Genomic DNA, 59515 nt, shown 5'->3' on the forward strand with positions numbered 1-59515 from the left:
TACATTTTAAAAGCAACACTAAAAGAGCAATAGATTTATGACAATGTGACTCTAGAAGGGTAAAACTGAGACAGAGAGAGAGACATTCATCTATAATACCATCAGTCTCTTATTCTGTCAATCCTTCTCTCCCTCTGACCAATCATTGTCAACAGCAACATGATTACAATCAAAATTGCAGGATGACATGAACAGAAACCTATTCATGCAGAAAATTTACAGACGTGTACTCACTCTGTCGTCTTTTTATTTTGTCATTTTTCTGTTTCTCTTAGAAATTATGGAATATGTGACAACAACAAATTCAATGTTGCATGTTTTTTTTTATTTAATCTCATGTTAGGGATCAGTAACCTGCCCTCCAGTCTGTGCCCTCTGCTGACTGGCCCTCTCCAGTCATCTGTCCTCCCTCCTCTCCTCCATCACCCCTTCCTTCCTCACTCTCTCTCTCTCTCTCTAACCTGATACACTCACAATCTCTCCATCTCTCTCTGCTATCCCTTTGACATTGATATTCCTTCCTTCCTTCCTTCATTTCCACCTCTTCCTCCATCCTCTTCTTCTCATTCTCTCCTCTCTCAGATGTTAGGAGGGCAGGATTGGCCGTTTGCTGGTCCCAGCCTCCGGCATCACGGAGGAGGGGCATCAGCCAGATGTTTGGTTTCATATTCATATTCATACAGGCTTTATGAATCTGAATCAAGCAGGCAGCCACTGACAAGGAAGAAGTAAGAGAAAGATTCAGGTGGACGACTGAAGGAACTTTTCTGCATGTTCTATTTCTGCCTCTGACAGGCACTTTTGGAGTTATCTTTTCTTTGTCTGTTTCTCACTCCCACTCCTCCTCCTCCTCCTCCTCCTCCTCCTCCTTCTTGAGTCAGTTTTGGAGCATGTTGTAGTCGGGTGTGATTGGAGGGCGATGCTCCAGGCAGATGTACAATAAATCTGGTAAGGGTTGCTGGCACAGGGGAAACAGTAGAGGACGTCAAATGAAAAGCCCATCTCTGTCTCCGAGCGGGCTGCTGCTAAAGGTGGACTGGGCTCTGTGTGTGTGTGAGGAGTGTATCGGGAGTCGGGCCTGCAAGCCATGTCAAAAGTACCCAAGAACAAAAATGTCTCCTGGGTGAGTATTGCCTCTCTGGCGGGTTGGTGGGGGGGAGAGGGCTGTCAAAAGAAGGGGAGGGCTTTTGGTGGATTATAAGAGTTCAGTTTGAGTGCTTTTTTTCATTTCTGTCAGCCTTATCTGCTTTGGAATATGTTATTTTTGGCTGTAATTCCTTAAAATGAATGCGATATTTTCAACATACTGTACATTGGTTTGGCATCGTGCTTATTAAAAACACAGTTGGTCTGTTTTGTACAGAGAAGGAGCATGTTTTACAGGCTTAATTCAGGTCTCCAGATAGAAAACTGATAACAGGTCATTGTCTGTGATGGCTCTTTTGCATGTATGTCTTTAAGTATCCAACAGCTGTCATAAAGCCCACTGTGCTCTTCTTCAGCTTGCATTACAACACTCTTGCCCAGCCAGTTGATAAATAAAAGAGCATTAATAAAAAAAAGACTCAGACCGAGAGGTGAGGCTCAAATGAGGATCTGACGTGCACATGACCAAAGTTTACAGTTGAATGAAAATAACTGAACAGTTTGGTTCTGTCCACTTGATAATTAATAACAGAGTCTTTTTATAGGTCGGGGCAGATGTGTGGACACAGTGGAGGGCAGAGTGGGCGGCCGAGGTCTGGAGCTTTGCCTGAAGTTGTGCGTGCCATCCATCTCTGCCCCGGCAGTCCTGCCCTGCACTACTGGCTCAAGCTTGACAGCAGACACACACACACACACACACATTCTGGTTGTAAGAGGCTTAGGGACAGATGTTTGTTTACGTATGTATGTGTGAGAGCACATGTGTGCATGAACACGTGTGGTGCGTATGCGAAGAGTGGAGTGGGTGAGGAGTGAGATGAGTGTGCTTTATGAGGTTACAGCCTATAGTAGCAACTCTGTGAGCGATCCAGGAGTAATGCAACTGATTGTTTCTGTATCAGAGGAATAAGATCTTTCTTCATGTCTTTGCTACCAGAAATATGGCAGCCGCTGACACAATAATGAAAAAAATATAATTATTTACCAAAACCTGTGATGACTCACTGTGTGTGTCAACATTTACAGCTGTGCAAGTGTTTTACAAGCAATGAAAGCTATACAAATGGCATCACCTATTTTTTTAATCTGTGATTTAAAGTGTATTTTTTGCTTTATTTGTATTCAAAAACAAGCAAGCAATCATCCTTTATGAACAAAGTGTATAATATCAGAGGCCATATTCATAGTATGGTGGAAAAACAAGATACTTGAGCTGAGCTTTGTTCATTGTCAGGATATATTCTACCATTTGCAAGTTTTCTAATATCTTATGAGCTGTCACCTGATTACCAGATGAAATGACTTTTGCAAAGACAATATAAACATTGTTAACATCAGTTTTGTGACAAACCTGTTGGTTGAATCTGACGGCTGATATTTTACCCAGCAAACATTTTCAGTTTGGTCTTAATATGATCATAAATTGCTATTGCCAAGTTATATACATATATTTTTAAAAACTCTTAATTTAATTGTCCTGCATCTTTAACTGCAGCACAAGCATCATCTGTTTTTGGCAGTGATGTGTATACAGCATTCACTGATGATTGATACTTTTTGCTATATCTTCACGTATTCTAACCATATTTTATATAATTATAAATATGTGTGTTTGAAGCACAAAAACAAAATTAAGAATACCTCTTCAGCACATGAAGTGTTTAAGATTTAGGAGTCAGTAGTTATATATATATATATATATATATATATAATGAACAAGGTGGCAGCTTCAATTCAGGCAATATTTGTTTAAAACTCTCATTGAAAGCAAAAAAGAGACTCCATTATACACTTGTTGTAGGTTAGTAAATACAGTGCTCACATATTTTACCTAGGCAGCATGACAATTGAATGAAAACAAGCTAAAATACAGAAATGGTTAAATGTTTTTTTTAGAATATTTTAGCTCCTTCATGAGGGAGTGTCTCCTTAAGGGGCAGCGCAGTAGTGATCAGACGGCCTTATGTAACAACTTCACATTTGTGCTTAGAGGGAGTCAAAGGAAGCAGAGACTCTACGCGGGTTTTTTCTTTGGCAGTCGAGGTCTCAGAGCTGGAGGAGATTTGTGGTGTCATGGAGAAGATTTAGTAAAGCCCCAAGTCTGGTTCAATCCCAGGTCATGGGCTAAATGTTGGGGCCTAAGAACAGTGCTTTCTTACTTTCTTTCTTTTTGTTTGACCCCTGATAATGATTGTCACTCTAGCAGCATACATATTCATAAGGACATGAACGTGTGGGGCCTGTATGTGTGTGTGTGCAGCTGTGTGTGTTTTAGGTCCAGATGTGTTTGTGACCCAGAGATCAGTGTCACAGATCCTTGCTCCACGCTGTCACACCCTGGCCCGGCTAAATCCAGCACTGCATTTTCTTTTCCATTCTCAGTTATATAACACACTGATCTGTGTCCCTCAGCTCCAAAAGCTCTCCCCAGAGATTTTGGTACCTCACTGAATGCCCATCTGCTGATTTCCCCCTGCCTGGCTGTCTGAGTTACAGGCCACAGTGACAAATGGACCATACAACTTTACTTACCTTCAAAAAAGTGGTGGAGGACGTGATTCAGATCTTTTAGATTTAGGAAAACCACAATGTAGAGATGTAATGTCTAATAAACCTGGGCAAATGTAACCAAGATTTTAGAAATACTGAGGTCATGAGTCCAAATTCCCCCAGCAGAACCCCATCCACTTAAGAATGTTTGTCTAGCCACCAACCAAACTTACATTTTCTGAGAATTAAAATAAAATAATGAATACAATCACGTTTTTTAACTGTTCAACTATATTTTCTATAGATGTAATCTCTTCTAAATTATGGTCAAAATGTTGTCTCTCTCCCCTGCCTAGATAAATCTGGTAGAAACTATTAAATCCAGGTCAAATTTCCCAACCAAATCCTGAGATAATTTGTCAAGAAAAATATCAGAATCAGCCTTAAAAATCCCAACATGTGTAATATGTGTGTATGCTGACTAATCCTCTCTCTGAAATGGCAGTTGCAGCTGAACCGCCCTGAAATCTGTCTGCATAGCTCTAAGAGAGGAAATATGTTTGTTTGTCTTTTTATAGTTTGGATGAACCAACCCTTTATTTTTGTGTCTGGTGCAAGTTGCTCTAAGTCAAACAGCCCTCTACTAACCCTGCATACTTTTAGGTAATAGATGTATAGAAATACACAAAAAAGGTTCGAGATTATCACAGGTTTAGCATGTCAAATCTTCAAAGCAACAAGTAGAGAGACTATGAATACACTAAGATGAGTAAAAAGTACAATATTTCATTCTAAAATACATAGAGAGCCCTCAAAATTAAATTACTCCAGTAGACTACAAGTACCTCAAAATTGAACTACAGTTCTTGAGTAAATATACTGTACTTACTTACATTTCAGAACTGCCCAGGTTTATGACCCCTATTACAGATTATGACCTTATATGTTCATGAGCTGTGAGCAGTTTAAGAGTAATTGTTTCATTCTAAGGCCCGAAGAGGAGAAAGAATTCAGTACTCTATTTTTTTAATGTTAGGAAGCATGATTTACATGATGCTTTGCGTTATTTATAACATATTGCGTGGATACATGAATCAACTGCACGGACACACTATAAGCAGAGGATAACTTGAGGATAGAAGTAGAAAATCAGTGATGTGAGGAGGGCAGCCTCTGTCTGTGCTGATACTTGGCAAGTACAGAGTTTTAAGTAGTGACATAATGACACTGAGCTAATGTGGTGAGAGAATATCTTGATTGCGCTCCCGGGATGATGAATACTTGGTATTTTTGCAGTTCTGTGATGTAAATCGGGTACACAAAGGAATTATGTACGGCTTGCTTTTTAATTTCATCTTTCTACTTTGGAGCCAGGCCATTATAATACTCCCATTTGAGCAGCCAAACCCCAGTTGTTGGATGCAAGCACACACGCGCACTAATCAGGCGTCACGCGCAGCGGACAGAGCCAACTCTGGTGAACAACATAAATGAGACATTCCTCACTTTGCGCACTCACAGTGTTATATAACAGACATGGACAGGGCGGACGGTTCGGACACCTTCTTGGTTTGTTCGGTGTTTGAGGTCAGAGGGAGCGGTGTGCGGCGCAACAGATGCCGCACCGAGAAATAAGCCTTTAATACCCCTAGGACTCGGGAGAGGGTAACTACACTCTAACTCATAACACAGACTTAAGTGAAACCCCTCACGCAACTCATCCTTGTCTCGGCGGCACCGTTCCTTGGAAATATCTCACCTTTACGCACGAAGCGGCGCTTCAAGAACTGCGTTTTTGGTGCATTTCACAGCATCCTCGGATATATCCACCTGAGTGTTATAGAGGTGAACCCGGTCTCATGGCATGGTTGTCCATGTCTCAGTTACTGGAGCCAGGTGAACGATAATTTGAACTGTCTTTACAACCGTGGAATAATAGTAGAGGACTGCTGTAACCACCATGCCGCCCAAGAAAAAGGTAAAATATATAATATTCTTGCGTTGTATTTATGTAGTGTGTGTGGTGTGTGCGTGTGTGCGTGCGTGCGTGTGTGTGTGTGTGTGTGTGTCTGTGTGTGTCTGTGTATGTGTGTGTGCGCGCGTGCTGAACAGGAAGGGTAGGAGAATGCACCATCTGTTGCACTGGGCGTTAATCCTTGTGTGAGGCCTTTCCACATCATTGCACTCAATAAAGCAGTCACAATGCGCAGGGCTGATAGAGATGCATATCCACATATATGTATCTTGTCATGTGTCCAGCTGAAAACCACAGGCTCCACAGGCCTTACAGGCCTATCACTGGCACAGAGTTATATAACCTATAGCCTGTAAAGATCAGATGAAGGAAAGCTCTTTTCCTAAGATTTCCGTTCACTTAATTATTGAGATTTGCTGTGAACTCAGTTTGATATTTTATCAAGGCTACAGGGACAGAAATTGAACATATGTGGCTCTATTTTTTGCTTTGCTTATAATAGTTTTACATTGTACAACAGCAGCAGATATAGTCAAGTTCTCTTTGCACATGTACTACGCAAGCCATTCAAATGCATACTGTATTATTTCCTGAAATACACCTTTGTCACCTGAGTAGAACATTTCAGTTATGACTTTATTTTAGTGGTTTAGTAACATTTGTTTCCAAGTTGTGACAATTTTCAATTTTCTTGTGTTGTACAAAACAAGCAACGACTTCTGACATTTCCAATTACCTGTTTAGAAAATAGAGTCTCAACTTGGCAAATGTGTGAAATCTTTTTATTGTGCAGCGGATGGAACATTTTCTTTAAAGTAGCTATAATAAATATTTTATATTGCAATGGATCACATTACTACTTGCATGTGAAAGGTATCATCTACAGTAACAAACCCACAGAGAATTATCACTTGACTCTGCAGTTCCTCTCTGAGTTTTATTGTGTACACAGTACAGACTCGCCGCTCTCATCAGCATCATTTTTGGCTACAGCAAGCAGCTGTTTTTAATGAGGCTCTAAAAACCCATGGTACACTATGTCCAGCACCAAACAGTGGACAGACAAAGGTAGCAACCAGCTGGTGAACATAGTGGAGCATTTAACAGCTAAAGAGCCAGATACTTTTCTCAGGAGTTGGTGGAGAACAAAATTGAGCTAAAAGGACAGTGAATATTAGACTTACATTCACCAGGTGGCCATAAACATGACTCAAAATGAATACTAATAATTCTCTCTATCAGTTTGCCAACACACTCTCCATATGACCTTAAAAGGTGATAATATGTAAGTGTTGTGTTTACAGCTTGTTTACACTGCACTCAAGTGGCCAAAAACCGTTTAATGCAGTTTTAATGATTCTAGAAATACCTTCAGAACAGTGTTATAAAACAACTCTCTGACTCTTTTGAAGACCAGCAGGTATTTTTCAAACAAACGTATAAATGAATTGAATGTAATATATGAGAGGCACAAACTGAAGCTAGAGGAAGTCTTGCAGTCTCTGGACGGCCTACTGTCTTGCGTTGCAGTGTGTTAGTTAGTGCCGACCCACTGTTTGTTACCTAGAATAGGAAAAGCCTCTTAGTAGCTGTTACTGGGGCATTACATCCAGATACCTGCTCTCCTTCCAGGCAGGAAGTGGAGCAATAAGGCATCAGAGCTGTCTGGAAAGTTCCAGAAGAATATGTGGGCTCCTTTGGGATTAGGACGGTTTCCAAGTGTATGATTGGATTGTTTTCTTGTGTGTCTATCTATCTTGTTTGTCTACCTTTTAGTGTTTAACTTGACAGTTTTTTTATGTGCTCGTACTGCAGAAGAGTGACAGCAATGGTGGTGATATTAGTGGCTCAATAATTGTCTCAGTGCAATAAATGAGAAATGATCATAACAGGAATGGTTGGCAAAATGCTTTTTTTATAATCCCCCTTTACACACACATGCGCACGCACTCCTCCTGTATATGTTGCATCATAACTCTGTGCAGTGCAGAAGGGCACAGAGACTCGCCATCTATGAACTATAGATAAAATGTATCTATTACAGGTGCCGGGCAAGACAGGCATTAAGTATTATAGATAATGTTAATGCAGTTATTGTATCTCTATCGATGACAGGCAGCTTTAGCACATGCAGTCCAAGCAGCAGCGTTCGCTGTCTGTGAGGAGTTTGCATTTGTCTCTCTCTCTCTAAATCCTGGATTGACGCATGCTATCTTAATCTCCTTACTCAGAGACAATCATGACCCAGAGAGAGAGAGAAGGGCCCAAATACACATTGGTTTTTCCCCTGTAATGATTTTTTCCAATTTACTCTTTGGTACTATGATTTTCTTTGAAGCACATCATTTTTTTTTCCTTTTGATGTCCCTTTAAATGTGCAGACTCTCTCTATAGTAGTAGCTAAACGCTGTGAATAAGTTGTCATTAACTGCAAAATGATATGGAAATGGTAATATCATGTTAAAAAATGGATGTTGCGCTTGTCTTTTACATTCAGGGTTAGACGTGATCCCAATGCATAAAAAATTAATTAGATCAAGTAGTTTCCACTTTTGAAGTCTTTCTTTACTTTGTTGCCACAAACTGGCAACATGAGTAATAATGATCAAACTCATATTAACATACTGTATAGACATAAATTAAATTTAGTGCAGTACAGATTCGCTGCCACTTTTGATCTATAATTAGGGATCTAAAGGGTTGTGATGCAGCCTTTAACTCCACAGATGGTGGCTCATGCCAAAGTAAAGGTGGCGGTGCCAGCCGGGCCATATCTGCTCTATGGTAGCATCAGGCAGAGGGCATAGAGCCAGTCTCCTTCAGACAGATGATGCAAAGCAGCTGATTAGACAGAGCTTGGAGAAAACTGGATTGGAACACATACTGCATGCAAATGGACAGGCTGATGATGACCAAGAGATAAAGCAGCAAAGAAATCATCACAGTATACAGAATAACACATCAAAGTAAATGAGCAACAGTTAAATGAAAGAGGACTGCAGTTATAAAGATAAAATTCCACTATTCCTTAGCTGCAGAAAATATTTATGGGCGAAAATTGAGAATTTGCAAACACCCGGGCTCAGTGCCAGCTGCTCAATGGAGGGCCGACAAGAAATTAGTCACAATTATATTAGTGACCTGCTCCATAGACAACAATGAACTGTAGTAGGGTGTTTGGGAAACAGGCTGCGTTTTTGTCCTTTTTTGATGCACGACTCTATCCACTAAAGCTTACCAACAAAGTTTTAATGAAGCTTATTAGTCTTCTACTTACAGATGTAGCTGCAGGTCACCTAATATATCTGGAGATACATGTCAACATTTTACAGTTTTAATATTTTATCATGAAAAATCTGTTACTTGGTCACAGAAAATACAAATGAGCACATCCATTGAAAAGGATACACTCACCAACGGGGTCTGTTATTATACTCTATTTTGTTGATTATAGATCTATTTTGAAGAGCTCGACGAGTGCATGTCGGTATCTCATCTGCCAATGTGAAGCTCTGGAAATCTGAAACGTTAAGTGTCGACCTCCAAACCAGCATCCTATTCACAAGCTGAAAAAAACAAACAACAAGCAAACATGGATACGGTCAAAAGGATCATGTGAATGTGGCAGCTTTTCTCAATCAGAGAGCCGACTGTTGAACAACCAGCTCTGTAGTTTTAGAAGTTGAAGATTACCACTTCACATGAACACACCACAGTAACTAAACAAGTGTCACATCCAAAATATCACAAAGTAGCAACACATTTCATCCTCTGTATGGCAATAGACAACATCACAATAGAAACACCTGACAGATAGAGATGCTTTGAGTGTACAGACTTTGGTTGCAGATATCTGTGTATATTCTGGATATGGAAGGATTTCAATATCAATTACATCTGTGCCTGCTATTGAAGATAAAAGCATATACAGTTAAGGGTTAAGAGAGTAAGTCAAGGTAACATGTTTCAAATACACTTTCATCTTATTTGTTTTTTCAAATTTCAGAGAAGAGTGGCATGGACAAGCCGCTGGAGTTGGGAAGTGGAAAGAATGATCTTGGTGTTGCGGAGATAAAAGTCCTGTTAATTTGCTGCATAGATCATTCAGGTGACTGACAGTTGGAGCAGCTCCAGGGATTTGACAGGCATGAAATTCTCCTGATTGGATCATCAATACAAAAAAATGAGCAACTGAGTATGAAATTATCTGGTTCTTTCATGATAAAAAGTCAAAGTGTAGAAGTGTGTATAAAAAATGTACAGAGAGAAGTCAACTACAACTTCTAAAGAGCATTTTGGTAGGAAATATCAAGTCACCAAGTTTAACACCAAGCACCAATTCCACTTTGTTTAACCATTACGAAGTTCAGATCAGTTCTCTTTTGGATTTTGGATGAATTTGGCAACTATGGTGCAGAGCTTTGTACCAAATGCAATGAAGAGTTCTGTGAATAGCAGTTAAGACTCACGGGTATCACAGTGTTTAGAGCCACACAAACTGATGAAAAAAACAATTTCTCAATGGCGATAGGAGAAACCTATACTGACACAAAACTATACAAGAGACTCCCATCTTTCTATGTTCAGGAACATTGAGGACATCACTAAAAGACAAGTTTGAAATTGGAGTTTACAGTTCAGAAAAATACTCCCATAGCCAGCTGTTCCTCTTAAGCTGTTCTTCACAAGTCTATTGAGACTTAATGTTCAGTCATTAGTCACAGTTTGAGCTGATTGAGTTTAAAATTAAGCATTAAGCAGTGAAGTTTATTCTTGAGCTTGGAAACAATCCCAACTCAAGGTCCAATTACTATCTCTTTCCTCTTTCAACTGTATCACATGGTCTTTATCAGCAACATCATCAGTTTGCTCGATTGCCATAGATATTACTCTAATGTACTATCACCATGACAACTGAGCGTATTCCATCAGCTGATGAAGACTGCATGATACAGTCGAAAGCTCTGGATAAAAGGGTCAGCTTGGATATGATAAATCATAGTTACTTGGAGCCTTTTCCAGTTGAGATTCACCAAAGTAAATGATAAAATCCTGCATGATGATGAACTCATTTGGCAGTGAAAGTAAAAGTGTCAAGCTGTTTCCAAACAATGCTGCAGATCAAAAGCCAAGCTCCGGAGTTCAGTGTTATTCGTATGGTTGTCAGTTTGCCTCAGCTTACAAGATACTACACTGTCATGGGGCTGAAGGCCTGTAGTAGATGTAATGGTGTGGAAACTCTTGACCCCTAGTTGGCTTTTTCGTAGCTACAAATGAGATATAGATAACAGCAGCACCTGGGGGGGCAGCCTGCAAGGTGCAGGAGGCTGCAGGGATGTGGCAGAGTGAGTAGCAATAGTACATACACACACAAACACTGCATCTCCAAGTGCAAACAATCAGAACACTGCCCACCCAAGTAAGCAGACACACAGAGTCACACACACACCTCCACCCTCTTTAGTCTGCCACCCACCTTTCATCTAGATAAGAAGGTGCTGAACTCTGCTCTCTCTGTCTCTGTGGACATTTTCACATACACTGCTACTTCCATGTGAACTCTTTGATACTTAAAGATCCCCTCCAGACACGTTGTAAGATATATAAAAATAGTCTGCTTGAAATGATAATATGGGTCTGATATGATTTTTCCACAATAAAAGTCCAATTACCTAATTTAAATCCTTAAAATGACATCTCTTCCTTTTCCCTCATTGAAAAATCCATAAGCCATGAATATGCAAATATTTTTCATTTCAAAAGTTTAACTGCTGGACACTAGATGTCTCCTACTTCACTGAACTCCATTCTTGATGTATATGCACTGGAGGCTTGTGTAAACTGCACACTGGACCATGATTGGCTGCAAACTAGTTGTGATGTCACAAATCCTGCCTGTAAATACAATCTTAAACTCAGATTTTTGATGAGCAGAGATAGACTTTCCCCATTCATCAGATATATGTGAAAACAACCTTCTAGTGTCAAACCCTGCACATAAATCATTCTGCACAGTGAAGATCAAACATCCAGCTGAAGTAACAAAAAAATAAAACATATTTTTGAGTGGAAGGGGACTTTAAATTTCATGCTGATGCTGAATCAGAGTCTGAGCTGTGTGAGAAGCATGTACATACCATGCAGGGTAAGCAGGAACATTGGATCATCTGTTCCTCTCTGTTTATTTAAAACATTTATTTATGCCATTTATGAATGTGCATGCTTTGTGTCAATTTGAAATGTGTAAACACTTTATTTATTCATGTGAATGACATGTAAGTGTGTCAACTGGCTTGAATGACAGTTTAGATGTTTGACTTCTTTTGGCTTTGAAAAAGGTACAGCAGCAGTGATGGCGAACACTTCTCAAGCTGACCTAATTATACTGACATTCTCTTTGGAGATCTAACTGTCAATTCCATATCTCCTCAATGGCTCCTTCATTGATTTATATGTACTACTCAATTACTGCTAGCATCTTTAATTAGTCTATAAGGATATAGTGGATTTTGCTAAACAACGTGGAGCACTATTTATTAACCTAGAGTTGAGGACGTAAGAGTTGGAGGTGTGGAGGATTTTTTTTTTTTTTCCTTTTGTGTATCCTTGTGTGTATTTCTCTGAGGATCACAGCATACAAGTGACAATGGGAGAAGAATTTCATTAGTGGGAGTCATTTATGCTTTGGTGGCATATTTCTTTCAATGGTTGCCATGGAAACTGCCATGGATCTGCCCATTTTTTTGAGGGAGTGTGCAGTTGGAATGGTATCTTTAGGGATACAAATGTATACTATCTGGTGCAATGGATAATTGCTACTCGTGCTTAAGCTTGCCAGCTGGAGGAGATGGAAGATGGATGAGGTCTTGAATTAGGAAAACAGAAAAACAAGCCGGGCGTACAGCTGAATCAAAGTGTCTTGCCCGTTGGTTGGATGGAGAGATGGCTGATTTTTGTTTGAGATTCCATCACATATTTTCTTTTTCACCACTTTGACAGCTTTCCAGTGTCTACTACATTTCCTTTAAAGCTCCAAATAATTCCATAAAAGTGCCATATTAAATGTTTTTGGAATTGTGCTTCAACATGGGTCTTATGTTTGTGGTTGTAGCCATTGAGGCATACAGTCCAGTCTTACAGATGTTCAGTTTGCCCTTTTTAGTTGAACAACTTTCTTGTCAAGACAATGTTGAGAATGTGTTTTAATGTTAAACTTGCAGCAAGTAGACATTTAAAGTGCATTTTCTTTCATTTTCGTTAACTGAACTTGGTTTTGATAAAAAAAAAAGTGCTTTCCTTCTTTCTGTCTGACTCTCTTAAAACTTGTGTTGCTTGCTATCAGAGTCTAACTAAGCCTCGTTTGGAAGCTCCTAATTGAAACCAGACCCACCTTTGCCAAACCAACCACTCTATCCTCATCCTTTAGGCCTTGAAACAAAATACTTGAAGACACTTTCTATTATTGGGCTTGTCCGCATAGGCCAACAGTATGCTCTCAAGAGCGTTATCACTCTGGTGCTCAGTGCTCATCACTGCCCCCTGAGGCAGATGGGGGGAATCCAGTTGTAATGGGTGTTTTTTCCTCAATGTTTGAAAAAAACAGTAATAAGACTATTCTGGCAGTACTCAAAACCTAACTTAGACAAGCCATACAAAGGTGAGACTTATGCTTTACTTACAAACAGTATGTTGTGGTTTTACAAGAGAAAAGCATGATGACTAACAGGTTGGTTTGGCAAATATACATTGGATTGACTTCCCCACCACTAAAGAGCACCGCACAGCCACTTCCCTAAGCTTTCAAAGCATTCAGGACTGTCTTTCATACAGTGGATAAAACAGTTCGAAACATCTAATAAACTGAATTGAATGAACGTTAAAGAAGTGTCTGTGTAACATGAAGGTGCCTCAAGTGTTTTACATGAAGGACTCCAAAAACATTTGAACATACAGGCTACAGGTTCTCAGGTCATGTGTTTTTTCTTTTTCTTGTCTGAAGCATATGTGGAGATGTTTACTTGTTGCATTTTTGCACACAACAATACTCTCTTTTGTTTGTTCCAGACATTTTGCACAGCACAAGTGATGCAGAACAATTAAACATCTGGCATTTGGACACATGCTGTATGTAACTTATTTGAATAGACCAAATAACCTCTCATCTTGTTAGTTTAAAGGCTTTGTTAAGGGGTCATCGTAAATTCAATTCTCTACCTGTGCATTTAGCTTAGCATGAAAGATCTGCTCATTTTGTCATCACTGATCTTGTCCGTTGTTTGGTTACAGCTGAAGAAACATCTGAATAGGAGCATCAGTAAACATAGCAGTTCGCCCTTTATTTCATGTCTTTCCAGGCATTAGTAGTTGCTTTTTATTCCCATGATACCCATAAAATCCACAAAACTGTGCCTCTCAGGACTTTTTCCCCGTAGTTGCTTATGAATGAACTGAATGAACTGAATAAAAGGTTCATGCAAAGTTTTCTTAAACAAATCCAACAATGAAGAAGTAAATAAGAAAGAGCTGGAATAAACTGGTTCAAACATCTTTAATGTGAACATAAGCTGTATCAGCTTTTCTTTAAAACCCAGTCCAGAGTTTGTTTGTCCTCTGGGGAATTGCAGTGCTCCAGGCCAGCCAGCTGGCTCCTGGCGACTCGATGGCTCTGATTATTTCAGTTAAGGGATGGAGTCCATCTCCCCAATCAGATGCTCCTTTCCTAATGTACTCCCTTGGCGTGTGCCGAAAGAGCTGTGTAAACGCTTTTGAGCAGGAAAGGAGTCACCTTCAGGTAGCGCACGATAAAATGTGGCTTTACTTGTTCACCCACCCTCCTCCCATCATCTTCGTCCTCCACCTTCCTTTTCCCACCCTCTGAGTCACGTAATCACGTTAATGGGTTGGGATGGGAGGGAAAGGAAGGGGTTGTTGGTGAAGAGATGGAGATGGAGGGATGAATGAAGAAGTGCAGTAGAAAAAAAGAGTGAATTAGAAAATTAGACGAGACTTACTGGACACTTTTACAGGGCAGAGATGATATGGATATAAGAAACGGGAAATACTGTGTAGAACAGGAATTCAGGGTATTATTGATCAATAGTTTCATCTAACTGAAATGTTCTGTGATGATTAGCAAAGCCCATTTTTAATGTTGCAAAAGCTGCTCTGAATTTGAACCGTAGAGTTGCAACTAACTAACTAACTTTTCATTTTCGTTCATTAATCATTAATCTTCTGATTATTTTCTTGATTTATGGTGAAAAATGCCCTTTAAAACTATGAGGTGATGTATTTAAATTGCTTGTTCTATCCAACCATCAAAATGCTTTCAAATATCACAAAGAAAAGTGTCAAATCCTTAAATTTGAGAAGCTGAAACCAGAGATTTTTTTGACATTTTTGCTTAAAAATGATTGAAACAATTCATTGATTATCTAAGCAGTTGACAATTCATGTAAATCCCTAATTTTTGCAGTTCTTTCCTTTTCCCAGACATCTCTAGTCACCTGCAGTAGCGTGCTCAATATTGTTTAGTAATTCAGCGGGGGCGTTTTGTACTGTTGGCTGGTTGACATTGGCCTGCATGAGAGGCGGGTGCTGTGCGAACAGATGTCTACACCAGCCATGGGTAAACAAAAACCCATGCCTGGGCATAATTCTGCCCCAGGGAGATTTACATCCTCCTCCTCTCCAATTCCCTCCTCATCACGTTGAATTCTCTATCTTGACACTGTCTCGACTGCATCCTTCTGCTTTTCTGTAACTTATTCTCTCCACCCCTCATATAATATATAATTGTACTCCATTTTTTCAAGTTAGTTAAACTTGACATCACTATTTCAAAATGCATTTTGGTGTCAGTTAATTTCAGTTTTGCTTTCTAAGCATTTGACCATTTTTATTTTACTATTTATTATTTATTACTTATTACATTTAATTTTTAGTGATAGTTACATTTGTAGTTAAATTCATAGTTTTTAAATTCATAGTCTTTTTTATGCTTGTGTTTCCTCTCACCACGCCGCCTTTCTTGTGTTATTTTGACCTATTTTTACCTAGCTTTCTCTTTGATGTTGATCACTTCTTTATCTAGTAAATGGAGATGCGTTCTGACTCCGGATGGGTTTCTTCCTTTCAATTCAAGTCCATGAACATGTCTGTTAGATACTGTAGGTGAGACAAATTTATTTGTATGTCACCTTTTATCAACAAGGTCAATTCAAAGTGCCATACATTCAGTAAGAAAAGGGCATTAAGATAAGATACAGAAGAAATACAAATACAAATACAATATAAAATTATATATAAATAGGATTTTAAATGACATATTAAAATAAAAGATAAAAAATAAACTAGGAATAAAACAGATTGTAGAGTTGGAGAAGACCTCCAAATATGTAATGTATAGAAATTAACTAGGAACTTTAAAAAAAAAAAAAATTCTAGTATATATTCGGAGGGATCCCAAATATTAATTTAATATCATTAATTTGGTGGCAGGAGGACTCTATGATTTAAAGTTGTATTCCAGCCTGTAATATAATATGCAAGAGTGCAGCAAACTGTCTTATACATTCATGCAGGTGTATGCTGATCAGCTATCAACACTCTTCTTTTCTGTCTAGTCACTAAACTTCACCACACACTGTATGTATCTACACTTTCGAAATCTCACCTCCTTGATTTATAATTTTACGATTCATGAATTTCCTCTTCACATTTCACTCATCATACCCTGTCTTCTCTGAACCTCCATCATCAATTTTGGGTTTTTTTTTTTCTTTCTTTGTCCAACATGTATCCTCACTTCACTCTTTACTCTTGTTCCCTCTCTTTCTTTCAGCTCCCATCCTCCCATCCTCCCGTCCTTCAGCTCACTCCCTCTGTCTTCCCACTTAATTTCACAATACAAGCTATTAAAACAGAGTTGTTTGCAGTTGAAAATAGGTCCATCATAACTACTGGCCTATAGACATGTTGCATAATCCATCATCCGTCAAAGTCACACTGCCTCACTGGTGTCAGGCAGCGCAGTGTTCACTCATTTGGAATAACTTATAGAGTAGGAGTGTGTAAGTGGTAAAGGAGAGTCAACGGGATATTGTTTCTAGCTGTTTGAACATGAAGTCTGAGCAGTGAACACAGGTGTGGCTTTGATTTACCCAGTGTATTCTTACAGTATGATCCTTTTTTAATGAGCGTTAAAGAGGGAAACCCTGTGTCCTACAAAATATATTTATATACTAATACTTATAATATACTACTTATATTTGATGGCAACATTTGCGTGACATTCTAATGCTGCACAGAAGTAATAGGAAGAAGATTGAAGATTGAAGATTTCAAATTGACTCTTTTAATATTTAATCAAGACCACAATTTTTCCAAAATCTTAAAGGAATAGTTCAATATTTTTTGGAAATGCATTTATTCGCTTTCTTCCCAAGAGTTAGATGAGAAGATCGATGCCACTCTCATGTCTGTGCTTTAAGTGTGAAGTTAGAGCAGAGAGGCGATTAGCTTATCATGAAGACTGGAAGCAGGAAACAGCTAGCCTCACTCTCTCCAGACTTCAAAAATCCTCCAGCACCTTCAAACCTTCCTAATTAACACATTATATCTAATTTGTTTAATCTGTCCAGACAGTTAACAGTAGCAGATACGTTCAAGGTGGCAGCAAGCTTCCTATAAAAGATATTTGCCCGTGCACATTCGTTTTATATGAATGTCATTGTAGGAAACAGGGTTTAATAGGTTCAGTTGCAGCAGAGTGAAGTGAACTCCACCAAGCTTCAGTTTAAGTTATATTGAATAAAATTTGATGTATTCTCATGTCTCCCTCCTGCCAAATCATACAGGATGTTACCAAAGATCTGTTCAATTAAAAAATCTACATTTCAGTCACTTCTCTCTCACCGTTGTTCTGCGCCGTAAACCTTAATGATCCAAACTCATTAAAGAGAAATAACCTGAAGTGAAATCCTGAAAATGGAGCTGAGGTGAAAAAATATCTCTCTGATACAACAATCAACAATCTGTCAACAAAAATGTTTCATTACAAGATTCACGAATTTTCAATTTCTCTTTTTCCAGCTGCTCCTTGTACATGTTGGAAGTGTCCTTGAGCAAGACATTGAACCCTAAATTGTTATTAATTTGTGTAATGAAGACGAAAAAGTTTGCCAAACGAATATTATATAACAAGGTTGAAGCTGGTTATCATGAAAGCAGCTTACAAAGAAAAGTGTAGGAAAAAAGAAAAATGTCAGCAAATAAAAAATATAAAATACAGTATGAAATTATAAAGTTATTATTAAAGTTTCATGAATGTAATAGAGTACAAGTGTATGTGAAAATAATTTGAGATTAGATTTTAGTATACTGATTTTATGGGGCTCACCAAGGACTGCGTTGTTAAAATGCATCATACTGAGCAGACTGGTGACAGCGAGAGAGCTGATTTGTGACTTTGGGATGCAAGTGTGTATCTTGAGTGCCAGATTGACGCAGGGGGGCTGTGCCATCTCCTGGCTATGACACAGAGGGCATTAATTACCATGTCTTTGAGGGGACAATCTAATCTCTGGGACACATGGCACATAAACCTGACTGTCCCAGGAGGGATTTGCTGCATCGCTTTCTGACAATTAAAGGCAGAAGGGTTCTGGGAAAAGGGATAGTCAGTGAGAAGGCATGTCGAGGAGATGTTATTCATAATAGGTCGTAAGCTTAACAGTGAAGTGTTGATTCTGTTTGCATTGGCATTATTATTAGGATTATAAGACATTTGGGGAAATTGATTAATTGAGACAATGCAATTTTATTCATTTACCCTTCCCAGTTTTAAAAAAAGCTCTCATAACTCACCTTTTTAAAGCTGCTTTTAACTGATGCTCAGATCCTCATCTGATTCTTTAAAATGAGAGTATGTCTTTTTGTCTTTTATTCTCTTTTACTGCATTTGTTTTCTACTTTTAACACTGTGTCTTTCCTGATGATCTTGTGTGTAACTTCTTTTTGCCAATTTATTTATCTGAATGCCTTTCTTATATATTTTCTCCTTCCACAGCTGGAAAGGCGCTTTTACATTTAAAGACACAGCCTGTGAAAACAGTTGTATAAAGTTCTCTGTTGCTCTATAAGAACTTAAGCAAGTCTGAGGAAATTACTCAAATTAGAAACTGAGCACATGGAGTTTTAAAAAATGGACATTGTGGGAAGTGTAGAATTCAGTGTTTTTGGAGCGTGACTCATAGGGACTGAAAATCAGGACATCTCAGTCTCTGCCGCATCAATTTTGACCACTGTTTTCCTCACAATATCTGTCTCTCACAACTTCATAGAAGTGCAATAATGAATTGCTCCAGTACTCTTTTAAAACATTTCTGGTTTCTCATCTGGCTGCTGCTGTTTTGGGGTACATTAGAATCATGATGTGTTTATTGTTCTTAGGTTGTCCTTAAAATGCCAGCTCACAATAATTACAATATGGCATCTTTTATATCATTCTTATTGGCTGTTGTGATTTTTTTTTCTTTAATTTTGATGTCATTATATATTTTGTGTTTTCTCTTTTGTGTCTTAGTCAGTGACTAATTGACTAAAACACTCTTGATAAGGAGATTTTAATGTCAGTGATGCTGCCCTCGTTAAATAAATAAAAACAAATAATGAATGCACTGACTAGTGGTCCCAACATTAGTTTGAATTAGTCTGATTTTCACATGTGCTCTCACATATTTCTCTTTCTCTGAGTCCTTTCTTACACTTTTATTTAAAAAAATCTTTATCCACAACTATAAAGAAACAGACAACTCTGCTAATCAGTCTATAATACCAATGCAGTTGTAATTCCAATTCATAGTGATTAATGCAGTGAACTGATTAAACTAATTGTCGTTACTCTCCGTCTCTCCTCCAGGGAGAGCGTCAGGACTCGGATGTCGTTGAGGAAAGAAACGCCCAGGTGCAGCTGGAGAAGGCCAAGGTACTGTCTCACTGTTGCATCATGGTATCACCTGACCCAACCCACTGCAACCTTCGCAGACTCGTTTTTCACAGAGGCTGCTCTCAAGGACGTGATTACATCACAGACAGGAAACACAGATATCAGGGCATCGGATTAGCAGAGCAATATTCTGCTATTAAAATGAGTAATTGCAATCTTCAGTCCTGTCATCTCTTTACGTGCTCAATGTCTGCAGAGGAATAATAATGAGGAATTCTGACACCTTCTTCCATCTGTCTGCAACCACAGTTCACCACAAAATGTGCTGAATATGTCGGCTTTAGAATCTAAAATAAAATATGAGGACAATAACCTGTAATCTGATGTGCAAATGAGATGAGATAAATCACTTAATCTCATTTCTGTACTGCTTGTTCCAGCATGTTTTTATTTAAAATTCTTTAAAGTTCATTCGCAAGTCAAGACTATAAATCTAGACTCACCCTTTAAAGTATTATTTGCATTTTTCCTTTATTTATTAGCATACTATGGTGGTGGAGCAAGCTTAATGCACTGCAATTTGATAAAACATAAGAAGAAAACATCTTCACCACCTTAACAACACATACAAAACATAAAAATACTGCAAATGAGTAAAATAACAAAAAAAATCCCCAATATGACAACATGTTTGTGCCATAAAGAAACATGCTACAAATATACTTCAGAAATGCTACACCCAACAATTGAAGTCTTACAACACAAAGGATGTTTCTAGGGGACACTAAAAACTGATGGACGGGCTAGTAATTGGTAAAAGGCTAACACTGGTAGGTGTATAAACAATATGTCCAATAACATGAAATCAGAATTCATTGTTGAGTGGTTTTAGTTTTAAAATTACATTCGCAATGTATTGGACTTGCAGCATTTCTGTATTTGCAGCACATTTCTTTCTAAATTCTGCATGCGTGTTGTCAAAGTGGTGAAGATGTTTTCTGCATTTGCTCACTATGCACGTGTTCTCTCAAGCTGTAGTGAGTAAGAACTACACTTAGTATTTCAGTTTCTGACATATATACCAATACACCTACATGCTTTGTTATCGCCTTTCAGTTACAAAGGAATCTCCATGAGCATAATGCCAAATATCAAACATGAATGGCTTGTATTGTAACCATAATTTGCCTAAACTGCTTGCCAAAGGTGTACATATCTAGGTTTTCCAGTGGTGGCCGTCATATGCCTCTTATGACAAATACTCAAGTAGAAATGGTTTGATAATGATGACGATAATTAAGATTAGAGCCTTACCAATAAATGTATGACTGCCAATAAGTAACATAAGACACTGCTGTGCAGAAACTGACAAGTTGATTTTTCAAGTGTAAAATGCCTGTTCGGAATGGGCTGATTTCTCAATACCTAGAGAGAACAGTGCCTGTCCCCTAAATGCCTCTCATTCAAACTTTTGGTAGACGCTACAATTTACCAATGCTCCCTAAACGCTTCAAATGCAGGCTATCGGTAGACTCTACAAATACGATTTTCCCAAAACGCCTCGCACGCAGGCTATCAGTAGACTCTATAATTTACCGATGCTCCCTAAATGCCTCACAAACAGAATATCTGGAGACAACAATTTTGAGTTGAACTGAAGTTGATTGGATGAATGTACCTGAGACATCCTGCACTATGTCTTGAACGTACATGCCAAGTTTCGTTCATACTACACAGTTTAATAGTAGAGTTTAAGTCTCTTAAATGTTTTCAAGTCATTAACACAATGGATGTAATCCCACCTCTGACCACAATGTGGATTGCAGTGGCAGAGTGGCACTGTCCATATTTCTGCTCATTGACTCCACGGGCAGAAGAAGAAGCAAATCAACGTTATTTATGAGGTATTTTTATATATTTCTTGAGAACTGCTCATCCAAATAACTTCAGACATCTTCATTGCACTTCCTTGTATCCCTAGCAATCCACCTGCCAGGTATGAAGTGGATCGGATGAACAGTTCTTGAGATATGCGAAGGACAAACTTACATTCATACATACAGACAGAGATTCCTTGCTTTATATAGAAAGAAGAGAGATAACTTGATCACAAGTTCTTTAAAAAAAAAAAATCTAAGGGATTCTTAGCAAAAGCATTTATTTATGTTATGTGTTTATATTAAAAAAAAAAATCAAAATATATATATCGTTATCAGATATCAGTCCTGGCCTCAAAAATCCATTAGTGATCAGGCTTTAATTAAGTTGTGTAATTCTGGCACATCGTGTGAAATATCTGAGGAACAATTTGGGAAGTGCTTTTTAGTGGCAAACAGTGGCAACAGTTCCAAACCTCTTAAACTTAAAAAGTTGAAGAAATATGATATGAGGTCAAGTCAAAGCTGAGCCATTGCAATCTCCTAAATTGTCTCCTAAAATCACATTTTAGTGTGACTCACACACACACACACCAAAGGAGGTGTATGCATGTACTGAAGGAGGTGTATGCATACATTGCTCTTTTTCTGTTGGCATATTGTAATCACCATGAAGGTCATTAAACAAAAAGACATTGAAATATCACAGCTGATATTAAAGTCCCCTCTCTTTGCCTTTTAAGCGACGCCTGCTGATACACGTCCCATTGAATATTCAATTAAATCCTCCCCTACAGATTTAATGTGCTCCCAATGGAGCTTTGTAATTAAGGCAGCAAACACAACACGGCCAGTCCCCTGCTGACCCCACACTCTCATCTTTCTAAAGTGGAGTAATTAGCAGCTTGATCGGCATGCCACTGACATTTGACTCTGATAGGATTACAATGCCAACAGGCTTTCTATCAGAGGAAAGCATACAGTAGGTACTTTGCAACAAAGAGGAAGGAATCAGTCTTTTTCACATTTTGACTTGTCATAGTAGGACAAGCACAAATGTTTCTAATCACATTAATGATGAGTCTGTTCTGTTCAAGTAACCCAGTAAGTCAGTGTGACAGAAACTAACCATGTCCAATTTAGTTTCACAACTCAGTGTTGAGGGGACAAGGACAAATGTAACAGATGTGATAACCTAATGAGATCGGTACAATTGAATAAATGCAGCATCTGTTGGCACCCCAATACCACAGCTTGCTGCTAAAACTCTATGTGCACCTCCCTGACAGACCGGAGTAACCACAAGAACCTGTAACTATAGTTCTTACTGCTGTCGGTCCATGTACAATCTAATCTACATGAGACGCTTGGATTTAATTCAATTTTGGTTTGATACTGGATGAGGATATGTGGATCTAACTGACATTTTGCCTGTTAAACCACACTGCATTATCTGTTATATCCCCTAAGTTATGTAAAAATGTTTAATACTGCATTCATTCATTAATTCATTACTTTGTGACCAGAAAAAATCAAGAGCACAAATTAAGTAATTTGTGCACATGAATAGGAGACCACAAATTAGTAATTTGTGTGCACCAATTAATTCCACAGTGTGATTTATTCATTTCTGTGCACACACTTTTTTTCTCCATGACTCCTGCTGAGCTCCGTATGCCTGCAATGTAAGTGCAGAGCTCAGAATGATATTTCTCCTTTAAATGATTAAGATCATAAGCTACAGTTTACAAATTGTTAATATTGACCTGCAGAGCTGTTTTTGCACATTGTGGCAGTTAATAAAAGCACAATGCCCACATACAAAACATGACGCACACACTCAGTGTGTATGCACAGCATGCATACAGGTACATGGCCATACTCCCAGGCATGCACTGCACAATATTATCCTAAATATGTAACTATGTTGGTTTGAAAAGAATATGAACAGCTTTGTACATATTTACACGTGCACAGAAATGATTTATTGTATCATCTAGTTAACAATATTATGCTTTAAAAGCACATTTGGGCAGATTACAGAATGTAGTACTGAAAATGTTTCTGCATGAAAATGGCAGCAAGTTTCTTTATCAGTCTCATTTCACATTAGCTCTGGTTCTCTGTTACAATACTAGTTGTTACTGGATGTTAGAAAGATTGTTTTCAATGTACAGATTCAAAATAATGCACTGCATGTAATCAATTGTAATTGAGCAAAATGATTCAATTGTGTGAACATGTGAATGGGTGAAAAGTAGGAATTAAGATATTTGAGAAATTCGTTAGTAGTTTTGTTATGAATATCTGTCCTGTGTCCCCAGTACAAGCCAGTGGCATTTGCTGTACGTTGCAACTTCTCTTACACGCCAGCAGACGACGACAGCGTCCCCGTGCCAGGCCAGGCTGTCACCTTTGAGGCCAGAGACTTCCTGCATGTCAAAGAGGTTTGAAAGAAACACACATACATAAATGAGTTACATACAGGTGGAGTTATTACCAGGACTTGTCTTATAAGGCATGACACTCTGCATTAAGATTTTGATACACATTGCAGTAGATAAAAATGACATAAATGCAGTTGCTGAATTGAGTTTTTTCTTTAGCCAAAACAAGCCTTAAGTACACACTCTCTTTTCTCTTGAAATGACCAGAAGTTTAACAATGACTGGTGGATCGGACGGCCGGTGAAGGAGGATGGTGTGGTGGGCTTTGTCCCCAGTCCAGTCAATCTGGAAACCATTCTCATCAGAAGAGAGGTCCAGGCAAGAAAAGCTGCCAAGGCCTTAGCCAAGTACGTACAACATGCTGCTCTTTCCACTGGCTTCAATAGAGAACTGTTGTATACTACTGTTGCAGACAAGTCTACTGTATTAGTGTACTGTAATCCAAATAATAATCTTTATTGGTCCTGCACACATACAAACAAAACAAAAGTCAATAGATTGACCAAAAGGAAAACATTGGATAGTAAATTTAACCTACAGCATTGGTTGTGTTTACTCTGATCAGCCTGGCAGGCAAGAGGATCCACTGCCCACTGCAAGATTTTGACTTGACCTAGTTAGTGTGACAGAAACACATCTAGAGGATCTTGGATATTTGGCTTTGGTGGCAACTGTTCTGAATCACTGAAGGGGATTTACTCTGAAAGCTCTATACATGCTATATCACAGTATCTTAGAGCATCAGACATACAGTATAGCGTTCTATTTTCAACATGAATGAATGACTGACTGCTAATTTAGGTCATTTTGTCACATTTCAGCAAAGCAGCATCTCAAGCCGCTCAAGATATGAACTCAAAGAAATATACCCCTCCTTCACAAGGTCAGTGTGTGTGTGTGTGTGTGTGTGTGTGTTTGAAATTGTGTAAAAGGATTGTTTGTTCTCCTATTTTTTGCTGATTGGTGATTGGTTAACATCAGGTATCTCTCCTGTCTCCAACAGCCAATCAGCAGGTGAAAAAGAAACCGGTAAGTGACTGAACGTTTGTTGCTCACTTCTCTTTCATCCCATTGCTTTTCGTTATCTAAAATTAAATGTAATCCACTCTCAACCTACTGTATGTTTGCACTGCAAGCAACATGTTGACATGAGGCTCTGTTTGGTATTTTGTACACTGTATATATTTTCATGGATTAACAAAGCCTCCGAGATCTAATTAGTCAGCATTAATTGAATACAATTGAGAAAAACTCAATAGCTCACATGTACATTAGTTTCAGGCAGATGTAGCGATGATGGATAAAGCTGCATTTCCCATCACCCTCAATGGGTCAAACACAGGCCACTGAACCTTGCATTAACAAAGGTGTTATACTGCGGTATAAAAGGGTGAACCTGAGTTTCTATAATTACAATGTTGTTGATTGGTTTTCAGGGAAGGTAGGCTCTGCACTGTGGTGACCAGCAGCACAGTTTGTCTGAGTCATGTTTGTTATTGTTTCTTGTCTTTACAAATCTGTTGTTCATTGTCGATGTGCTTGTTCATGCATCGGACTACAAGGCATCATGATGAGTATACGGGGATTAGTTTTATCACTAGGAGTTATTTTGTTTGCAGACAACGTTGCAGGTGAACCAGCTGGCAAATTGGATTCACACATACGCTACAGCAGAGACTTCCTCCTGCAACATAGCTCCTACTCAAGTGATTAGAATCAGCCTGATGCAAACATCCCTGCGGAGATTACAAGGAATTTTCTTTTTATAATGGACACAAAAGGAAAAGAGGAAAGAAGGGAGGGGTGCAGCAAAAACTTAAGGGAGGAAAACAGAAGTTCAGCTCCCAACCATTATTTTCTTAAACAAACAGCAAGACTGTGCTGGACTCTAACGTTTACCCAGACGGATTTACTATCACATGCATGGACCGATGCAGAGAGACTATAGGCAAGGAGCAAATAGGGGGCGTGTACGTCATGATAAATGACGGGTGGTGCAAAACAACGGCGGTGAGGAAGATCTGTACCCCTGATATTGAACTCTTATCAGTGTCCATGCAACCCTCCTATCTTCAATGACTTCCCACAAATATTTCTCACAATTGTTTATATCCATCGAAAAGCAAATACTGATAAGGCAGCAGATATTATTTTTAGTATTACCCAAGAATTTGATGAAATTTCCCCTGATGCACACTGTCTCCCTATTCTCAGTATGTCACCTACCCTACAAGAAAAAACAAAACCATTGACTTAGGTTATGGCTCCATCCCTAAGGCATATTCATCCATTTCTAAGGCCCCCCTTGGTGGCTCAGAGCACAATACTGTCCTTCTTAGCTGGTTGTCCACCTATCGGAAGATTGGCTGTTTGATTCCTGGCTCCTCCAGTTGTGGGGTCCAGTATCTTGTCCAAGGACAAGATACTGAACCCCAAATTGCTCCTGAAGACTGTGCCATCGGTGTATGAGTGTGTATGTGTGTGAATGATTAGAAACTCCTTCTGATGAGCAGGTTGGCACCTTGCATGGCAGCCTGTGCCATCAGTGTATGAATGTGTGTGTGTGAATGGGTGAATGTTGGCATGTAGTGTAAAGTGCTTTGAGTGGTCGGAGGCCCAGAAAGGCATTATATAAATGCAGCCCATTTACCATTTACTTAGACCCACCTATAAACAGATTCTGAGGATGAAGCCTGTGGACAAGCAGATCCAGGTGTGGGATGAGGACTTCTGCCAATTTAAATGAGATGACAGAAGTTATCTTGGGCTATATAGTCTTCTGTGTGGGTGCGATTATTCCAACAAAGACCAACAGAGTGTACCCAAAGAACAAGCCGTGGGTGGCTAAAGGATTAAAGGAGGTGCTAAATGAGAAAATGAGGGTTTTTTGCTTCCAGAGCCTGCAGGACAAAAGGGAGATACAGAGGAAGGTAAACAAGGAGATCTATAAGGCCAAATGCCAGTGTAGGGACAAGGTACAGAGGTACAGAGTAACCTGGGCAACACTAGTGCTGCATAGGCTGGCATAAAGACCATGACAAATGTCCCCTCCCTTTATGGCAGGGAAAAAAATGGACACCTGTCCAGATGAGAGGGTGTACCTCTCTTTAGCCAACAAACTGAATGAATTTTTCACCCACTCCAAGACGGGGGGCGGCCACAACATTCCTGCTTGGCAAGAGATGGACAATGCTGGGATGGAGAACACACACAACACAATCATCAAGGAGGAGGTGGTGCAGCAAGTGTTTGAGAGCACTCACACATGAAAGAGCCCAGGGCACGATAACATTGGTGGCAGGGTGTTGAAACACTGAGTGGGATGAGCACTCCCTCTTTCAACACACACTGGATACCCAGGTGGTCCTGTCACTGTTGAAAACATCAATCGTGGTCCGCCTTCCCAAAGTCCATCATCCATCCTGTCCTAATGACTACACGCCCATTTCCCTCACTGGTAGTTGAATCACTTGAGAGGATTATCAAAACTCACATTATCAACTCATGTAAGCAGGTCCTGGACCCACTATAATTTGCTTATCACTCTGCAAGAGTGACAGATGATACCATTTTAAATATGCAGAAGGCACGAGTCCTCTTTGCAGATTTCTCTTCTGCATTTAATACAATCCACCTATTAATCCTGGCTGACAGACTGAAAGAGCAGTTTGGACAGGATTCAAAACTAATCAGATGGACTTTGGATTTCCTTATGGGCAGATCTCAAAGGGTAAGGGTAGGCAACACCATGTTCAAGAGGTGCATTTTACCTCTATTGGCACATCACAGGGCAGTGTGCTGCACCTTTGCTATATTTTATACACACTGTACTTTTCTCGAAGCAGATACCCTGGACGCCATGTAATTAAGTTTGCAGATGACACCGCCTTGGTCATTCTAATCAAGCAGGATGAAGTCGAACATGGTCTAGTTTTAAATGACTTCGTCAACTGATGTGTTGCCTCACATTTAAATCTGAACACATGCAAGACCAAAAAGCTGAATTTAGATTTTAGATGTGATGTTCCACCACCTGCTGTATCTAGGATCAGAGGAGGTGATGGAATACAAGTATCTTGGTCTTATTATAGATCAAAAACTCTCCCGGGACCAATGTGCTGATGATGTATTTCTAAGAAGGGCCAACAGCGCATTTACTTTCTTAGAAAACTCAACTTTTTTAACATTGATAACAACATTCTCACTCTATTTTACAAATCTTTTATTGAGAGCGTTCTTTGTTATTGTATTGTATGCTTGTATGGACATTCCAAAATCACTCACAAGACCGAATTAGGAAAAACTGTGAAGACCTGCGGGAAAATCATGGGGGAACAGCAGGCTGACCTGCACCACCTGTACCTGACCAGGCTGGCTGAGTAGGTAGACAAGGTCCCATCCACTTTCAGTAGAGTTCCAGCCACTCCCCTCTGGTCGGAGGATCAGAACAACCAACCAAGCAAAAAACTCATTTTTTCCCATGGCAATAACTCAATTAAACAAGATGCAGTGGTTGTGGGGAGTCTGGGTAAATACATAGACTAGGGGATGGTGAATACATGGTTACTATAGGGGATGTGCAGTATACTCACTACTTATTTTTATTACAGTTGTTGGTATACGAATATCTGCCTGGACTGTGGTGATATGTATGATGGCTGCTATAGATGATCTTGGACTATTGTATAATGTCCCTTTCCCTCCCTTTCCTGCATGTCTCTACACTGTCAACCGTCAGATAAAGGCATGAATGGCAAAATAATAAACTTGAAAAAAAAAAAAATAATACATTTCCAGGGATTGTGTCTTGACAAGAGTCCAGTATGTATGTGTTAACCACAGAATGATCTAGAGTTCATCATCCTGCAGCACAGTGTTTGATTACAGAAGATAAAATCCATTAATCTAGTGATGGATGCAACTATTTAATATGCTCTGTGTTTTAGACATAAATCACCTTCATTTAAAAGCTGGAGTCAATTGGGAACCTTTTATTGTCTTTTTGACCATTTTCTTTGCTGCTGTATGCTTCACACAATATCTGTTTATTAAACACAATCACATTGTTAGAGACACAAAGAAACTACAGAAATATGACTGAGAAAAACTAAAAAAAAAAGTTTTTTTGATAGTCAGTGTACATCATGAACTGTGGCTTTTCAACTTTTAAAAAATGAACGTACTTTCAGTCATGTGTTGCTTGCAGTGTAAACATGCATTTATAGCCAGACAAGATATACTGTATTACATATACTGAATTAAACCTGTGTTTCTGTGTGGGTGTAGGGGGAGCAGGTGGCTATATACTGAATTAAACCTGTGTTTCTGTGTGGGTGTAGGGGGAGCAGGTGGCTATGTATGATGTAGTGCCTACAATGCGTCCTGTGGTTCTAATGGGGCCATCACTGAAGGGCTTAGAGGTGAGTCTGCCTGTCACACATGTTAATAGTGCTTAATTAATGATTTATAACATTGTTGTAAATATGGGAAACTTAATCTAGAATTAAAAATGTATTGATATTATGTGTTGAATTTGAATAAAGGGGAATTTCTATTTGAAATCCATGATTTTTGTTTAATTTCAGGTTACAGATATGATGCAAAAAGCACTATTTGACTATTTAAAACACCGATTTGAAGGCAGGTAAGTTCTGATTAAATTCTTCAGTGTGACACCGTTTATGTGGAAATAAAACATAATGGAAATCATGACTGTGTAATAATGCCTGTTACTTTGTCTCCTCTCCAGAATTACTATTACACGGGTCACAGCAGACATCTCTCTGGCTAAACGATCCATACTCAACAACCCTGGAAAAAAAGCCTTAATGGACCGGTCGAACACCCGCTCCAATTTAGGTACATTTCTTTACTATATCATCCCAACCTGGGACCAATAGTTATGATGAATTCTCCTTAACACCTCTTTTATCAGTTTGAAGAGCAAGATTGTTGCGGTTTACAACACCCCAACCACCAGGACAATTAAAATAGTATTAGTAACAGAAAAGTACCCTAAATTGATTTCTGAAATAACTTCTGAAATAACTTACTTTAATTGTCTTGGCTTTCTTGCACTTGTTGTGTTGTCCCTTGTGGCAAACTTCACCCACTTGTAACCATAATTAGGTTCAAATAAAACAAGCAACTGTTATTTTCTGATCTAGGTCTATCAGACTTGCTCTATTTCTTTATCTCATTAAAACTGTGCAGTTTGTGTTCACAATATTTTTGTATATGCGCTGCATAAATCAACCCTCATTCCAAGACAATAATCTTGGAGATCACTTTATGCACCACGGGTAAAGATAATAAAAGGAAAACTTTGACACTTTGTAAAATATACTTATTTGCTTCCTTGCCGAGAGTTAGATGAGAAAATCAATATCACTCTCATGTCTGTGTACTGAAGACAGCCAGCAGCTGGTTAGTGTATTTAGCATGAGACTGGAAACAGGGGGAAATGATTATCTTGGCTCTGTCCAAAGGTAAAAAAAAATCTGTCTACCAGCACCTCACTAATTACCATGTTATATCTTCGGCAAGCTGTTTCCCACTGGCTCTTGTCTTTATGCTAAGCTAAGCTAATTTGCTGCTGGCTGTACAACAGCTTCATGTTTAGTGAACTAACAAGACAGTGGTATGGATCTTCTCATATAACTCTCAGCAAGAAAGAGAATAAATTGAAATATTCCCTCAAGAACAAGATAGAAAGCAGATTAACATTTGAGACATATGAAGGTCGTTGAATAGTGTCAGTGAGGATTGTACGGTAAGAAGTTTGTTGGATTTTTCTTGGGAATTTGCTATCTTTGCCCCAGAGATATTGCACAGTAAGCCATTTCCAAATTTCACCCCTTGGTTAGGAGAAGAATGAATGGGGGATAAGATTTACTTGGTTTTCTCTACTCTTGTCTTTCTCATTGCTCTCTCATCCCAGATGCTGCCGGTATGTATGACTGAAAGCACTGGTAGTTCATCTGTGTTTGAATACTCCACTTTCCTTAATTCCTTCCTTCCTACTGTCCATTACCCCATATCTGTATCAACAGCCACTGCTCTGACACTGTTAAATGTATAAACATATAAAGGCACTGACTTGCTCTCTTTACAACTGTTTAAAGTTGGACTCAACATTGATCAAGATTATTTGTTTTAGTGGGCTAACGGATGTGTAAGATGTAATTCACTGTTATCAAAGTAGAATATTTGTGAGCATCACATCTACTGAAAGGATAGATATTCACAGCCATGCTTCCTCCATACCCTCGCTCTAGTGGTTAGTCTTATGGAGTGCAACATATCCTGGTTCCCCTCATGGACTACAGTAGTTACCCAGGAAAATAAAAATACATGACTTATTTGGCAGTCTCATTGAGTAGGCAGTGTTTCTTCATAACTCATGCCAGATTTACAATTTTTAATCTTTTGAGGTGTTTTGTGAGCCATTCTCCATTTGTCATGTGAGTTGTTCACAGGTCTGTGTACTTTTGTTTGTTCTCTGCATTAGAAATTAAGAGGCAAGAATATGGCTTTCCAAAAAAGAATCGTAACTCAAAGGTCCCCTGCCAGCTTTTTATAGGGATTTTCAATCTGGTGTAGTGGTTGAAAGCTTGAAAGCTTTAGAAAAAGCATGTTAGTGGTCCCAAATTAAGATTTTTACAGGTTCCAAGGTCATAAATGCACATTCACACTTAAGAATATTGTTAAATTGAGATGCAGAAACAAGAAATCTGCAAGGTCATTTATTATTACAAAACCAACATGACAACTTGATCATTTAATTTCTGGTTTAGTCCAACAGTCTAAAATAAAATATTTCAGATTGTATTCTCATTTCTACATCTTAATTTAAAAAATAGAGAAAAACGAGAAATCTGTACATTTAAATTGTTTCTACTCATGCTAATGCAAAAAAGGTGAAAAGTTTTAAGATCTTCACATTCCACATCTGGCAATGCAAGTTGCAAGGTTAAAGGTGAATGATCTATAGAGAACAAAGTTTTTTATGGTACCTGTGAGATATGGCATCTTGTTTTAAATGTGGACATAGAATTGAAAGATGCACAGTTGAGGGATTCTCTTGATTTTAGGTGTCAACGTCATGTCTTTACTCTCTGCTTTTGCAGCCCAGATCCAGGGGGAGGTGGAGCGCATCTTTGAGCTTGCCCGCAGCCTGCAACTGGTGGTGCTAGATGCAGACACAGTCAACCACCCTCTCCAGGTGTCCAAGACTTCTCTGGCACCAATCCTTGTTTATGTGAAGATCTCCTCACCAAAAGTAAGCTTGATCATACAGTACTGTAACAACATGAAGCACATTTTCCTAAAACTGACCTGCACCTTCTTTTGGACTGACTCTTCCTCAGTTCTCTCAATATTTTGTACTAAAGGAACATGATTCTGTGAAATGCCAACAGCTACTGTAACTTTCTGTTTTTCTCCTCCCTCTCTTCATATCACTGCTGTGTAGGTGTTGACCAGATTGATCAAGACAAGAGGGAAATCTCAGACCAAGCATCTTAATGTTCAGCTGGTGGCAGCAGACAAGCTCGCCCAATGCCCGCCAGTGAGTACCATCTAGTGGCCACTGTGTGAAATTGGTGCAGTAAAAGTAACTGTACAGTAATTCTACATTTGATCTTGAATTGATGAATGAATAGATGGATTCAGGCTGTGATAACTGTCATTTTAATGCCATTAAACTGATAACTTACCAGAAATAGTAGAAATAATGAGTTTGCTGTAAAGTGGAAATACATTGGTGGCCACTCGAAGTGTATGCAGGGTTGCAGATGTCATTGAGGACAGTGGGGTCATGTCCTCAGTATTATATATTTTCTTTGAATTTAGGGATTTTACCATCATATTAGGACTTTCTACATTTAAAAACTCACACAGTGTGGGAGGGCTTTGAAACTGCATTTAGACATTCTCTTTGGGGTGTCAAACTTGTAGAAATTATAATTAAATAGCTAATTGAATAAATCAAATATCCAAACAAAATATTTTAGAGACTGTTTTTGGTGTCAACTCATGACCTCAGTATTTCAAAATTCTGGCTAAGGCCATGCTTGTATGCTTACTAGATTGTTAGAATCCCTTACAGTTAATTTACTACATAGTCAAGATCAGCATTCTTTTTCCTGTTATAAAATTAAAAGTCCTCAAAGAATGTGCATGTTTCTGTATGCATGAATGTCCTTTTTCTGAAATGACTTTATTTCCTTACATCTCCTAATGTGAACCTTTATGTGGGACCCAATCACGGACTTTCTTGATTACTAAAATAGTTATTTTTAGCATTTAAAATCCTGTCTCAGTTACAGATTTGTCCTGTGTCCGTTGTCCTTATTTTCTTGTAGGAAATGTTTGATGTCATCTTAGATGAGAACCAGCTAACTGACGCCTGTGAGCACATTGCTGATTATCTGGAGTCCTACTGGAGAGCCACTCATCCACCGGAGATGGAGCCTGCCAACGCGCTGGTGGCCCAGCTGGCTGAGAATACACTGCCCACCACTCCTTCAGAAATACCGGTACATGAAAAACAGTCACATATGGGAAAAACAAACCACCTAACCATTAAAATAATAGGCTGTAATATCATATCATCATCTCATCTCATCCCACTCATCTCATCTGTATAGACAGTCTGCTGAATGTGAAAAAACTGTTTGCATTGTTAATTATGAGTTCATTTGTTTCCATTTATTCATCTAACATTTTCATTTCATTTCTCCTCATCCTTCTCCACTGGAAAGAGGAAGAAATGAGATAGGTCTTCCTCTGGTGAGTGAGATAACTTTAAATTCTACTGTAGTTTTTTGTGGGTTTTTATTATTCCACTGCGGTAATAGATATGAGTTACAGTTGTGCCTTCTTTGGAAGTTATCAAGAAAGGATGTGTGTGTAATTCATCCATAAAACACATGAATATACGATTTCCTGTAAACGAACTGGAGGCAGAAAACACATATACAATACAGCAACTTGCTGAAAGCCAGTAAATTACTTTTTAGAGGTGAAAACTAAGTTTTTTTTTACTACACAGCACATGTCCATTAGTCAGCCCTAGCTAGCTAATGTTACACATGGAACTCCAGTAAGAAATGACAGATACATGCAGTAACACTAATCTAGACTACACCCAAATGCACAAGTCATCATGTAGTGAGAAATTAACTTTGTGACCCAAATCTTAAACAAGTAGCACAGGTTAAGACCAAGGAAGCCCTCCTCCCAATTGTAATGGAAGCATGCATGTAATTCATCCTGTTTGCCATCAATACATGACATTAGATATATGCCAAAGAAAAAAAACGAGGCCTTGTCTTGTAATTATGACTTCCATATCTCATAATTATGACTTACTATATCATAATTACAAGAAAATATCTCATAATTACAAGATCCAGATCTCATTATGAGAAAGGTATCTTGTAAAACGTACTTATTATTAATAAGTACTACTTATCAGCCTGATGAAGCAGTCAAAAACATAGAGTAACAGTGTGAGCTGAGGTGTTCCCTTCTCACCCATATCTGTGGAAACTACCCACCACCTTATTAAAATCCAGGACTCTGGCCAGATCGCTATTCGCAAATAGCTTTTTCTGCACTCCAAGCTGAAAGGGAGGTTTCATCCATGGGGTATTGAACATTTTCCACTTTCACGCACAACACTAACTGCTAATGCTGGGCATCCCATAAGCTCTTAGTCATCCTAGTTTGTTTTCTGCATCCAGCTTGTATGCACATCTCACAATGACGTTGCTCAAAAACCTGTCTATTGAAAAAATAGTAAATTAGTCAATTAGTTGATCGACTAAACATTGATTAGAGTTTTAATCATTAATCACTAGTTTTAGTCACAGTTTTACACCTTTATTTGATATGATTATGCAATGAAAAGTTTCCTTTTTTTTGTCTGTTGATCATCATAAGTAATGGCATAAGTAAATGATCTTACAATATAACTTTGGGTAACCTTTGGGTAACTACGTTATTGACATGTATCATTATTTTTGACATTTAGTGAAAATAAACAGTGGTTGCAGCAGCTGTAAAACAGATGCAGAGAAGCCTGACGCCAATAGTGCATCTATCTATATGTAATTGCACAAAGCTGCACTGAACGGTCCAAGATCCCATGATAAAACTGAACATTACCATCCAAAAATATTCAAATTGCCTCTGGTGTGATTGCCAGCACAGGCACATGGTGACCAGCTGCCTCCCTAACAGCAGCTGTGTATGTATGTGAACTTGCAAATACAAGTGTGTTGGTGCCTCATTTTGAAGACATTGTATATGTATTGGCAGTATGTATCAGTATGCATTGTGTGAATAGTCAGATGACACTGTGTTGCATTTCTTTTTCCTAGGATGAGCAGAAGAATAAAAAGTCAGCAGCCCCCAAGAGGAAGGGTTCCCGTGAGAACCACTTGGACCAGGAGCCCCCTTCAGCCCCAGCTCAGGAGCAGAGGGCTGAGGAGGGCCAAACAGAGGAGGAAGAGCGGCTCCTGAGGACTGAACCAAAGAGACCCCAGCACACCCATCACCATCACCATCACCACCACCGCAGAACGGAGCACCGTAGCCACCCCCAGCACAGCCAAACATCTGGTGCTATGGATGTACAGTCAAGCAGGGATTATACCCAGAGGCTTCCCCGCAGGCACCTGCCTGAGGAGAGGGAGGAGGAGGTAGAGGATGTGGTGGAGGAGGATGAAGAGGAGGTTGGCTATAACCATCGGGGCCATAACCATCATCATCATAACAGCAACCACCACCATCACCACCACCACCAACATCACCGTGGGAACAGCCAGCCACATGTCAGAGAAGACTATGAGCAGGAGCACAATGAACGCAACCGGCAGCACAGGCATCACCAGCATATTCCATCACGGACACACCACACGGATCACAATCCTGTACACAATCATCACAACTATCACCACTACCACGGCAGAGAGAGAGATAGAGACAGAGACAGAGATAGAGACAGAGACAGAGACAGAGACAGAGACAGAGACAGAGACAGAGACAGAGACAGACATAAGGACAGGGAAAGAGACAGAGATAGGGATCGAGGCAGAGATAGAGACAGAGATAGAGATGCACGACAATGGCACAGGGATTCCTATATACATCAGTGACTGTCTCCACTGTGGGTTGGTGCATGGTTCTATGCTGCTCAAGTTATAATGCACTAATGGACGGCAGACTGTGTCAGATTTGTAAACAGTGTTTCTCCTCATATTTTTTTTTGCCATTTTTTATTTCCACCTCCTGCCACACACACTCAATTTGTCCTTTTGTTTTCTTATTCTTTACTAAAAGGAATTTTATCACTTGTATGATCCATTTTGTCTGTCTTATTTTCACCTGATTCATATATGGCTCTATCTGTGTGTATTTTTGCACAAACATAGGTCAAGATGAAACTGCCGCAGTTTGCTCATACACCGTTCTGTTCTAAAGTTGTTTTAATTTTGATTTGGTCATGCAAATGTACGGAAGCTGAGAGCAATCGTTAAAATAATTTGCAATACTACAAGAGTCGCAATAATTTCATTTTATCCGTTATCTCAAGATCAAGTTAATTTTCTTGATATCTCAAGAAAAAAAGTTTTCTTGGTCATTTTCTTAAGATATCTTCAAGATAACTAAATAATTATCTTGTTTAGAGTTGAAATATTTAATCAATTAGCCAATTGATAGAAAACTATTCAGCAAACATTTTGATAATTAATTGTTAAATTAATTATGCAAGGATTTTCTTTGTTTTATATCATGTAAATTGAGCATTCTTGGGTTTTGAACTTTTGGTTACACAAAATAAGCAATTTGAGGATGCCAGCTTTGGCTCTGAGAAATTGTAATGGGATTTTTTAACTATCTTTGACACTTCATACAGTAAACAATTAATCAATACATCAAGAAAATAGTCTGCAAAATGATAATAAAAATAATTGTTAGTTGTTGCCCAAAAAGGGTTATCATGAGAAAACAACTCTGCTATCCCGAGATCACAAGATAATTACCAAGATCACACGGGATATCAGTATCAAGTAAAATAATTGCAATACTGGCCTCTCTCAGCTTCCGTACAATAAATGTATTTTACAGTATAACTTTTGTTTCTACAAAGTTACACAAAGGGATGTTTTGTTGAATTAAAATGGTCAAATAACTGTGGGGAACAACTGACTTGTCTGTTTGAGTGTCACATCTTACTCTGCCCCCATGTATTTAAATCAGATGTGTATCTTCAGAGGCCAACAATTTATTTTAAACATTGGTAAGGAAAGTCAAACTATTTTTCTACATGATTCTAAAGGGAAGCCATACTTTGCTTCCTACTTTTCTAAATGGTGTTCAAACATATTTACTGAATTACATTTGCTCTGTCTGGAAGCATGAATAATCTTTTGGTGACACTGACCTGTGCTATATGCTGGATACTCTATGCATCTTCTTGTGATAAAATATATTGCTTGAATACAATCTCTATGCATTTGTACATACTTCATAAATGCCTTGTTAGTTAAATGTTAAAGAGAACCAGAGAGCCTGTTGCACTGTTTGGTAGAACTTGACCTACAGTATTGTGTATGATTGCTTTGATTTGATGAGGCTGAATTGACTCTGTTCCTTTCAAGATTATTTGTTTTGGTTATTTTTGTTTTGTACAGCATTCAGAAGTTAAATTTGACAAATATGCATTATATTGTTGAAAATCATTAAAATGTAAAACTAAGAATGTTGTGTTAAGTGGCATTTTATTGGAAGAACCTGATAACTGCAGTGATGCACTGGATAAAGTAAACTTCAAATACAGTGCTGTGCAAAAATTTTAGGCACTAAAAGTAAAATGAGAATGCTTTCAATAGTAATGCCATGTATAGGTTTCAGTTATCATGTAATTCCATGCAAAGTGCAGCAAACAGAAGAAACCTAAATCAAATCTTTGCCAATTCTATTAGGTAAACTTGCAAACAGTTTTTCAAGGTACTCTGCAGGTAGGTTGTCTAAAGTTTTTCTGTAGATTTAGGCTGTCTCATTTGCTTCTGTCTCTTCGTGTAATCCCAGACTGACTCGATGATGTTGAGATCAGGGCTCTGGGGGGGCCATACCATCTGTTACAGGACTCCCTCTTGTCGATGAAGATAGTTCTTTATTACTCTGGCTGTATGTTTTGGGTCATTGTTATGCTGCAGAATTCATTTGGGACCGATCAGACACCTCCCTTATGGTACTGCATAATGGATAAGAATCTAAACATCTGAAGTGCCTAAAACTTTTGCACAATAGGCTACCATACATTTTTGAAGCCTTACATACTGCTCCATTTCATCTCCAGAGGGTGAAGGCATGTTTCTCCTCACACAAAGTCTTTTAGAGACATGTTTATCCATGTAGAGACTAGATGCACAAGACTAGTCTATAGTCACAATTAAATATACATAATTTAATATCATAGATACATCCATATACTGTACTGTAAGCAATGTATATATCCTTTTTAACATGTACAATGAATGTACGTCTTTTGCGCAGCTGCTCCTGTAGAAAAGGGGTCAGTGCCATTTTGACAATAAGTCAGGACCCTCCTGTGGCCCTACTAAAATGCAGTGGTGTTTTTTCTCAAGATTTTTCTCAAATCAAGACTCTCTCTTTTTCTAAAATAGCTCTCAATATCATTTGAATTACAAAATGTTATATATATTTTTTTATATTATAATGTCTTCCCCATTTTCAGTGGATTTCCTCTAATGTGTAAAACAGCGCCCCCTGTGTCGTAACAGCTAGTCTCTGTGGTCAAAGATGGTATTGCAGCCTTCCCGAAGTGTAGCACAGGGAAGCAGGTGAAATTCGCATTAGGTGAGAAACTCAGAAACTACCGTGCGACTTGGTAAAAGTGAATGGACAGGTGTCTAGAAGATAAACACAGTTAGGGGAGTTGTGAAGCTAGTCATACTCCGTCGACAAAAACTACCTTAAACACCATTTAAACGAAACAAGAGAGTTATCCGTTTGCTGGCTTCTTGTTTTCAAGTATTAATTATATCAGCTAACTATTTTTGTAAGGCTAGTTGGCTAGCTAGCAGCGATGGAGAGAGGAGATGGGGATTTTTGACAACAAACAAAACGACCCAGCAACAAGCATTGTATGACATGGATACTTCATCTCCTTGAAAGAAAGGAGAATGGACTTTGACGTCAAATAACGTGAGTCAGTTACACCCTCTTGTCTGTCACTAGTCTATATCTGTGCTTCTTTGCTCGCTGGTTTCTTCCTGATTTCCTGATAAATGTCTCTCCTAGGCTGTGTGTGTGTGTGTATCTAACTATCAGCTGTGTTCTTGTTAATTTTATGGAGGTTATGTTTTGTTGCCTGGACACTGAAGCAGCTCTGTCATAGCAAGCTTCCCAAAGTAATCTAGACCCTATTGGTTCAGTCTTGTTCATGGTGTGTTGTCTGTAAATGAACCTGTGCAGAAAGTCTGTTAACTTAGTTGCTTGTGAGAGTTTCTTCATTCTTCTTTTGTTTTAAGTTGTACTGTATGAGTAATGACCAGGAGTGTAACTTAAATACTGCGTGCCAGTGATGGGAAGTAACTAAGTAGCCTACATTTACTCAAGTACTGGACTTAAGTACAATTTTGAGGTACTTGAACTTGAGTACTTCCATTTGATGCTACTTTATACTTTCTCTCCACTACCTTTATTTAACAGCTTTAGTTACTTTCCAGATTAAGATTTGACACAATGGATAATATAACAAGCTTTTAAAATACAACACATTGTTAAACCAGTGGTTTCCAACCTTTTTGGCTTCTTGGCGTGTGTAGTAGGGGTCACATTTCAGATGTCTATGAGTTGTTAACAGCTCCACCAAATAGTGATTTTTCCCTCTAAAATTCAATAAATGTTCAAATGATCCAATATTTCACCAAAAATCAAAGATTAGAGAAAAGTCCAAAAACAGATTTGTGTATCAGAACTTTGTCTTTTCTTCTCTCCTCTCCCATTAATCATCTCACGACCCCTCAGATTTATCTGGTGACCCTTTGGAGGGGCCTGACCCCTAGATTGGCAACCACTGGACTAAACTAGCTAACTGTATATAAAGAAGTTCAAGCTAGCTCCACCTCCAGCAGCTACAACAGTAACATGCTGCTCTAACACTGATTCTTCATTATTAATAATCTAATGATGTCATATAATAATATATCAGTCAGAGGGACGAAACAAGTACTTTAACTTTAATAGTGTAAGTACATTTTGCTGCTTTTACTTCATACAGGACTTTTACTTGTAATGGGGTATTTTACATCGCTGTATTGATACTTTTACTTAGGCTAAGTAAAGGATCTGAGTACTTCCACCACTGCTATATTTGTAGGCTATCTATGGTGTGCCATCCATTTAGATTGGGTGTAAGTCATATATTTGATACATGCATTGATGCTTTTTGGTACATTTTTAGATGTATGTGTTTGTGTGCGTTTTAGTGTTCGGTTTTATCAGTGTTCAATACTGATTTTTACCTCCATATAGCCTATTATATCTTATATGCTAAGGAAATACATAAAAAATCTGTGTAATTTATGTATCTATGATATGGGCATTATGTATTTTTTATTCATAAATTGGTTGTATAAAGGTTTACTAATTGAATTACACCACAATGGAACAGTCCGAATGTGCTGTTAACTTTGCTGGTAAAATGATTGTCATACATTATATCTTAGTTCTCTATAAATAAACTGTCTGACTTGATTTTTGAACCACACTACAGCTTAGTTAACTTAGTTAATTCAACTGACTGAAAGAACAGCTGCCCCAGTCTGGCACCTGAGGCCACCACTGAATCTGTTATAAACATAAAAAGGAAAACGGTTAACTGCTAATGCAAAATGTCAATTATATGTCATATGTGAATAAATCTGCAGTTCATGCTAGTCTGTAAAATATGTTTAACAGCATTTACAGCTCTTAAAGGTAAAGTCAGTCATTCTGGAGAAAGATTGTTGATATTTGAACTAAACTCCTTCAGAAGCTCCACCCCACAAATTTATGGCCAAGTCAACAACCAAAAGAGAAATATTGCGGAATCCAGAGCGAAGTGTCAGCTGTAGCACTTCTATTTCTCTCACACATTATCATGAGTGGAAAAAAATAATTTGTCTCGTGAGCACAACAGTCCATCCACACTCTCCGCCTCTCTGCGGCAGCCATCTGTCAGCTGCAGCTCCTGGGGAGCTGAGAGGACAGCGGCTGGACAAACTGTCTTCACCAGGCTGACTGACAGCAGAAATGAACCAAAATAGTTTGCATGTCGACTCCATGGGAAGAAATCGACGGTGTTTGTATTTATTGATTAATTGATATGGTTAATAAGTTGAAAACACATATGCAGTAGGACATTTGAGGGTTTAACCCAGCTGCTTGCTAAGATTACGCTTCACTAAATGCGACAGAAACAGACTCAGAGCGTAAAAAAACGTGGGGGGTCTCTGTGAGACTGTCTCGGATTCAGTGTGGTTGATTAACCGTGACTACACATAAACGCTGCCTCCAGGTAGATCTCTCTCTAATAGTGATGGCCTCATCCTGTCTTTCCAGGTAATATCTTTGGTTCTTGGTACACATTGCTTGCCCCTTTTCAAAATCAGTCCTTCACTTCTCAGTGATCATTTGAACAAGTTAAACTGTATTTTGACTGCAATGGTTGATCAATATCCACTGTTTATTTTGTATGTAAAAATGTTGCAGAATAAGCTGTAGTCATAGCCATCAGATAAATGTAAAAGATACAAAAGAGTGTAAAGACTCTACAGAATGCTGATAAAAACAGACATTCATCGATTAGCATCTATTTATCCGCATCCCCTTATAAAGCTAAGCAAAGTTAATTAGATATTTCAACTTTCAGTTTTACAAAGTGAACGATCTGTTGCAAATTCAAGAATACACAGCACAATCCCTGCAGGCATAGTAGTTTAAAGTAAAAAAAGGTATGAATTAAAATCCTCCCCGGTACATTCAATCAATCAATCAGTTAAGTCATATAAAAAATATACAGTTAAACATATTTTCAAACAATTACAAAAGGATAGATATTTGTTGAATGTAAAATAAGATATCTTACAGCTTGAATTGTTTTGTTCAACAAAATTATTGGTCATGCAATTGAGAATGTGAGCAACACACTGCCAAAAATATATTGTATGGCCTAGCAGATTCTGCTGATAATTACGTCACACAGTTTTGACAGACCCAGGGTTCTCCTCCTCTGCATTCACTACCAGTTTCTTTTCAGCCACCAGATTAGGCTCGGCCCGCTCATTGTTGAAGAAGAGTGGGTTGTCAAAGGTAGTCAAGCGTTCAGGGATAGGTAAGCGGTGGCCAGACTTCTTGAAGAGGAAGATGGCAACGACTGCCACTGTGGCAATCCCAATCATGACCAGCACAACCACCAAAGCTTTGTGGCCATGGGCAAGAGATTCTCCAACATTTGCTGCACAGATTCAATACATAGATGAAGGTCAGCCAAAAGAAATTAATTATAATTATGAGTCAGATAGAAAAGATGAAGAGATGCTACTTACGAGGTGTTGGTGATGGCTTTTGTCGTAATACTAGTGAGGAAACATACATGATCAAATTAACTTTTCATTTCAGTATACATACATTTCAGTATTTTGTATCATTTAATTCTCTAAATATCTCAAAATCAATTTGTAAATATATTTTGATTAATTTGTGAGTTTCTGTATGGGCCACACATTCCTGTTATTGTAAAACCATTAGGCTACTGCAATTCAGTATGTTTAAATATGATGGTCTCACCTTTGGCTGTTTTGCAGATATACGCTCTGTCATACCACCGGTTACCTGTACGCCATGTCCCATCTGCAGTTTTAATCGCTGCATAATTGTTATCATTAGGTTCGCCTTCTTCCCAGTTGGTGTAGTCCATTACCGTTTTATCCAACCATAACCACCTGCCTGGGGACAAATAAAATTCAGTATTGTATTTCTTCCTCTGCAGTTTCTTTTTGTACTAGATAAAAGAGTTTTGATGATTTGAACCTTCTTTTACTGTTGAAGGAAACAAAAAGTTGCCACATTGTCCTTGTATAATCTACAACCAAACATCTTACATTATTTGTATTGTGAAAAATAAAAATAATGTATAGAAAGGAATAATTGAAAAGATGTAATTGAAAAACTGTTTGCATTTTGTAAAATATAACCCTTAAACTCTTTTATCTCTCGATTTTTGGCCACTTAGGGCAAAAGAACAAGCTGCAAACACAACTCTGAAATCTGTACAGTGGCCCTGAGTTCAATGCAATGCAGTTTAAGAAGATACATGCAAATAGATAAAACAAAAGTAGATAAAATTCCTCACAAAAATGCTGCCAATACAGAAAACACAACCAAATACAGAAACACTGCAAAAACAATGTACAAAAAAAACCAAACAAACACAACCAAGAAACGCTGCAAATTGCACAGAACACAACATAAATGAAATACAGGACAACAGAGGTTTCCAGGTAACACTTAAGAAGTGATGAACATGGCCACCATATTTAGTGGAAACTAGGAAACTTCAACTTTCTGTTGTGTTCTGTGTGACTTGCAGTGTTTCTGTATTTGGGTGTGTTTTTTTTTTTTTTTTTTTTTTAAATATTTGCAGCATGGTCTGTATTTGTTTGACCTTTTTGTATGTGGTGTTTTCTGGTTTTGCAGTGCACTATTTAGTATTTAGTTGTGTTTTATCACTTTGCAGCATTTTTTTTCGTAAATGCTGTGTATGTGTAATCACGTTGGTGACGATTGTCATTTAACCCATTAGCATTTGTAGTTGTCAGTTTGGCCACCTGATTAGTGTAAGTCCAATATTCACTTTTTGTGGCTGTGTTTGGGTCTCCAACTGAGAAAAATATCTTACTGTAGCTGCTGAATTCTCAACTATGTTCATTGTCATTTTTGTTCAAATGATAATTTCCTTTAGCTTAATGTTGTCATGGATGAGCTTTGAATGTAACTATACCTCTGTGAGTTTTATACAAGCCAATCCAGAAAGAAGTGTGGCTATCTTCAAATGTTTTCAGATAGCTTTTAATGAATTCTTGTTCCTTGGGCTCTTCGATGCTGGCAAGAGTTCCACCTTCACAAAACAAACAACAAAAAACAGTAGGTACTTAAATAAAGCTACACACAGCTGAATGGTTCAGAATATGTGTTAGACCATCCACAGAAAATCCTTACCATGTCTTACACAGTTAGCAGATGCATCTGGCCACTCAATTCTTTCTGTCATAAAGAGATAACAGTAGTGATTAAATGGCACCCAGTTATTTCTCTGCATTGCGTATCTGGATATCTCTGGGTCTTCAGGGCAAAATCCTGGAAATTCGCTTGACTCTGTCGGTGGCACATCTGTGAATGAGAGAGACAGTGATGACACTGGGATCAGCTAATTATATGCTCTCAAATACAATGCACTGAGTACCTACATTTGTATTTGACAATACTGTAGAAAAAGAAAACTATGTCGCATCTAAACAAAATACAATGGTAACATCCTACAATCAACACTCACAGTAACGAACAGTAATTAACATTCAGTCATTAATATTAAAACAGTGTTCCAAACAGATAAAGGCCGGATGCATTGTGACATGCTGGCATTTAAGGTAAATCGCATATTCATTTATTAAAGTTTACATTAGCCCTACCTGTAGATTTCATACAAACACTGGTCATGTTCTGATTGCACTCAGCGGTCTTCCATTTTCCATCCACATCCAGGTACACACAAGGTCGGTCTCTGCTTGGTTCCCTTCTACCCCAATTGAATAAGCTCATGGGCCAGCCATCAATATATCTGAAATACCCGCCGGTCTGAAAGGACAGATTGATCAAACTGGATTCAACATTGTTGAAAAGTCTATAAAATGTTTTCTTTTGTTTTATTTGGCTCTTGTGGATCTAATCAATCTATTTACATCAAGTACGTCAATGCTTGTCTATTAGGATATTATGCTACATTTCATTGATAGAATTATAGAAATATTTAGCTCCATAAAAGCCATCAATAATGTACTGTAAATGGACTGTTTCAAGAATTGCAGAATACAATTTTTAAAGGCCCTGAAAACAGTCAGTCAGCTTCTTACTATGAATGATAGGTTCATACATAATCATTTTCTGCCAAATCACTGATTTCAAGTGGGTGGGGCTCAAGTAGAAAAATGTGATCACGTTTTAAATTACACACAGAGGTTAGTGATGTTACTCTATTTTGCTGTGTGCTGTTTGAGAGGCTCTCAGTCCTGTTACCTCCTTTTTGTTCAGTCCGATCCACAGAGGAGCTTTGAGATTCAAAGCCATCAGCTCAACATAGGTCTGGGTCCACTCATTACGCAGGCTAGCCAGTTTGGCATCATCACCTTCACAGTGCTTCTTGGCTTCGCCCCAGGTCATTTGTTGAGTAACAACCTTGATGGAGTCATTAAGTATTTTGACATAGTTGTTATAAGATGTTGGTTCAGGGGAGTCTGGCAAAGTTGAATCTGTTTAGGATGAGAAATCAGATTAGAAACATATTTGTTTTTGCCACTTATGTTAAGGTCAGGGGCTTTGTTATATGAATGCTTAATAGTTATTATAATTTTCCATTTTCCTAAGAAGAATAACATTACTCATTCACCCAATTCAAAAACTGTGGTGTTTTAATTGGCCGTGTATTTATATACAGTGCAATTTTTATTGTTGAAATCACAACTTTGTAAAGGTAGAATTATGCCCAAATTAAATATTTACGTCAATCAATGTATCCCCAAACACAGAGTGTGTGATAGATCTAGTTTCTATAGCCAAACAATTGCAGTGAGTATCCTGTCCTTGTATTCTCATCACAGAAAACAATCTACAAGAAATGTCCACCCCTCATCTTAATATTGATACTAGAGTATTTCCTTGTTTTATGAATGTAGCAGTTCACAAATTGAAGCAGCTGTGGTGTTAGCCCTCCAAACCTCAGCCCGAAAGGTCCTGAACCTTTATAAAGTACTACCCCCAGATGTTTTTTTAGCTCCTGAAAGTAAGTAAGCAAGTAAATAAAATTATATAGCACCTTTCCATAACAGATGTCATGAAGTGCTACAGAATAAAAGATATTGAACTATCCCGCACAAATTAAGTTTAGTCTGTGGTCCCTGGTTTTCAAAACACAGGTTTAGTTCCTGAGTTCCTCAAAGGTTTCTTGGTACGATGGTAAAGTTCCTGCAGTGGACACACCTTATAGGATGCACACTGGTCAAGCATGAGATTGGTGACACTTGGCTGATGTTTTTACATTTTGTCAATGAGGAAATACAGAATATCTGATAAAAGTACAAGTTTGAGTATAAAAATATAGAAACATTGGAATATCAGGGAGCAGCACTGGTTTATGACAATACTGGATTAGGGTTACCTCTGCAATCCCTGTATGAAGGAAATACAAATGGACAACATTGTGCCAGTCCTTGTCTACTTAGGCTATATCATTTCAGTCCATAGAAAATGTATTTACAGTAAGAGAAAGGGCAGAGAAATGGCTCACCAACATATCGAAGACAGATGTATCCATTGGTGTCATTGCAGGACTTTGATATCCATTTCCCAATACCAGTTTTAGACTCGGTACTCATCACAGCACAATTTTCCTGATGTAGCATAGATAGAATAGTCATATAAAGTGCAAATTATGACAATTTTATAGTATTATGAAGATCCAGGGTCATTTTTTAGGGGTCATGATACATTTTCTGCAGATAGATACAATCATGAAGAAGCATCCTTTGAAATCTACTGCTCTTATGCAAGTGGTGTGAATCTTTTGCAGCAGTCAGAGGTAACTGACAGTGTCTCCCATAAAAATGCTAATTGGCAAAATATGGTCATCAGTTGACATAGACACCAATTAGGCCTATCTATTGACTAAAAGGGAGTAGCCATAATACTAATGCATATTAATCACCATTTGTTGACAAAAGCCAGTTTTCCATGTTATTCCATGAAGGAATAAGTGAATGAACATAACATAACATTAGGTGTACAGTAATAGAGTAATAGATATATATGTACTCATTTTATTACCATTACATTGCCACAGTGTGGAGACTGAACTGACATTTCCATTCCTATAATTTCATTTTTTCTGTTCTTACAGTGGTTATAGTTTTATGACGAATAATTATGGTTGTATGGTTGTCACAAAAGAGTGACATAATTTTGCTCTGACTCATGACAAATAAAGTGATACTCAACATGTGTCAAGAATGTGTTACCGTATTAAACATAAAATGATGTCTGCGATGATAGTAATCCAACTGCAATGAAAAATCAAGAATGTCAGACATTTTATGAATATACCAGCAAAAAATATAAACAACACATATACATATAACTCATCAAAAATACTGAACAAAGGTTGCGTGTAATAGAGTCATAACCCCAGTTGTTTAGGTTAGAATTTTACACAGTTATACCTCAAGTACAGTATATACATGTATAGAGTTTAAACATGGTACCCAAAAACTGTTATCAAAGTATGCCATATTCTAATTCCAGAGAACAAAAATGAAGGACATCAAAGTATCAAAAATGTTTTACCTCATCATGAAAATGATGCAGTCTAAAAGAGTCATAACGCATCTGCAATGGAAAACAGGGATGTCAGAAATTTTTAGCAGTATAACAAAAATGTATTGTAAACAATACAGATGCATATAATCATCAAAATAATTAGGTTATTAGGTTTACACAGTTATACCACAGGTACAATATACACATGTATAAAGTTTAAACATGAAACACAAAAACTGTTATCAATTACCGGCATAGGCATGTGGCGCGAAATCTATGGAGAAACAAAGGGTCACATTTTCATTAAAAACACACACACACACACAACAGAAGAGCAGGTTTGTAGTAGTGCAACGCATAACTTGTGCACTTAACATTATGATACAAAAATCACAGTGTCAACTTACTGAGGAACCCCAGTTGGTGTATCGCATTGGTCGCCCATCAGTCCAGTGATATTGACTACCTTCCTTATTATGCAAACCAATCCACAGGTCTGTAGTTGGTGCCTCAGCCATTTGAGTGGTCAAAAACACTGAAAATTGAACACAAATGGATGATTGAAGGATGAAATATTTGTGACTTTATTATAACGCACATCAAACATTTACATGGTTTGTGAAATAATATCATCATATTTTTCTGGGAAAAAAAAAAAAAAAAACAAACCTTGCTCATGTCTTGAGAGAATTGAGGCCAATTTTCCTCCGATTAATTTGCATTTATCACTCGCTTTATCCCATGTCTCCTGCTGGCTATTGATGATGTAACACTGAAGGTGAAAAATGAACAGCTTCAGGTGATATCTCAAAAGAGCAAAATCTTTTAAAAATTAAACGTTTGAATTAAATGATAGTATTGTCAATAGATTAAAGGCCCATTTCACTGCAGGCACTGAGAATTTAAATCTGTGCAACATTAGCTGTATTCCCATCCTTTCAAACAACTATAAAAATTAAAAGTAACGTCTGACCTTTGAGCCAAGTTTTTTCCAGGTTTGCGGACAGCCACCTTTAGGGGGCTCTGTGGGCGCTACAGTGGTGTTGGCAGGTGGTGAGCCACTACGTTTACAAATGGAAGAGTACTCTAACCCACAATTATAATCATGCCAGAACCCTGTGGACCAAATACATTAAAATACATATTTCAACAAATACAATGTACATTTTAATTTTTTTTGTTAAATTCATCATATGCAAGCATGCCAGTGAAGATGCATCTATTTTAAGTTGCTCACCCATGGAGGTAGTCATGACAGCACAATTCTCATCATTGTTCACAAAACGAGGTTGATTTTCATCCCACCTTTGAAACACGACTGGAGAACCATCCATCCACCTTTTTGAAACACAGGCAAATCCATTAAAATTTTAAAAGACATACTCACAGCACACTCTTATTTCAATTTACATCTTGTTGTTTATGTTGTAACTGGTCTCTACTCTTGAATTCAAGCAGCAGGTGCCAGGTGAACAATAACATTGCCACCCTCAAGCAACAGAAAAGTACCCTATAGAGATCGTATTCACAAGATGCACAGGTCAATGTGACATACCAAAATATGACAGAGCACATTCTGTTGCACTCCACAAACTTGGAACGCAATAGCACATCTTTTACAGAAATTTTGTTCTGTAAAGTTAACCTAGAATCCACCAAGAAAAAACTGAGCTGCTTCATAATTGTAGTTGCACTAATTATTTCATTTATCAACTATTTTTGTAAATAAGTGTGATGTGAAAGAGGTTGCTTATAGTGACAAACCCACTGTGAATTACCAATCAACTTTGCAATCCTCAGCTCTCCAGAGCCCTTAAGTCTATTTTGGATCACTGTTTTGGTTTTCAACCCGTCAAACTCTACTCTCAGGTGCAACAGGCAGCTGTTTTAATTTTAAAAGCTCTGATAAACTCACTGTAAGCTACCTGCCCAGCATTAGCATAAACCAGTGAGTGGACATAGTGGAGCATTTAGAAAGCTTAAGAGCCAAATATTTCCGTCAGAAGATGGAGACCAAAGCCTGAGAGGATACTGAATATTTGACTTACATTTCACAGGTGGTCAAACTATTGTGATGGCCATAACCATTATTCAGAACTTTGGTAACAATATGTAAGTGTTTGATGTGAGGCTGAAAATGAATTTCACTTGAAAACATTAAGATAAATTGTGGCCTAATTTCTGTGCAGCTGATAGAACAACCAGAATTTACAATGGTTATGTTTATGCAACAGTAACTATTTAAACATTTTTCCAACAGCTCTCACAGCACAACACATTCAACTGGTTACATCATCTATATGTCACATAATATTGATAATTTTTTCTTTGATTTTTTTCCTCATTTGTATTGAATTCATACTCACTCAGATGTTCCATCAAGTTCTACGTTCAGGCCTATCCAGTGAGACTCATAACCTCTGGATATCTATACACACAGACAGAGACATACGGTAAAACCAGCAGAACTTTAGTATGTGGTGAACTAAATGCTATGGCTAATGAGTAATGTCAGTAATATCACTGCTCACCTGTTTCCATAAAAAGACAGCCTCAGCTTCACTGTTGATAGATACCAAGTCACCATGCCTCTGTTGGCAGAAGTAACGAGCTTCTTCCATAGCCATCGTCCTGCTGTTAAAGTAATACTGATTCCCCTCCCATTCAAGCCACCCATCTGAAGTACTATTATATTCTGAAATGATGTTAGAAAAATTTTTGAGTGCATGTGTTTGTTCAAATGTTTTATTTGCTCTTTAGCTATTCTAGTGGCATAGCTTTATGGATGGCAATCTTGTGGTGGCTGGTCAGCCCACCACTTGGATCCAGAATGAAATGTCTCAACAACTAATGGATGGACTGCCTTTGTGACATTATGGCTCCCAAGTTATGAAACCTTCTCACTGTGGTGATCCCATGACATTCCATCTAGCACCTCCAACAGTCAAAGTTCTCACTTGTTCAATTAAATATCTCAACATCTGCTGGAGGATTGCCATGCAATTTGGTACACACATTCATGTCCCCCTCAGCATGAATGGTAATAAGTTTGGTGACTTCTTGACTTTTAATCAGCATTTTAAATTGTCAAATACTAAAGATTATGACAACCTGCAAAAGTAATTATATTCCCATCAACCTCATTTGTACTTTGTGTTCAGTGGTAATTAGCCAGTGTTGCATGCTATGATGCTAAACTAATATGGTGAACACAGTAAATGTTGTACTTTCTGAACATCAGCATATTAGCATTGTCATTGTGAGCATGTTAGCATGGTGACGTTCGCATTTAGCTCAAAGCACCTCTACTGTATGTACAGCCTCACAGCTGCAAACATGGCTGTAGTCTTTAAGTCCTGTTGTATGAAGTCTGATGGCTGTTTTAATGTAAAGATGTTTAGCTATTGTGCCGCACTAAACATTAAATGAGAATTCAACCCATAGAGATGAAACAAGAAATATTAGCAGCAAATTTAAACAATGCCATAAATAATAAGCTTTGGGCTAAAAGCTTATTTCCAATGATTACTATGTGGTTGTATAGAGAAATGGACTACTCACTGGGAACGACAGGGTCTGGAGGTGGGTTCGGAGTCACTCCTGAAAGGACATAGACAGAGGTTAAGTATACTAACAACAGTGAATAGAGCCCTGAAGTGGTAGTGGGCTGGGAGTATTAAAACCTTCATAATGGTGAGGAGGACATTGTTGAAAAGCCAGACTTACTCAGTCAACCTTACACAAAAGTGTGACATGCTTTTCTTTTATCAAACAAGACAGAAAACAATGTCTGTTAGTTCCTAATTTTACCTGCACGGATCTGGCAAAGCCATTCAAGGTACGTCTCACAGTGCACATCATTCCAAGATCCACTCAAATCCCACCAATGTAATTTCATTTCAACACAAGATTCCACATTATTTTTATTGTTTGGCTCTCCTTCCTCCCAGTGTTGGAATTGTAGCTGTAAAAAAAGCAAATATCAAAAAACAGAATAATTTGTAATTTTATTGTCTGTTTAATTGAGCCTCATAAACTAAAACTGATTCACTCAAGTGTAGTAGAAAAGTGTTAACTTACTGGGGATCCATCACTCCATACATAACCGGTGATTGGGTCAGGGGCACTAAGTCCAATCCAGACTCTTTTATAGCTATAATGCACAAATTAAGGTTTTAATATTCAATTTGTGTACATGTTTTAAGAGAAAACATTTGCCTGTTTTTCACTACATATAATGGACAAACTCAAATTAATGATGAAAGTATGAAACTTGTTTGTGAAATGTTAAAAGAACAGACTTTTGTCTAACATTATAGTTATTTGATGATGCGCTGTCCCAGTACTCCACTAGGCAGTTTCGAACTTTTCCCATCTTTTGCAGTGACCACTTTTTAAAGAATGTTTGTAATTTCCCAGGTTATACTGTACCGCTCTGGTTGTATGTGTAACTCAGCAGCGCTGTGGATGCTGAGCAGGTCTCCCCCAATGGCCCTGCAGTAATCTCTGGCCTCATACCAAGTCCTCTTACTTGATGTTGACTCTGAAAAGTGCTTGAATACAAGTCAAGAGGTTCAACATGGTTTGATAGTGTCATTTCACAACAAGATCTGAGGCATCATTTAAAGGGACAAACACAGTTTTGTCTTTGCACTCTGTGTGCCTACTGAAGTAATTTTCAGTGTTTAGTATTTTACGTAATAATATAACTGAGCACACATTTCTATCTTATGATATGCCTTTGTGTTCATAAAGTTATATCAACAACCTAACAACAATGTATAGGTGTGATGGCCCTAAAGCTGAGGTGATTTTTTTTCATATAGCTTTACCTTATAGCAATAGTTTCTCGACAGCACTGGAGTCCACCCGACTGCACACCCTTGAGGGGGAATAGGTTGTGGTGCAGGGGTTGAAACTGCCCCCTCTGCCAGGTGCTTGCAGATGTATTTTTCCTTATTGGTGCAGGGTAATACATCCCAGAGTCCGGCAAAAATCCCAGTGTTCATGGCAACACAACCCTGTTCGTGACCTTGCAGGGGAGAAGTAGTAGATCATCAGTTGTGAAGCCACTTTCTGACACATCTACACAACTACAGATGGATTTAAAACTTATGTGCATACCTGGCATTTCAGCATTCCAGTGAGTAAATCTCACACTGTTTGTGTTGGTCCACACAAATTCATCAATGTTTTTCTGGTTTGAGAGCCCCAGCCAGAAATATTTCTCTGGTCTCAACCCCACCAAGCTGACAAGGAATGCATTATCCACCCTGGAAATATTTACAGAAGTAGAATAATAGGATTTCTGGTGTTGCTAAATGTTGTACACTAATATAAGTACATTTTTTGTAAATCCCAATATAGTACATTTGAACCTCTGAAATGTAGTCTTCTTACATCTAGCATGCTCAGAATACTAAATAAATAGTATATAAATAAAGTATATATATAAATTCTTACCCAATTGAAACATCAGCTAAATAAGAGTCTGAAGTTTTGCAGTATTCTTTGGCTTCATCAAAAGTTTTTGTCTCTGTCCCTACATAGTAGCAGTAGGAGCCATGTCTTTTCCACCCCTGGATTGTTGGAAAGCAAAGTGAAGAAAGACCATTAATCATTAGTTTTACTGCAATTAATCAATTTTTAGGAGGAGGGGAATAAAAAACATTTTGTCATTATTGTATTACATGGATTTGACAAGTTTACTTTATATCATCAGTGACACTGACATATTTTATGGGCTTTAAACTTGGCCTAAAATGCTGTTTGAAATGGTATATTATAATCCTACCATTTTTTGATGACTTGGGAGCACGATTACATTTGGTTTTAACAATGGTAAGGACATTTTTTGTCAGACACCATTTGTGCACATTTGTGTGTTTGCGCACATGCTCACATGCATGTACATACACAAGCTTGAATCTGCTAGATATTATTAGATATACAGTATATTAAGCAAAGACTTATTCTGTGCTTTTTGAATTGTTTGTAATATAAGTAACAACAACTTTAACGTAACTATTGTTCCTTCCTCTGACAGATTCTGCTGCCAGTGCTGTAGCTAGCAGATAATGTGTAGTCGAGTCTGAGGGTTGCCAGATCATCAGGTCAGTTTTCTATCCCCATATATGACTTTTACCATTGATTAACACAGCTCGCTATTTTGCTCACACAAACCTTGCAACTCTGCATAGACCTTACCAGTTAATCTTATATGGAGTACAACTAACAAGATTGTTTGAAGTTGTTAAAAAATATTGGAAGAGATAATTAAATTGTGCCTTGACATTAGTACGGACACGTCCATACCGTCCATACCCAAATCGATGCCTATACTTGGGAGATCTCCACAACAGGCTGAAAAACATTCAATCCCATTTTAGTTGTTTGTTTTGGTCCCAAACAACTGCTGAGAAAAATATCTGGTTCTTCAGCCACTGGGTGCTCCACTGTGTTAACCAGCTAACTTGATCATTATGTTTGTCTTTTTTGAACTGGGCAGGTTTAGTTTTGTAGATTTATCTGGGGATCACCAAAATACTGAGCTAAAAGCAGCTAAAAAGCACAGTTGGGTTAATTGAGTAAACTTCACATACAGTTTTGCAGCCCACATTCTGCTCCACTTCATCTCCAGTGGGTTTTGAAGCACTCATCTTCATACAAATGAAATCGTGTTTCTCTTCACAGGAACGATCAGCCCAGTTCCCGTTCTGCAACAAAGAAGTATCATAAAATGATTATTTATGTGGACACTTGAGTGAACTGAAGGGACTGCAATCAATGTACCTGTACTGTATATCAGATATTAAACAAAAACTCCATAGTCTTAAAGCTGTACAAATTTAACATCATACTGTAGATACATATACAATGCACAATTTAAATGTTTAATTTAATATATTTAATTTCCAAACTGTCAATTAAACATGCATGCAGCTGCACACTTTTTTGCTGCCTGAGTTACAGGTTAGTGTTTTGTCATTGGACAAATTAAAGAGAATTATTTAATGACACCTTCCCTCAAAGAGTGTATGGTGTGCACATACATAAACATATGTGCTCCAAACCCACATGCTGCTTCTCACCTCTCCCCTGATGAGAACACAGTCTTCAACATCAGTAGAGACGGCAGGCTCCCCAAACTCCCAGCTGGTGAAGCTGACAGTGGAGTGGTCACTCCAGTCAAAGAGCCCTTCTGTCTTCCTGTCATTCAGTCCAATCCAGAGCTCATCTGTGGGTGCTGCAGACATGAACAGCAGAAAATGAACTTTCCATCAACTATTTGACCATCAGTTAATATGTTACTAGTGAATAACAGACATCTTTCTTGTGGGGCTCGCAATTTACTATGCTCACCTAGTAATTTTTTCATCAGTTGTAGAATGGAGTGTAGCATTAGTTCAGGCTAGGGATGTCAATGATTAATTGATTATCAATTAATTTCTGTTAATTATTTAATAGATTAATAATGCAGAAGATGAAGTACGTGCAGTGTAACTGTCAGAAAATGTACTGTAGATTTGCTGTAGTACCCTATTGAGCCACATGATGGTGCCTCATACTGTTTAATGAGATGGAGTTACAGGTGTGTTTGCTGACTGCCCATAAGGGCCAAACAAATTTTAAAACACATGCACCTCCCTGGCTGTCCAAGGTAGAAAAAAAAAAGTTGGAAGTGGAAATTTCACAGAGTTGTTGTCTGGCAGCTGGTTTAGCCAGCTATCTGAGGCTCATGCTAATGCTAAACTAGCATCCTCAACAGAAGCAGCGAGGAGCTGAGTTTCAGACAGCAGATAGCATTGCCTGAGCTGTGGCGCTTCAGGACAAACAGTTCTCTAATTACACGCTTCCAACAAAATCAAAGGTGTTGAGATGTATAAGTGACTCCACAGCAGCTGTTTCCAGCAGCTGGACTAATGTTAGTTACAGTAAACAACGCGCATCACTCCGATCATGTAGATTAGATATGCATATTATTTTATATAAAACCAGTAAGACTGAAGTCCATTTTGGGGAGATTGGCGTAACCTATTTTATGTTTATTAGATAATGTTACAGGTTATTTACTGTTGATTGCTACAGCTTATTGATTAAGTCTGTATGATTATGTCCTCTAAAGAAGCCTGGAAGTTGTACAGCATTGTTTGCCTTTAAAGCTTTGGATTTTGTCAGGCCAGTTGTTGAATAGCAACAGATGTTGTATGGGAGCTTTTCAATTTTGTGTTATTTATTTTATAATACAAGTAACTTTGTGCTTACATAATCTGTTCTGTAAATTTTTAATGTACTGTGATTTTCAGATGAACATAAGTCATGTCAGTGGTTAAAACAGTTTTATTATGGAAAAATGACCACTGTATTTAATAAATTTTTAATGATTAATTGACTATTAATTGTTAATGCAGCCAACTATCAATTAAGGAAATTGCTTAAAATTAGCATTTCTAGTTCAGGCTGAGCACTGAAGTTGTGCTTGCATTAGCTGTTTGGCATCAGTTGGTTTATTCATGCTTCCTAATCACTGCAATAGCTATTTTTTAGGCCACCAGCTGAATTGTAACATCCAGTCATATTCATAAAGGTATTCTTAGCTGTGAGGATTTCTTTCTTAAAGGTAAGCTTGTATTTGTTTTTATTGTCTTCACGTACCGTATCCAAGTTGAGAGATGACAAAGCTTTGGTCCTCCAGATTGCGGATGCTGACTAGGTTCCCTCCTTCATTAACGCACTCTCTCTGAGCATCAGACCATGTTTTCTTAGTTCGCTGAAGTTGGAAGCAGTAGCCATTGTAGGGGATCCAAGGGCTTGAACAAAATCCTGTCTCAACATCTGATTATGAAAAGAACAAAGACATATAAGGACAGAGTAACTGATATAAAGTGAATGTGTCAAACTAAGAAATAATATAGTTATACAGAAACCAGAGGATGTCTAGATTAGAATAAAATGCAAGATATATTTCTCTTTACCTTCTGTAGGAGTTCCCTGGGGCCCTTCACTATAGCAAATGTACCCCAGCCTCTTGCTGCAATGTGAACTTTGCCAGGAGTACTGTACAGCAGGATCAGCAATTGCACAGTTGTGTCCGGGATCAGGAAGCGGGTGTCCTAAAACAGTTATAGTTGACATGTAAGTATTGCAAACAGCCTCATGTCAGTTCTCAGATTTGTCTCAGTCTTACGCATGCCCCATACAAAATTGCCATTTTTTATACTTGTGAGCTTTAAATGTGCTGGCAGTCAGATTTTGTTACCTTCAGAGAGAACCAGGGTAGCTGTTTCCTCCTCATCTAGTCTCGGTATGATAATCTAGGCTAATTGACTGCAGCTTTAAATGTAACTGACAGACATGGAGAGTGGTACTGAGCGTCTCATCTATCTAATGAGCTTATTTCTCAAAATGTTGAACTATTCCTTTGAATCAAGAGAGTTACTCTTGTGTTAGTCTTGTGTAGCTTTCACACTACTGTTACACTACAGTGCATGAAAGGTATAAGAGAACATTTCTGTGCTAAAATCAATTATAATATTATTAAATAACCTCACTATAAATTCAGCACTACTGCATGCTTATGTATTGTAGTACTGATAGCAAAATTAGTAGTCAAAACAATGTAAAACACAACAAAGTAGAATTGAAAGATCCATCACTTATGGATCTATAAATTGATTTTACAAAGTTCATAACCACATCACCCTTGAATGAATGAATTCATACAGTTCAACATGAAAAAACAAACATTAAAGACATTTTGGAATCATTTCTTAAATGTTGTTTATGGCAATTAATTTAAAAAAAATCAATTTGAAAGATAGTATACCACCTACTAGCTAGCCTAAATTCATTAGGCAGGTTATTCCATAATTTAATGCCTTTATTACTTATTGTATTAATTCAAATTTAGGAGATTATAGAGAAAACTCATATAACAAATTTACACGTTTGTTTGGTACAGAGTTAAGCAAAAGTAAGAAAAAGTCTCAACTTTCTCCTTCTCCATTATTGAAGTGGAGAAAAAAACCTACCTGAGTCCCATTTGAGATAGCGGTAGGGCCTCCTGTTCGACCACTGCCAGCCATGTTCTGGATCCAGGATCAGGCCGGTCCAAAGCTTATTGCCCCCTGTCCCTAGTAGTGCTGTTAGTGTTTGTGTGTGTGTGTGCGCGCAAATGTGTGTGATAGAAAAAGGTGTGAAACAAAAATGACAATAATAAGTCTTTCTCTAAATAAACACGTCTTTCCTTATGCCACTAGTTGTTGTTGAGGCTCAAAATGTATGATTACTGTGAGAGGACAACAGTATACATGCACATATCAGATCTGTCAGTACAAGTAAGGCATTTAAGAATGTATAAGAAGGATCTTTTTAATGAGTTTCATTGTGAATGACATCCAATAATAGAAAAAGTTAATTGTAGAAGACAAATAACTCAAAATAAAGTGACACATAGATACTGCATGTGCCCAAATACATACTTCATTTCTGAATACAGTCAGTAGTGGCACCTTACCAATGACATAAGCCTGGTCATGAGGATCAGTGATGCTGAGTAGGGAGGCAGCCTGTTGTTTGCAGCTGGCTTCAGCCTGCTGCCAAGTCAGAGCTGCCTGTGTGTTGAGCTGGTAATAAGCACCTGTTGTTGGGTGTTTATTCCAGTGTTCTCTGGCTGTAAAATATACATACAAATATATGGAAATGTATGTTAAAATGTAATAATTTCCCCATGTTACCTCAGGTTGCACATTCATGCCACCTTGTTTACATTAAATGTTAGAGAATGACTTAACTGCAAACTGGTGGTAGGTGCTAAATCAAATAATATCCTACCTATGGGTACTTATAGGCTCAGAGCTCCTGAAAGCTTATTCTCTTAATTATAAATGAGTGCACACTTAACAACCATGCGTTGTATATATGCCCTTCTGTCACTTCAGTATAATAAAACTCTATTTCTCCCAGGCAGTACTCACAGTTAGTCGGGCAATAGCCCCAGAGTTCATTTTCATATTTTGTTTGAATCGCACACCAAGGACGCTTTACTGAGGAGTCAAACTCAGTGCACTTGGAGTACCACACATCTTTGTACTGGAAGGGAAACATGCAGGGTTGACCATTTGCATTTCCTCCAATGGTGTAAAGTTCTGGCAAAAGGAGAAACGAACAAAAGAATAGAATATGTTGATAAGTTTAATAACTGTATATCTGTTCTGTAGCAATGTACATTTTATAATAACATGACACATCACAACTTATGATACTAAATTGTTCAAATGTGGGATGGAATCCTTCAAATAAATCTGTTTTATCTTTTTCCACAGCACTGATTTTCCTTCAAACTATAGGTCTAAATCATCTCTAAAAGCCATTATTTTCCTAATTTCAGTTTTGTATATTAAATTCTATGAGAATGATTTTGAATTAGTGTGGCTAAACAATTGTGTTTTTATGCTTTACCTCTGTATGTTCTTGTGCAAGCACCACTGGAGGAACCTTGAATTGTGAGGTGGTTATTGGGTCCTATTGTTTTGGTGAGAATTGCCGTGTTATCTGCAGTGAGCTCGATGTGAAGATCTTGGCCTTTGAGAGCGAGCACTGTTTCATTCTTGCATTCCCACTTTTGGAATTCACTTTTTTCGTCACAGTCATAGAGACTTATTTCACTTCCCACACTTTTCCCTTGGACTCCCAGGCACTTCTTCTTCAGGGGAACCAGAAGTCGGTCACCAGTTGTCCACTGCATATCATAGCAGTAGCCCCTTGGTTTAACCAAACAAAAACCAGTGGCCTTGTTGGCAAGTATAAATGGTTTATCTGTAAAGAAAGGTAAAAAAAAAAATCAATACACAGTTCTGACTGTGACAGAATGCAGAAAAAAATCAAAAAATCCTCTGTCTGTGCAGTTATTGGAGTTTTTTTGTCTAATGTGATAGTATATTATGATATTGTATATCATAATATGAAT

The 59515-nt window shown here is 38.1% G+C and overlaps 2 protein-coding genes and 1 long non-coding RNA gene across 3 annotated transcripts in view; 2 read left to right on the forward strand and 1 right to left on the reverse strand.

Annotated features, from left to right (window-relative positions):
* Window positions 1-5152: 5152 nt before the first annotated feature.
* On the forward strand, window positions 5153-35344 carry cacnb2b (calcium channel, voltage-dependent, beta 2b). The gene is made up of 14 exons (XM_042428174.1): window positions 5153-5614; window positions 19533-19598; window positions 23761-23883; window positions 24091-24230; window positions 24705-24766; window positions 24887-24912; window positions 29223-29303; window positions 29469-29527; window positions 29633-29742; window positions 32013-32164; window positions 32357-32452; window positions 33249-33422; window positions 33648-33675; window positions 35271-35344. The coding sequence occupies exons 1-13, from the start codon at window positions 5597-5599 to the stop codon at window positions 33657-33659; spliced, it is 1119 nt and encodes a 372-aa protein (XP_042284108.1). The 5' UTR covers window positions 5153-5596; the 3' UTR covers window positions 33660-33675; window positions 35271-35344.
* A 3398-nt stretch (window positions 35345-38742) lies between these two features.
* On the forward strand, window positions 38743-54553 carry LOC121908743. The gene is made up of 3 exons (XR_006099308.1): window positions 38743-39123; window positions 53594-53660; window positions 54241-54553. It is a non-coding gene; the product is annotated as an uncharacterized LOC121908743 (long non-coding RNA).
* The window catches only part of LOC121908741 (macrophage mannose receptor 1-like), an 18237-nt gene continuing 321 nt past the window's right edge, over window positions 41600-59515 (reverse strand). The window contains exons 2-33 of the mRNA XM_042429001.1: window positions 59008-59364; window positions 58524-58694; window positions 58064-58219; window positions 57579-57689; window positions 56523-56660; window positions 56203-56382; window positions 54639-54793; window positions 54150-54263; window positions 53011-53126; window positions 52672-52820; window positions 52380-52579; window positions 51979-52100; window positions 51628-51700; window positions 51358-51511; window positions 51109-51147; window positions 50079-50242; window positions 49914-49975; window positions 48785-48885; window positions 48521-48663; window positions 48217-48319; window positions 47955-48082; window positions 47798-47821; window positions 47575-47616; window positions 47250-47291; window positions 46523-46625; window positions 45256-45488; window positions 44652-44817; window positions 44182-44352; window positions 43964-44080; window positions 42751-42909; window positions 42510-42539; window positions 41600-42418 (exon numbers count right to left, since the gene is read on the reverse strand). Of these exons, the coding sequence (XP_042284935.1) occupies window positions 42159-42418; window positions 42510-42539; window positions 42751-42909; window positions 43964-44080; window positions 44182-44352; window positions 44652-44817; window positions 45256-45488; window positions 46523-46625; window positions 47250-47291; window positions 47575-47616; window positions 47798-47821; window positions 47955-48082; window positions 48217-48319; window positions 48521-48663; window positions 48785-48885; window positions 49914-49975; window positions 50079-50242; window positions 51109-51147; window positions 51358-51511; window positions 51628-51700; window positions 51979-52100; window positions 52380-52579; window positions 52672-52820; window positions 53011-53126; window positions 54150-54263; window positions 54639-54793; window positions 56203-56382; window positions 56523-56660; window positions 57579-57689; window positions 58064-58219; window positions 58524-58694; window positions 59008-59364 (4283 nt within the window). The 3' untranslated portion in view covers window positions 41600-42158. The remainder of the gene's footprint in view (window positions 42419-42509; window positions 42540-42750; window positions 42910-43963; window positions 44081-44181; window positions 44353-44651; window positions 44818-45255; window positions 45489-46522; window positions 46626-47249; window positions 47292-47574; window positions 47617-47797; window positions 47822-47954; window positions 48083-48216; window positions 48320-48520; window positions 48664-48784; window positions 48886-49913; window positions 49976-50078; window positions 50243-51108; window positions 51148-51357; window positions 51512-51627; window positions 51701-51978; window positions 52101-52379; window positions 52580-52671; window positions 52821-53010; window positions 53127-54149; window positions 54264-54638; window positions 54794-56202; window positions 56383-56522; window positions 56661-57578; window positions 57690-58063; window positions 58220-58523; window positions 58695-59007; window positions 59365-59515) is intronic.

The sequence above is a fragment of the Thunnus maccoyii genome, chromosome 12, assembly GCF_910596095.1.
Source record: "Thunnus maccoyii chromosome 12, fThuMac1.1, whole genome shotgun sequence".
Classification (NCBI taxonomy): Eukaryota; Metazoa; Chordata; class Actinopteri; order Scombriformes; family Scombridae; genus Thunnus; species Thunnus maccoyii.

Excerpts from the sequence above, each read along its gene's own strand:
- cacnb2b (XM_042428174.1), top strand. Across the intron at positions 29,304-29,468 it reads CATCACTGAAGGGCTTAGAG|GTTACAGATATGATGCAAAA; the intron begins GTGAGTCTGCCT and ends GTTTAATTTCAG. Across the intron at positions 32,453-33,248 it reads AGCTCGCCCAATGCCCGCCA|GAAATGTTTGATGTCATCTT; the intron begins GTGAGTACCATC and ends ATTTTCTTGTAG.